We start from the raw sequence: 72,089 nt of genomic DNA, 5'->3' as shown, positions 1-72,089 counted from the left end.
CACCCTCCTTGAACATTCTTATCAACCTCACCTGGAAGTACTTTACTCATGAGCTCCTCATATTCCTTATCCCAAAAATAACTTGACATACAAGTTCAAGGATAAGATTATTAGGTGTGGACACGATTCTTATGCTTTGTACCTCAACAATATTGTTAAGAAAAGCTTTTCAACTTAAGGCATCCACAATAGCATTGTCCTTTCTTGGTCAATATCTGATTTCAAAATTGAACTATTGTAGTATGATGACTCCCTAAAAAGGCCCAGATAAGTAGGCAAGGTGACTATATGTGAAGTCATTGTACTAATTAAGGTTTTGGTGTGGATATTTATGTCTTCTTTATCCTCAAATTACCAGCATAAAAGTCACATTATCTCAGTAGTCCAACCATCAACTATTTAATAACCTTCTTTACTTACTTGCAGTTCCTTAAACTTTACTATTTAATCTCCCCAATTTGAACTACAACCCATAGTATACAAACTACAATGTTCTCAAAACTTTAATCAGAGAAAGAACTCACTTAAAGACCCTCAATAAATTATTAACTTTTGTTAATACTTTAACACAATCACTAATATTCACTAATTAGTATTTTAATCTTGAATGGTATTTTACAAAGGAAATGTATGTAAATGAAATCCATTATCCATTAAATTTTAGGAACATATTTTAATTAGAAAATAAACTATAGTCTCTTTCAATTTCCCTTCTAATTCCTTCATTATCAAAAGTTATTAACTTTTCTTTATTACCACTCAAAAAATAAAAATATTTATAATAATTATATCTTATCATAGCACATCAAACCCTATTACATTTCTCATTATGAATGTAGTTTGCATACCAGTTTGTGTCCATAAATTCTTTCATTTATTCTTAATATTCACTAATATTCCTCAAAAACACCTAAAAACTACTATTTTCGCCTTTGAAATTTTAATAAATTTAACTCCAAAGATCCATTTGAACTAAAATTTGATAGATGAACCCATCTTAACCTAATTCAATTCTTTTTTTAGGTCTTGATCTTGCATTAATATCCTTAATTTTCACTAATTACAATCAAAAACTACCATTTTTTATACTAAAATGCATAAATTTTTACTAGATTCATCTCCAAGTTATAAAACTCCATTTCTAGATTCATTTCTATGTATTCTAACTCTATTTTGAATCATTTCTTATTAATATTATCCACAACTCTTAATTTCCCTTAATTATGGTCTAAAAATACAATTTTTAACCTAATTTCAACCATTTCTCTACCATTTAAATGCAACCAATGCAAGAACTTAGATTATTTCCATTCATTTAACACTCAGAGATCAGAAACTTGATACATTCAATCACAAATCATTCATTCTATCCATTTTTCATTCAAATTTTAATGAAAACGAACATACCTAATTAAGAAGATAACTAAAGATGTTCCACTATATTTGGGGGTGTTTCTGCTTGCTCCTCCTCTCCCTTCACTCCCAAAAATCTTCAAATTCCTTAATCTTCTACTTCTTCCACTAATATACACTAATATTCTCTTAATCTTGTAGAAAATTCCTCTCACTACACTCAACAATGCAAACCAAGAATCGGATGAGGATGGAGGACATAGAAGAGAGGATCAAATGCAGCCAAATGATGTAGATTTCATGGCCAAAGTTTGCAGCAATCTAATCAACATCCTCTTGCAACATTGTGCCCATTTTTTGCTCTCTTTCTTGCTTCTTGCTCAAAACCCTCCACTTCCCATGACATCCTCCTCCAACTTCTTGAATAACCCCTTTTCAAATTTTAAGGGTTTTCCACTTGAAGCCAATTTTTTTTACACCTTTCCACATCTTTGGACCTATTTTGTCCTCGCCCACAGCTTCTTGACCCAAATTTTGTGTATGCATACTAAATTATACCCGTATTTCTACCCACCTCTAAAAAGTCTATGCCTTTCATTAAAATTTTTCTTGCATCCACTTTTTAGTAATATTATTTTTCCACTCCCTAAATTCTCCATCTAAAATATCCCAACTCTCAACTTTTAATTCCACCTCAGCACAGCCCAAATATAGTTTTACAATCTTATTTTTATTAAAATTTTTATGAAAAATAATGCATAATACATAACGTAAACTCTTCAATTTGCATGAAAAATGGTGTAAAAATAGCTCAAAATAAGCAATTATCATTCCTCTCTCACTAAATTTAGTGAGCTCCCACAAACTAACACAATAAGAACTGATGCGATCTTCAAGTGCACTACATCAATGGCGGCATCATCCAGGAAAAAGCTTCAAAGCAACTGAGCCAATAACTATGATGTGAAAAATAAATACTCTCCCCTTCCAAAACCGCGAGTGTCCCCATGAGCACAGCTACATCTGCAACCATCTTGCAATGAACACAAAGGAAACCAGTATATTCCAACAAATAATAATCTCTTCCTTCTACAATTAAGAACCAACTTAATGTGGCAACAAAACCAATTCCCAAACCACTCTATCCACTGATGTGCATGACATTGCAATTTCCAAGCAAGAATCCAACCAAAAAGAAAACCATAAGAGCTACTAAGAAACAAAAAACCTCTCGAAGCAAAGAAAAGCAACACTACTCTCCTTCCAAATATCCATGACAAAGACTTTGCTTACTCTTGCAAGACCAACACTAGACCTTAGCAAAACTAATGTAGGATGCTCCACAAGATAGAGTCTCTAGGACAAAACTACTAACCCTCCATGAAATAAGAGACAATGTGTCTAGCTCCTAACTTGTTACAATATATAATATAAGTATTACTACACCTCTATCTCCTTTTATCATAGGTTTTTTTTTTAAAGACTTGTTTTCAGCCATGCTCAAAAGGTCCCACCCCAAAGAGATGCAAGGCATTGGACGTAGGGCACCCATCAAGGAAATCCCTATAGCCTACTAAGACCTCAAAGGCGATGGATATCTTCTTTTGAAATGCCTTTTTTTGTTTCTTTCTTTCTTTCCTTCTTTTCAAAGCTTTGCTTTTTATTTCTTTCAAGTCTTGAGTTTGTTGGGTTAAGTATATTTTGAGTTTTTTGTTGTCACTATTCAGTGCTGAGCCCACAAAAATTTCAACTCAACAATCCTCCTCGAGAAACTTAATCAGGAGAGCTACTAGCCAGTTAGCTGACATCTAGGCTAATCTCACAAGGCTCAACAAAAGTAACTTCATCATAGACAAACCAATCTAAATTTCATGGAGAGATAGTTTGTTACTCAGCAAATCCAAGCAAGAAATGAAACAAATCCATACGGGATATCCTCTAGTGAGTTTCTAATCAACCAGTTCAAATTGGAAAATACGCAATCATGCATGAGTCTGGAACCCCTCTCTTTGGAACTTAATACGCATAAGTACATCATTCTTATTATAACAAAACGAAACTACTAAAAATAGAAAGTGCAGTAACAAAAATTTCAAAACAAAAGAAGGTAAGGAAACACCTGGTAATAGTGCATCGTAACTTCGTGGTTCCAAAGCCAATTGAAAAGAAAACCTGCAGTGAAAGGTAAAGCCCGCCGTGCATGCATCTAACTGCCTAACTAAGTGAAATTTAATTAAGCTAATGTGTGAAAAGCTAAAAAACAAAGGAAACCTTACATTAAAAGTGAATCATTTTCGAATATTTTGTTGTGTTTTTTTTGTTATTAGGTTTTTTTAACTTTTAATTCATGTAAATTAGAACACAAACTAAACAAACTAAGAAAACAAAAAATCTAAACAAAAACCATCACAATCCCATAAATCCTCTAAAACAAACAACAAACGTAATCCAAAATCGTCTAAATTGTCAACATCAAATCCATTAGGTAAATCACAACATGTAGGATAATCCTAAAGAATCCCTAGCGCCCTCACATCAAATATATCAAAAACGTCATCAGGCACATTACTAGAATTCATCATCGTCTCATGGAGTGAAGCATCAGCTCTACCAAACTGTAAGGTGACATGGGTGCCACAAGTAGATTTCCTAAGGTACTACCCTCAATCAAGTCCATATGAGCACAAATGTAATCCCAATATGGACAACTATCATCCCATTCGAGTTCAAGATAAGAGGGAGTCAAATGATAAATAGCAACCTGATAGCGAGCAAACTCCTACTGCTCTCAATCCACCCTATATTGGGCAATGCCACGCTCAGGAGAAAATACACTATCATAGTCATGGTGTTGATAAGTGTACCCAATAGCTTGTTGCATGGTAGTGGTACCATAGCGTCAAAAATAAGTGCAACATTGCCGACACAGTAGCTGGGCACACACATAAAGATGCCGCTAATAAGGCCAACAACTAAATTAAGGATGTTTATGTAAACAAAAGATATACCACAGCATGCCTCACCCCGCGAAGCATATAAAAACATGTCACGTGTTTGAAATTGTGGAATACTATAAGGTCTAACATGAGCGGGATCATGACTATCAGTGTCAAGGCAAGGAGTAAGAGCATCCATCCAGAGAATCTCCGTACTTACATCCCATAAATTTTCCCCCCAATAGAGCAAAATAAAACACCAAAATTAACAAGAAAAAAACCGTGCTAACTATTTTATCCACAATCTACTCAAACTTCTCAATTAATTCACAAAAGGTTTCAAGTGAGGACCATTGACTCAAAAAGATTCATGCGCTGCGTCTAAATCTTGAATTTCCATAGAACTATTATCATAAGCCTCTTTAACTTGAAATGGACCTAACCATTGAATACGAAGTTTCCCATGAAATTTATAGTAATAACTATCATACAACAAAACTAAATCATTCTTCTGAAAATCTTTAAGCTTCAAGTGTCTATCATGCCAGGCTTTTTGTCGTTTATAATGAGCTTTGATACACTGTAAAGAAAATACACGATCCTCATCAAGCTTAACTAACTTACACAAGCAATTAGTAAGAGACAGCCTCACTCCCATAAACCAAATTAAAAGGCGTGTTGGTAGTCATCACCTTATAAGCAGTCAAATACGCCCAAAGTGCATTTGGCTCATCCCAATCACATCTATTCTCAGCACCTATCTTAGTTAAAATGATCATCACAATACGATTAGTAACTTCGACAGCACCATTGGCATGAGGATAATAAGGGGTAGACTTTCGATGTTTGATTTTATAGAGATCCATCAATTCCAAAATAAATGATTCAAAAAATGAGATCCACGGTCATTAATTGACTGTAGTGGATAGCCAAAGCAAGTAAGAATATTCTCATAATGAAATAGAGTGGCATCCTTGCCCCGATCAGTCTTGAGTGCTTTAGCTTCCACCCATTTAGTTACATAATCAGTATATACCAAAATATACCTATTAGAATGATATCGTGTAGGTAGATCAATTGGGCCAAAAAAATCTATACCCTACTTCTCAAAAGGTACAAGGGCTAATACGGGGGTTAATGGCATTGCGAAACGTTTAGTTGGTCTCCCAGTACGTTGACATTTATCACACTTCCTACAATGTTCATATGCATCCTTATATGATGTAGGCCACCAATAACCAACAAAAAGCACTTTCTTCGCTGTCAAATCTCCTACAAAATGGTCACCACAAGGTTCATCATGTAACGCAATTAAGATTCGTGGTACCTCATCTTCTCGAACACACCTTTGATAAATTTCCTCATGAGGAAAATACCTATATAGATAGCTTGACATCAAAACATAGGACCGTGACTACAATAAAATATGACGACATTCATGCTTTGTTGCCATTGGTGGATATTTAGCTGTGCTAAGAAAATTAGCGATATTAGCATACCACGGTATTGTGATAGAAACTTCAAACAATTGAGCATCAAGTAATTCATCATCTACACCCTTATCTGTACAGTCAGTAATTAATCGAGACATATGGCTTACAACAAGAACATGTGATTGGTTGGCACATGTAATTACTTCAAAATCAAACTCTTGAAAAGAGCAACATCCATCTCGTAACTCGCCACTAAGTTCAGGTTTATTTAATAAATACTTCAGTGCTTCGTAATCCACATAAAAAATAAACTTATTGTCCAACAAATAATGTCTAAACTTAGTAATGGCAAACACCATCGATAAACACTCTTTCTCAGTTGTGATATAATTTTTCTCCACATCACTTGAATTACAACTAGCATAATAAATCGGACGATCTATGTTCTTATCGTCTACTTGACACAAAACAACTCCCAATGTATCCATACAAGGATCAGCATGGATATGAAACTCTTTAGTCCAATCAAGTGAAACCAAAATTGGTCCTTCAACCAACTTAGCTTTTAATTTCTCAAATGCAGCTTGGCACCTAAATCCAATCATAAGTTGATTCTTCTTAAGTAAGGCAGTTAAAGGTGCAGCTACCACTATTGCAAATGACTTAATAAAGCGTCAATAAAAGTTTAGATGACCAAGAAACCCTCATAATTTCTTCAAAGTTTGGGGTGAAAGTAAATCAACGATTTTCTACACTTTTTCCATATCTATTGCAATACTATCAACTAAAACTACATGGCCTAATAATATGCCATGTGTCACTCCAAAAATACACTTCTTAGGGTTTAAATAAACACATGTACTCTCACAACATTGGAACACCTCTTCTAAACGATCAGTCATATTATCCTCATCACCATGCACAAAAAATTCATCTAAGAAGACTTCCATCCATTTAATCAAAAAATCCTAAAAGATTTCCATAATTGCTCATTGAAAAGTAGTTGGTGCATTACACAAACCAAATGGCATTACCTTATAGGCAAAAGTCCCCCACTCTATAGTGAAAGTAGTTTTAGGCTAATCTTCAGGATTGATTAGAATTTGATTATAGCCGCTAAATCCATCCATAAAGCAATATAATTGGTAACTTGCCATGCAATCCAACAATATAAACGCCCTTCACATTGGGGTTTACCTCAGCCAAAATCTATTTCTTCATATTCGCCAAAGATTTAGCTATTAACTCAGTCACCTTAAACTCATCTAAGCTCCGTCCTTGCAAATGCAATAGACTATCGATTGTGGTTGATATATTGGGGGCACTAGATTTAGCTATTAACTTAGTCACCTTAAACTCATCTAAGCTCCATCCTTGCAAATGCAATAAACTGTCGATTGTGGTTGATATATTGGGGGCACTAGATACAAATTTAGTCCTGAATATGGCATTGATGATGGTGTGATCCCCGCTCTTGTCATATGAGTAGCATGAGTGGCTACTGGAGCTCCTACATATGGTGTGCTAGCTGCCATGGATGGTGACATACTTGAGGGAACTAATCCAAGATTTGTATAACCCCTTCCTCCTCAATTGTCCTAACTGCACCTCCTCCCACCAACAGGCCTCTATCTTTGCATTTGCTAGATTAGATGGTCGCTTAAGGCTTACATGTTCCCTCACTATTTCCTACAATCCTTCAATAAATTTTCGTTTTTGCATATCCTCTAAGGAAGCATTTTGTCCCATCTTCCTAATTAATGTCTCCATCTTCTCAATGTAATGTTCCACGATTTCTCTTGGGTTCTGCGCTAGATAATCAAAGTCCAATCCTAAACAATCTTGGAACCCTTGGCACCTAAACTAAGTTAAAAATGCCTCTCTTAACACTATATAAATTGCCCGTGTGGTAGCAAGAAGGTTCCCATACCACAATTCTGCTTGATCCTTCAAGGTTGCTCGGAATATGTGAAGTTTCTGATCGTCATTAATAATCTCATTCGTTGTACACATCACTTCAAACCATTGAACATGCATGTTAGGATCATCATCCCAACAACCAGAATATTGTGTGAAATCTATAAGTCCCATAGGTGCTCTAATAGCCATATATAACAGTCTTAGCACTTCTTCTAGATCCTCAAAGATTGGTACTCGCTCTTTTGGGTAAGCAAATAATCTACTAATACCCTAATATTTTGCAAGACTATCTATATTGTTGTCCTCTATCATATGATCAATGAGAATGTCATCTGTCCTATATCCTACTGTTTCAGTGGAAAGGTTATCAGAACCCACAAAATTGTCACTGATTTGACTCTCTTCTTTCATATCTTCTTCTTTCTTCTCATTAGTAGTTGACCCCTTCTTCAAGCTACCCTTATTGGTACCACTCGTTTCCTTGGAGCTTCCTACTTGCCTCTCCCAATTGTAATCTGACTCAGTTCCAATATAAGACATCTCTCTAGTGACTTTTCTGATTTCTAATGACAAACGCAGCCCACCTTGCAAGGTATTTTGCAGCTCGGCATTCAATTGTTCTAACTGCTCCACTATTCACTCAATTTTCTTTTCCAATCTTCTTTGGCTCTCTCTTCCCATGCTAACTTCTAGCTTTCACTCATTCACTCTGGTGCGTGACAGCTTTCTCTACCATGCACATCCTCCTATCACTCTCTACTATAAGAGACCTTGTTTGTGTAAACTCAACTTCCAAAGAATGTCAGGTAGTTCCTTATCCGCAACCCCATAGGGTATATCATCACTAAGCTTTTCTACTACACCTAAAATTTCAGCCACTCCCCACACTTCCTTTGTATCAAATGTTATGTTAACTGGGCGTTGACTCCCTTCACTATTACTACCCACTAAGACACTTGAGCCTAGTCCATTCTCCTAAAAAGTCTTATATGACTCTCTAGAAAACCAATCATAATGGTGGTTCACACTATTGATATTAAGTTGAATTTCATCGACTAACTTAAAATGTGAGGCTAACAAGACAATCCCCTTTGCTTCATCTTGAAACATCCAATTCCAAGTGCATAATTGCTCTACATCAACCCACAATTGGGGTCCAAAGTGTTTGCCCCCATCCACTAACTCAGTATCCCTTGCCTTATCTATGATAATATGTTGAATATCCTGTGGTAATTCGGGAAAGAAGCCTCATAAGAAAGCTTCATTGTAACGGCTCATCAGAGTCTCATTTACTTAGGTTGATAATTATTTTTCTTAATCTCAAAATGACTAATTAGGTCCTGTAACAAGGTCAAATAGGTGTAAAGTTCTAGTCCTATGCTCTATAGCTTCTCCCCATCTCTCATGGAAGACTCCTTAAATGTTGCTCCTACTATACTTGTGGCGGTTGATTATGTAGCCCCTTTTCGGGATATTGAACTTTGGAACAGTTTGGTTTCAAGTAATTGAAAGATCTTATAAATCTTCCCTCCACGTTTTATTCCTTTTTAGTGTGTCATCTCCACCTTAAAATTTATTTCCTTTTAGTTTATACTTACATTAGTAAAAAAGCCAAAACCACCCCCTCTTCTCGTTAATTAACATGCTTGTCACTCCCAGCAAATGTACCAAAAATGTCGGCTCTTTAGCAAGCCCCAAATAAGTAGGCAAGGTGATTATATGTGAAGTCATTGTATTAATTAAGGTTTTGGTGTGGATATTTATGTCTTCTTTATCCTCAAATTACCACCATAAAAGTCACATTATCATTTCTCTTAGCAGTCCAACCATTAATAGCTATTTAATAACCTTCTCTACTTACTTGCAATTCCCTAAACATTACTATTTAACCTCCCCAATTTGAACTACAACCCATAGTATACAAACTCCAATGTTCTCAAAACTTTAATCAGACAAAGAAATCACTTAAAGAATCTTAATTAATTCTTAAATTTTGTTAATACTTAATTACAATCACTAATATTCACTAATTACTATTTTAATCTTGAATGGTGTTTTGCAAAGGAAGTGTATGTAAATTAAATTCATTATCCATTAAACTTTAGGGGCACATTTTAAATAGAAAATTAACTATAGTCTCTTTTCAATTTCCCTTCTAACTCCTTCATTATCAAAAGTTATTAATTTTTCTTAATTATCACTCAAAAATAAAAATATTATAATAATTATATCCTATCATAACACATCAAACCCTATTAACTAGACATTTCTCATTATGAATGTAGTTTTCATACTAGTTTGTGTCCATAAATTCTTTCATTTATTCTTAATATTCACTAATTATTCCTAAAAAACACCTAAAAACTAATATTTTCACCCTTGAAATTTTAAGAAATTTAACTCCAAAGGTCCATTTGAACTAAAATTTAATAGATGAATCTATCTTAACCTAGTTCAATTCTTTTTTTAGGTTTTGACCTTAATCTTCCATTAATATCCTTAATTTTTACTAATTACAATAAAAAACTACCATTTCCAATACTAAAATGCATAAATTTTTACTAGATTCATCTCCAAGTTGTAAAACTCCATTTCTAGATTCATTTTCGTGTATTTTAACTCTGTTTTGATTCGTTTCTTATTAATATTATCCAGAACTCTTAATTTCCCTTAATTATGGCTTAAAAATACAATTTTTAGCCTAATTTCGATCATTTCTCTACCATTTCAATGCAACCAATGCAAGAACTCAAATTCTTTCCATTCATTTAATACTCAAAGATTAGAAACTTGATACATTCAATGAGAAAGCATTCATTCTATCCATTTTTCATTCAAATTTTAATGAAAATGAACATACACACAAGTACCTTGCATTTACGAAGACCCACCTAGCATTTACTATGACCAAGTAAGCATTTGTATGCTTTCAACTGGATTAAGGAAACTGAAGATGTTCCATCGTATTTGGGGGTGTTGCTGCTTGCTCCTTTTCTCCCTTCACTCCTAGAAATCTTAAAATTCCTTAATGTTCCACTTCTCCCACTAATATGCACTAATCTCATCTTAATCTTGCAGAAAATTCCTCTCACGACACTCAAGAATGAAAACCAAGAATGGGATGAGGATGGAGGAGATGGAAGAGAGAATCAAATGCAGCCAAATGATGTTGATTTTATGGCCAAAGTCTGCAGCAATCTAATCAACATCCTCCTTGCAACATGGCACCCATTTTTTAATCTCTTTCTTCCTTCTTGCTCAACCCCCCCACTTCCCATGACATTCTCCTCCAACTTCTTAAAGAACCCCTTTTCAAATTCTAAGGTTTTCCCACTTGAACCTGATTTTTATGACACCTTTCCTCATCTCTGGACCTATTTTGTCCTTGCCCCACGTCTTTTTTACACGAATTCTGTGTATGCATACTAAATTATACCTGTATTTCTACCCATCTCTAAAATTTCTATGCCTTTCACTAAAAAATTTCTTGCATCAGCTTTTTAGTACTATTTCACTCCCTAAATTCTTCGCCTAAAATATCCTTACTCTCAACTTCTTATTCCACCTCAGCAAAGCCCAAATACGATTTTACAATCTTATTTTTGTTAAATTTTTATGAAAAATAGTGTGTAATACAGAGCCAAAACTCTTCAATTTACATGAAAAATAGTGTAAAAATAGCTCAAAATAAGCGGTTATCATAGTATCTCTATCCATCTTCTTTGCCTCATGTTCAAGTTAATTTAGGTTAAAGTCCACTTCATACTTTTATGATCTGTCACTAAGGTAAATCTCCTTCTAATAGATGATATCTCCATAATTTCAAGGCATGGATTAATGTGAGTAGTTCAAGGTAATGAGTAGCATAGTTTGATTCATAGGGCTTGAGCTTCCTTGAGGTATAGGCCAATGGTATTCCTTCTTGTATTAACACCCCAATGATTGAAAGTAAACTTGCATCAATGGTTACTTTGAATGATTAGCTGAAGTTAGGAAGCTTCGGCACTAGGGCATTGGCTATAGTTTCTTTAAGGTTATCAAAGCTTTGTTGGTGTTCAATTACCCATATGATCACAATGTTTTTCTTGATGAGATTAGTTAAGGGTTTGCAATAAGAGAATAATTATTGATAAGATCCAATACCATCCGGAAAATCCTTGGATTTCCTTTATTGTCTTAGGTGTCTTGCAATCTTGAATATTCATTTTCTTTGTAGGATCTACTAAGATCCCATCGACAAAAATGACGTAGGTATTCAATCTTTCAAAAAAGAATATGCAATTGCTCATTTTGGTATAGATTTGATGTTCGTAGAGTGTTTGGAATGCAATCCTTAAGTGACCTTCATGATCCTCCAATGAGTTGGAGTACATCAGTACATCATCAAAGAATACTAGCACAAAGTTATCTGAGTATAGTTGGAAGATATTTAATAGTAATTGATTGAAAATTTCTAGAGAATTAGTCAATCTGAATGGCATGATCAATAATTCATAATGGCCATATCTAGTATCAAAGGTGGTCTTTGGGATATCCTCTTCCTTGATTTTGGATTTGATAATTTATGGATCTTAGATCTATCTTGCAAAGGACCTTAGCTCAATGTAAGCGATCTAAAAGTTCATCGATCCTAGGTATAGGGTATTTGTTCTTGGTGACTGTCACTTGGTTTAGTCCTCTGAAGTCAACGCAAAGTTTAAGAGATTTGTTCCTTTTTCTTTTGATAAAGAATAAGTGTGCCCCAAGGTGAATTGCTCGGGTGAATGAATCCTTAATGTATCAATTTCCTCAGTTGCTCTTTAAGCTCGATGGCCTCAGGTACAAACAACTTGTATAGTCACTAGGATACTAGTTGGGCTCCAAGAATTAGCTCTATCTCATGTCAGCCTCACAGTTCAAAGACAATTGGGTCAGTTCTTCTAGAGAGACATCTTTGAAAACATTGATCTAGGAAGATAGAGTGCCTTCTTTAGTCTTTTCAACCTTATTTAGCCGAACCATGTAAATTGGTTGACCTTACCTTAACCCTTTTTTGAATCAACTTGCCTTGGCTAGTGGACCTTGGTTCTTCTAGCTTTTCCACATGGTTTCATCATATGCCCTTCCAAATCTTGGAAAATCAATTCCTCTTCAATACTTAGAATATGTCATTTTTTCTTCTTGAGCCAGTCCATTCCTAGAATCTAGTCGTAGCATCCCAATGGTAGGATCTAGAAATTTGCTTCAATTAGATAGATAATTCAATTTGAATTATCCCTATGGTCTTAGTTGAGGCAATTATATTCCCGTTAGATAGCTCTCATATCATTTTTCTTGCCTTCCGAGATTCTAAATGCAATCTCTTAGCTATTTGGGCATAAGAAAGGAAGGAATACTACCACAATCGATCTGAATTTTGAATGGCATACCCTTATAAGTAGCTAGAGATTAGATTACAGAACACTAGTGATCCACTTATTTCTTCTCAATAGCAACATGTATGTATCCTCTTTCAATCTCTTTGCCTAAATAACACTCTTCTCATTGCCCTATCATGGTGCTTACTCGAGCTCCAACTGATCTTCTACATCCATGGTCTTGGTTGTTATTTCCATTCCCATGGCCTCTTCTAGTAGGTTGATTTAGGTTTAGATTTTGAGAACCATCGATATAGTTGGCACTTAGTTATCCAATCCTTCTACATTAGCAGCATTCCTTATTGCTTGGCCCATTTGTTCATTGGGTGACGACATTGGCCTTGTCGTTTCCACTAGCATTTTCCATGTTGATACCACAATTTCAGATAATTCCTTCTATAATTATTATTCATATATTAGGAAAATTTTGAGGTCTTAAATAATCCCTTTAAGGGATTTTGACCATAATATTCCCTCAAAAAATGGGGGCAGGACAAAAAAAAAATTCAAATGAACTCCAAACTTATCAAAGATTGTATTTTTAAAACCTACTCTTCATAAGTCTTTTGATTATTTACGGGTTGATAAAGTTGGGAAGTGAAACAATGAAGTTAAATCAAAGATTTTATTTGCTTAGGCAATACTATCGTAATTGAGTCTTTTAAGAGCAAAAAGGAATCTTTATGGAGTCTAGCCTTGTCCAACCTTGAAACCCCATCATACATCATCAAAAAGCTTGTGAAGAGTAGGTTCAAAAAATGTAATCTTCAACAAGTTTGAAATTCATTTGCAAAAATTTTACCATACTCCCATTTTTTAAGGCTTTTAGTCAAAATCCCTTGGAGAGCATTTATAAGACCTCAAATTTCCCCTGGGGTGGTTTGTTTAACCATTCTGAGCAATGTATTCAGCTACATGCTAGCTACGGGCTTTGCTCACATCAAGGCATTTTTGAGAGTTGCCAATCTCATTGATTCAAGGTGACTAACCAGCAATGGATTTAATTGTTGATAAAACCTCACAATCTATTTTCTTGTGGTCATTGGTAGTGTAAAGTTACTAAGACTCACTAACTTGGAGTAATATCCTTCTAAGACGAAGTTCAATTGGTGCATGTTGTAGAATTCATTCATTTTGATAAACTCAAAGGATGGGGGAAGATATCAGCCTTTCACATCTTCTTTGATTTATTCCTAAGTTTTAGAAGCTTCTGTCATTTCCTTATCTTAGCACTACTCTTTCCACTCGAGCTTAGCTTTGCCAACAAGATAATGGCATGTGAACATGGATTGGTTTATGATAGTAGCCTCAGCCAACCAAGAAATAGTCATCTATGACTTCAATCTAAGCTTCCTCATCTTGCTCAACATTGGATCCGTTCCCACTGAACTTGGGTGGCAATGTCTACTTCAGAAGAAACTTCTTCTCTTGGAGCTCTTTGTATATATCATCAATTTCCATCTATTGGAGATTCTGATTAACAAAGGAGTTGAATTCTAGATTCAATCACCAAGAGTTTATGTCTTTCCTCTCGTAGCCAAATTTAGAGACTATGGTAATATCTATTAATTCAAAAGAATTGAAACTATGAAAGAAATACAACATAGTTTCAATCGTGACCTTTGTGCAATGGCACATTTATAAAATAAGTAGGTTTCTTATCTATTTCTAGGGCTCTATAAACTAAAGGTAAGGAAGGATATCCTCTAATAGCATAACTATTTTGGGCATGTCTCCCATGAACTACTATACAGTCAAGAGGTATAACTTGGATAACTTGAATTCATACACCCAATGATGAAATGTTATCATTTCTCCATTGATTTTTACGATATCAGTAACCCTCTATCCTTCAAATAGGAAGCATCAGACTAGCTTTAGTTCTTCAATCTATTAGATTCTCCTAAGATGGCCTCAATATTTTCCATTTGATGAGGCGCTTGATTGTGAAGAAGTAGTTGCGAGTTATTCTCTATGGCATTCCTGTAGACCATCCCTATTGGATTCAAGTGTACTGAGAATACAACATATTCTCAAGGATTATCATCATTGCTTCTCAAAATTAAATGTCTGAGGATTGATAAGTAGTTACATACATGATCTTGGATACCATGAACCGATTATATGAATAACATCCCAAGGTCATAGTTATTAGAAAATAATATAGCTTTTAAAATGTATATAACCCTAATTCCTAAGGAGGGTAGTTTGATAGTCATTTAGGGAATCAATCCTAGCTACTATCATCTTGAGCTTATAAATTTAGGTGACTAGGTGATCCTTAGGTCTACCTCACAAGTGAAGCGTCTAGCCTCATCCCAAAAGGATTGACTTGCAAGTTCCTAAAAACATAACTATGGTCTCTAGTAGCAATCTAACATCGAGTTGAGACGAACACATTTTGTGAACTGTTAGAAAATCGAGGTGGGCAAGCACCACACTAGGTTCAATGAGAGTGAGATATAAGGGGGAGTTGAGCATCAACCCCTCTACCCATAAGACACAGTCACACATCAACACCCTAAAATGATGCTTAAATGGTTCTAGAACAGACTCGGGAAGACACGCTTGTTGATCTTTTCTAAGCCTTGGGGAAAGCCACTCGTCTAACCAAGTCCACCCAACCATAGAACTATTTCATTGGGAGACTATCCACCCACTTTCCATAAGTGGTGTGATGTAATTTAATGATTTAAACATGCATGCTACCATGCCGTAATGACATATAAAAACAATTTCATTAATTAGTTTTTGCATAGGGTTCATTGGCAAGCCTTTATGATATAGACACTAAACAATCCATTTTGAAAGCATAACTATTTAGATTTATTTTCATATATATAACCTACTCAAAGGAGCAAACCAACCTTCAACCTGGGTTACCACCCTCACCACATTCATCATGGGACGTCCAACACTTAACCACATTGGGCATATAGGTTTCCTTCCATATTTTTGGACCAGGATCAAGATTACAAACTCAAACGAGAACCCTGATGGTTCTCACCTATTGTAAGGGTAAACCTTCCTATATGGAAGACCAAACGTACCTAAGTAATGGTCAGTTGCCTTAGGTAGTATATATATACTCCAAGTGAAGAGTGTCTGACGTGGCCCTAGGATGGCATCACACCTCATTCCCATTCGAATGTTGGAGCCACTAACATAATTAATACATTTCTTGTTATATTTCAAAGCAACCATAATCAATTTCTAATTTCTCTAACAATCATTCTTTTCAAAGCAAGGCATGACTAGAATTTTCAATAAGCTAAAACCAGCTAATGGATATTTTCTTATGATTCCACAATTTATGTAACTTTTAACTTCATGAACTTCAACGTGCTTTAATGTTATGTGCATGTGAATGCACTCGATTTTACTTTTATCTATGTGAAAGCACACTCTAGTATTCCATGCATATGAATGCATTTTAATTGAACAACGAAGGATAGAGGTTAATTCTTTGTGACAAGAACTACGAATTAATGACACTTGTGCATTTATCATTTTTGCTAACTATATTTTTAAAAAAGGACCTCATCTACAAAAATACATTTTCATAGAATATAACTTTGAATTATGAAAAAATAAAAAAAATTACTATTTAATGTTTCAAATAGCCAAACTATTATAAACGTTTAATAAGATTTTTCTATATGAAATAGTTTTTTATTTTTCATATTTATAAAAAATTTAAATTATTTTTAAATCTAAAATTTATCATAATCATAAATATAATGATATTTTATTATTAATTATTTAATTTAATTTTTTGAAGCTAGTTTAATTATATATTTGATCTTGTAACGTTAATTTTTCTAAAATTTTGGCTTTATTTTGACTATATTTCTAAATTAAAAAGTTAGGTAATTTAAAAAGATGAGATGTGGATTAATTTTTTATTTAAATTTATTTTTAATAATAAAATTCAAAAAAATATCATTTAATAGTGAAAATAAAATCAAATAATATTTCTCGTTGTTATGTTTACTGTACTTTCAGTGTCACTATTGGTTGATGGTCCTACTATGTCGATACACTTGTGTGGACTCATTGTGGATGGGAAGAGCAAAAAAAAAAAGTATTTGGATAGGGTGTCGATGCATAAACTATTGCTAATTCCCTTTTTGTAAAATTTTCTTACCTCCCATTCATTAACTCACTCTCACTCCCTCTCTCAAGAATAGACTTGTTATTGTTATATATTGAAAATGAGAAGAGAGGCTCTCCTTTCAATAGTTTCTTGGGGAGGGGGGAGAAGGGAGGGGGGAGACAACACACATTGACCCCACATGGAGAGAACCTGGACAGTGAGCCACTAACGGCCACCCACTCCCTTAAAAGCCCCTCCTATTACCTCACTACAAGGATTTGAGCTGGTAGCGACGGCGATTAGCGACGGCGGGTAGCGGCGTCGCTATTGGCGTCGCTATTTGCGTCGCTTTTGAAAAAGCGACGCAAATAGCGACGCTCCACAGGGAAAAAAGCAGGCCGAAATCGAGCGCGGCTTTATTTCGCGTTTTCACGTTTTGTGTTTTGAGAGCGAGAGCGAGGGAAAGAGCGACCGTCGTGAGAGAAGGAGAGGAAGAAGACTTGCCGCCACCGCCGCCGCCGTTATTCGCGAAGGAGAGGAGGAGCCTTCATCGCAAAGAGGAGCCGCCCCACACTCGCCATATCTCATCGGTAAAGTCTCCCTCTCTCTTTCTTTTGCTTGTTTAAGGTTTAAAGCACTTTCTCTTTTGCTTGTTTAGGAGAGGAAATGAGAGAGAAAGAGAGGGAGAGGGAGAGAGTGAGAGAGAAAGAGAAAGAGAGGGAGAGGGAGAGGGAGAGGGAGAGGGAGAGGGAGGGAGAGTGCATTCTCTCTCTCCCTCTCCCTTTTGCTTGTTTAAGGTTTAAATCACTTTCTTTTTTGCTTGTTTAGGAGAGGAAATGAGAGAGAAAGAGAGAAAGATAGGAAGAGGGAGAGAAAGAGAAAGAGAGGGAGGGGGAGGGGGAGGGGGAGGGGGAGGGGGAGGGGGAGGAAATGAGAGAAGGAGAGAAAGAGAAAGAGAGGGAGAGGGAGAGGGAGAGGGAGAGGGAGAGGGAGAGGGAGGGAGAGTGCATTCTCTCTCTCCCTCTCCCTTTTGCTTGTTTAATGTTTAAATCACTTTCTTTTTTGCTTGTTTAGGAGAGGAAATGAGAGAGAAAGAGAGAAAGAGAGGGAGAGGGAGAGAAAGAGAGGGAGAGGGAGAGGGAGAGGGAGAGGGAGGAAATGAGAGAGGGAGAGAAAGAGAAAGAGAGGGAGAGGGAGAGGGAGGGAGAGTGCATTCTCTCTCTCTCTCTCTCTCCCTTTTGCTTTTGGAGAGTGTTAAGATATATTGTGAGAGGGAGAGGAAATGCGAGAGAAAGAGAGGGAGAGGGAGAGAGAGGGAGAGAAAGAGAAAGATAACATATATTGGAACGATAGCATATCCATGATTATGGTAATGGTATCCACTTTGCTTTTTTTATAGGTACCATTACATCGACTCCTTAAGAGGGCTAAAAATTAGTCATACACTTTATAAAGTCTAATTAGGAGATTTAAGATGCACGATAGTAGACTTATCGATAATGGTATGCAATGTGCTTTGCCATGGGCCACGTACATTGGTGACTCTTTAAGATGGCTTAAAATTGGTCATATCCTTCATAATGTCCAAGTAGGGGATCTAATTGTGATATGCATAATTCATTGTTTTTGTATTAACTTTATATGCATAACAAATTAGAAATCATGCCAACTAGTCAACAAAAGGACTAAAAGAAAATGATACCCTAGCTAATGGTCATTACGGTACTTCATCAAAATGAACCCAAAAGTATTGTTATAGAAGAAGAATCCCTTAAATTGAGCATAGGATATTTTCTTCAAATGTTATAACTATGAGTAGAATTGATTAAAACAAATTTTATTACTATAGCTGATAAATTTCATAGATGGCATTAATTTTAATACATGGACCTAGGACAAAAAAAACCACATTTCTAAGATGCTTTTTGTTGAGACTGATTTATTATTAGACTAAGAGATCCTCAATGATGCTCATAAATGGATTACTTATACTCAAAGCCCTCTAGTGCAGTTGTATAAGTAATCCTAGTAGAGCCCCTCTAAGATACTCAAAGTACATAACCTAGAGACCGTAGCTAGGTATATAAGGTATAATGGTTGCACAAGAAGACACCTCAATAATTGACTTATCACCATTAAATCCCAAAGAAGCATCGTGTTCCATCCCCTTCAACTCTATATTCACCTCGTGAAGAACTTCATTAATCATAGCATCCTTGTCACCAATCTTTTTGTTGCAATGATGAAGTAACATATTCATCACTTTTCCTTTTAGCATCTAAGCCATTATCCAATCTTTTAGTCAAGTCCAAACATTTAGTCTTCGACTCATGAACCTTATGAACCAATGCTTTTTTTTTACAATAACAAATAATTATCTACCGGGACAAACAAATCCTTGAGCATGGTATATGGCTGAGATATAACATCAATAAATCTCTCAACTACTATGTACAATGCATTATTTACATTAATCAGTAAAGCATTTCTTATATCTTGAAGTTTAGATTTCAACACAATGGATGCATCAATATCAACCGAGCGTGTTTTACAAAATTTGCTTCTCAAGCTCTTGCAGAGGCTAAAACCTCTCAAGCAAGAGCTTATGGTCAACTTGCAACTTGACATGCATCTCCATAAAGCTATCCATTTGAGCCTCGTTTGCTGTAATGTAGATAAGATGGAAAACGAAGAAGGTCTTATTGTTCAAGATCGCGAGGCGTATCTTAATCAGCGTGTCCCATGTCCTTGCTCTCAATGCAAGTTGGCAATTAGACGAAAACGCCGATTGTCTATAGAACACGTACGACGATTTGGCGAGTTTCAATCTGAGATCATTGATTAGGCGATTGCGGATTTTCAGCAAACGGTAATTTGAAGTTAATATTAATCATACATTGTACTCGCAAGCTATTTGAAAACCATACACTATAAGATTGGGTCTTGTTGGCAAATTTTCTATCCAAGGGGGTGATGTCTCGTCCCAAGGGGGAGTGCACCCTTTGCGGCCAATTGGAAGAGTTCGTGGGCATGCGATGGATGGAGTGCAGGAGCCAATCCACCACTCGCAAGGCCAATCTATACCGTCAATGCTAGAGGAGACAGACAACCTTCCAGACCTACCTACAATCTTGGAGCCTGAGATGGAGGCAATGATCGATGCATTGATTCCCATGGATGTTGAGACATCTGATCCGCTTAGAGAGAAAGCATCCATACCATTATATGATGGGTGCCGAGTATCTCGGTTGAAGACATTGCTTGCACTCTTAAGTGTGCAAGCAAAATACGGGTAGAGCGATACGAGTGTGACCGAGTTATTCAGGTACCTTGCACATAGGCTTCATTGATTTTTTTTTTTGACACTATTATTACAAACATTTGTGCTTTTTCAAGGTGCTTTATGATTTTTTTCAGGTTATTGAAATTTCATATATTACCACCTGCAAATACCATGCCTGAGTCTCGTGATGATGCACGACATGTTTTACAAAAGCTTGGCATGGACTACAATAACATCCATGCATATATCAACGATTGCATACTGTTTCGAGATGAATACGAGACTATAGAGACATGTCCAAAGTGTGGTGCTCACAGGTATCGACAGGACTTGCAAGGGAAAACCATCCCTCAAAAGGTTCTCAGACACTTTCCGCTCATCCCCCGCATAAACCACATGTTTCATACGTCCGACATGGCAAGCTTGACAACGTGGCATGTGTAGAATAGGTCCACGGATGGAGTTCAACAAATATCAACGGATTCGCGCGCATGGAGCCACATTAACTCTACCTTCCCAGGCTTTGCGCGAGAGCCAAGGAATCTTCGGCTCGGTCTTGCAATGGATGGTGTGAACCCATTCGGTCTGCACTCAACTTCTTACAGTGTGTGGCCTATAGTCCTTGTCAACTACAACATCCCTCCATGGCTTTCTACGAAGAAAGGACATCTCATCCTTAGCTTGCTCGTCCCAAGCCGCTACAAAGTAAAAAATATGGACGTGTATCTTCGTCCATTAGTCGATGAGCTTAAGATTTTGTGGGAGGAGGGGGTCACTATGCAAGATATGAGTAGGCGCGATGGTCGGCGGTTAGCCAACATTCGAGCCATTCTCATGTGGACGATGCATGACTTTCCGGGATTGGGAGAGTGCTCAGGTGAGCAGACCTCCATTCTCGCTGGTAATATCTATATTTTATCTCATTCAATCAAGTATTCACTAGGTCATGGCTCGCCTTACAGGTCTGGTTACCTCGGGTTATCATGCATGTCCATTGTATGGGCCACAGTTAGACTCCCGAAGGTCACGAACCATGAAGAAGATGGTATATCAAGGACACGTCGCTTTCTTGCCGGAGGATCATGAACTCAGGAAAGGTTTCCTTGGACGACCTCCAACACGTATGAACGCTGCAAGCTGGTACGAGCTGAAAATTGTCAACCCGGAATCACATCCAAATGGAATGCGACGGTTCTCAGTTTTCTACAAGTTGCCATATTGGACCCACTTACAGGTCAACCACTTGTTGGATCCCATGCATATTTTCAAGAATGTGGGCAGCTTGCTATGGAACCACATCACAGGAAAGAGAGACACTATAGGGGCACGAATGGATTTGAAGGAGGTAGGTAAGATGGAGGCACTTTGACCGCAGTCGAGTGCTGATGGTCACGTGCAGCTTCCTCGCACTCCTTGGGTTTTGTCCACTAAAGAAGAGCGCATTGTGAAGCAAGTAATCAAGCCTATCCGCACTCCGACGGGTATGATGCGTTCTCTCAGGTCCGCATTTTCTAAAGATGACCAATTGTCAGGGCTAAAATCCCATGATTGACATAAGATATGTCAGGTTTGTGCTATGAATGGATTGTAATTAGCGTGGGCATTTTGCAATTTGAAAAGTGGCCATTATTCATAATGCTTTCTCATTTGTGGCAGTTTGTCCTACCGATCGCGATCGCAGGATGCCTTACTCCAGAAATTCGCAGGGCCATTTACAAGTTGTCGACTTTGGTGCAATGGATCTCACAGAAAGAGATTAAGACGTCCTCTATTGAATCCGCGAGGCGAGGAGCAGTGGAGATGGTCTGTCTCTTTGAGAAATACCTGCCCACTAGCATGCTCATGATACAAGTCCACCTTCTTGTGCATCTTGTGGATGAAGTGGAGATTGCTGGACCTGTCCATACGCGATGGATGTTCTTCCTGGAGCGCTTCATGAAAACCCTGAAAGACTTTGTGCGACAACGAGCTCGGCCAGAAGGTAGCATGGACGAAGGTTGGTTGGTGTCAGAGGCGTTAGTGCATATCTCACAATGGCTACCAACGGTGGAACAAGACAATGAAATGCTATGGATGCTGAAGGACGATGATAGACTGACTGGAGATGTGGTGGTTGGAAATGGGGTAGAAAAAAGAATGGATGCCTCAATGGAAGAGAAGGTGAATCGCTTTTGTATGTTGCACCATGTCTCCATGGAAACGTGGCTCGCCAAGTACCAGATTGCAAGGCAAGATCGAGAGGAAGCGCGAGCTGAATTCCGACGTAGTACGCGTCATCGACCGATTCGATATCCCAAAGACATGGAGGAGATGCCGCGGTTTATGTCAACACGATGGTTGCATGGAGCCTTGACCGCAGCATCCAGCGAAGGGACAAAGGTCTCAATGGAGGAGTGGGAATTCTCGAGGGGATGTAGTCCAAAGGTGATGAGGGGTTTAGAATCTGTCGTATCTAAATTTTATATGTGACATCTAATTTGAGTATTTCAATGTACAGTACAAAATATATAGTGCAGCGTGGTCGCGCGGACGGCATTTTCGCATGGAGCGTATTGACAAAATGTGCTCCACAATGGACTGTGGTGTCATGGCAAGGTTCGAGCAAGAGAGCCGACGACGAGCAATGGATCCGAACATGATTGTGGATGAGATGGAGTATTTTGGGAACTTGCAAAGTATTATTACGGTGGATTACCGTAGCTTCTCCATGATACTATTCGATGTGCAGTGGTTCAAAGTGGTACTTGGAGGAGTTGGAGCAACAATTCGACGAGGTCCATCGGGATTTCTCGAAATAGATTCCGAAAAAAAATGGACGGATTTGCGCGACACCTTTGTGTTGCCAGCCCATTGTGAACAGGTGCATAGAGTCATTTGCTTGCTAATTGTAATACGACATGGTTTATGTCACAATGATTTGAACTCGCTTTGTACGTGTTTGTGAACATGTAATCTTCTATCCAAACCCCCGACAACCTCGATGGTGGTATGTTATACCTTCAACTCCCCGAAGTGCGAGAGTATATGATCAAAGCGATGTTCCGAGCATAGATGAAGATAATATGCAAATAGAGGGGTCAATATTACAAGGGGTGGAGGCCGTCAAAAGCTTGGAGCCCGCATCAACTAACAATGATGGAAATACAGGAGTCCAAGAATTTTTTGAGAACGAGGCGGACTCATTCTTTTGTGGTGACATGTCTATCGACCTTCCAGTGTATGCAGAGTTGTGTCAGGAGATTAACATGGGACCATAGGATACTTCATACTTGGAGCATCCACTTACTCAATTTGTTGTTTAGATCTCTTATAAAGGTACATAAGATATGCATTTTAAGAGGGATTTTTTAAAAATGATTTATATTACTGGTGCTTTGTATAATTTAGATTGATTATTCTAACACCATTTTTTATTTGTGCAGGTGACATTTTCAGGATGAGTCGAGGGATGAGCGATGAGGAGTTGCAGGACATCTTCGCGTGCATGTCTCCAGACCAGCTCGCGAGATTCAGAGAGATGGCAGACCAAGAGCTGTCTCGTTCTTCGTCAGGGCGCTGTGCTAGATCTGCTTCAGCGCGATCGGATGCTTCGGCTTCGAGCAGATGATCTCGACGCTCACGACTTGGGCCAGAGGAAGGGACTGCATCGGGATCAGGGGGATACTGCTGTGGAGACACGGATGTGGTATCTCCGTCACGTCGTTCAGCTGGAGCTGCGTCACCTTCAGGATTTGTCACACCTGTGGGGACGTCTACTCCAGTTACCCTTTGGGTGCCACTCTGAGAGAGGTTACCCCCGCTGATACACCGGATGTAGAGGGGTCTCCTGGATATGCCCAGGAACGTGGACGGAGATGGGAGAGGACCCATCTTAGGCAGACTCCTAGGAGTTATGGATATCTGGTCGATAGTAGGTCAGGAGCCATCATCATGAATGATGAGGGAAGGAGGGTGATGGCTCGCATGAGAGAGTTGTGCCAACAAGTTTTTCGGCACAATGTCCTGGATCATTGGAAGAACATACTGGAGGGGAGCAAGGACTACATAGTAGCATCCTTGCACGAGGAGTTTCCGATGCCAGCCGCAGTAGATAGATTTTCTACGGGCTGGATGATGGATTGCATGCATGCATACATGTCACATAGACGATCTGACGCACGCAAGGCAATCAAGAGTGGGGCTGCAAAGCCCGAGTGGTTAGATACAGACGACTGGTGTCGACTGAGGGAGGAGGCTACAGATTCTCCAGGACGTTGGAGTCAGCAGCGCGAGGCGGCGAGGGCACGACTCGAGGCCAGAGTGGTCCATCATCTTAGGAGTGGCGGCCACAGGACATATTTGGAGGACTTTGTAAGTTTCTCTTTTGTTTTGCTTGTTTGTTTTTTTGAAATATTCTTTGTACTGACAATCATGTTTCTAACAGTTAGCATTTTGTTTTCTTTGCAGCACTCCATTACAAATCGTGATCTGCAAGGCCTTGAGACTTGATATGCAGAGAGGCACAGTCTCAATGCATTGATCGACCGATTGTATAGACGCGGCAGCCCTGTAAGTCACTCATCTTTCTTGTCCGTAGTTACCATGAGATATTTGAATGCATTATTGTATGGTGGATTGATGTGTTGTTTCTTTTTCTGCAGAATCCGTTCGATGCTCCTTTGTGGCGGGACGAGCTTTCGGGGGACGAGGAGTTGTAGCTCGCCCTTGGATCCTTGGAGCTCACACACCTTTATTTTTTAGTCGCCTGATCTATGTAGACATTTTCTATGTATTAGTGATATCCTGTCATGATTGTACCAATCGCTTTTTATACGATCATGTATTTATTTCATGTATCAGTTTTATGATTTCAGTATACATTCTTTTTGTTTACAAGTGCTTTGTACACAAAAAAAAATTTATCCCTGTTACCGTCGCTATTAGCGTCGCAAATTTACTGCTCGCATCGCTATTGCCGTCGCTATGCGCGTTGCAAATTTACTTGTTGCATCGCTATTGGCATCGCTATATGCGTCGCTATTTGCATAGCGACGCATATAACGACGCCAATAGCGACGTTGCTATGGCATCGCCAATAACGACGCTTTTTGCAACGACGGGGGCAAATTTTATTGTTTGTATTTTCGTCGCTTTAAACGTCGGTATAAGGTCTATATCTTGTAGTGCCTTAAGGCTTAAGCCTAATGCTTTTTTTAAAATTTATATATAAAATTACTATTTCTAAAAATCAAGTTTTTAGGTTAAAATATTTTTAAAATTTTAATTAAAAATATTTCATATTTTAAGAAAAAGTCAAGGTGAGAAAAATTTTCCAAAATTGCTTAAAATTTTGAAATAGTTTACTTTACTTCAAAAATTTAATAATAAATTCAAAATTGAATCAAAATAATTTTAATAATTTAATAATTAATAAGAAAAGTAATTTTTTATTAATTATAATAATATTAAAGTAAATCTTAAAGTTTTTAAAATGATTCATTTTAATTTAAAATAAACTATTCAATGCTAACTAAAATTTAATTTGAGCTGCTACGCACCATGCAAACTTGTGGATAAGTGGGTCAAGGTAAAAATGGAATCAAATTGTGTTTACTTGATTTAGAAAAATTAAGTATGTTATATTTGCTTTCCCTTAGAGAAATTAAGATGTCCTCATCATCTTGAGAGAAACTTGGGGTGTTCTTTTTTTAGAATGGATTCCTCAATCCAAGTTACATCCTCTTCTTAGAAGTCCTTCCATTAGACTAGATATTCGATTTTTAGATGAGGGGGTGAGGATAGCTTATATGCATGTGTTCCAAGGCATTTTATGATTTTGTATGGCCCACAATATCTAGGACTAAGCTTTTTTAACTTTCCAAGAGATCAATAACTTTTCTTGGATCAAACTCTTAGAAAGACCATATCACCTTCTTTAAAGATTTGATGAGTCCTTTTTGGATTTGTGTAGGCCTTTTGCTAATCTTGTGTTGCTTTTATATTATATCGGATTGCCTTAACCTATTCTTGCATTTTATCTAGCATCCTTTTAAAGGCTTCTATCTTTATGATGGGACCATGGAAATTTAGGAAAGATAAGCACTCTCGCCTAAATAATGCATGAAATGGAGTCATCTCGATGCTTTCTTATAGGCATACTTTACCAATGGAAGGTATTCAATCCATCTTTTTGCCTCCTGGCTACAATAAGCCCTCAAAACATCCTCCAAGTCTTGATTTACTATTTCACTTTGTCCATTGGTTTGTTGATGATAAGCTGTGTTGAAACATAGATGAGTCCCAATGGCTTAGAAGAGACTATTCTAGAATTCGGAGGTTAAGAGAGTGTCGCAATCATTGATGAATTTTTTTGGAAGCCCATGTATTCGAAATATCTCCTTAATGAAGATTTTGGCAATATTGGAAGCTTTATGGTTAGATTTTACTATAATAGCATAAGCTATCTTAGTAAGCATATCTACTATTACTAGGATAGAATCATATCTTTCTTGGAAAATAGGTAAGCCTACTATAAAATCCATGCTAATATATTTCCACTCCATTTGAGGAATATCAAGGGGGTGTAATTCACTAGGAAGCTTAATCCTTTCAACCTATCCTTTGATAACTTAGACATTGGGTTACGTATCTAAGGAAAGTTGCTTTTATTCTTAGCCAATAGTGGCTTTTCCTCACTGCATTCAAAGTTTTGGCATATCCTAGATGTCCAACTACAAGGCTATCATGAGCTTTCCATAAAATTTTCTTCTTTAATTCCTAGCCACATCTACTGATAATATAGCAACTCATTTTTGTAAGACATAACTCCTAAACTTGGCCTTATCATTTGGGGTCTTTTTTTCTAAATAGATAATATTTTTTATTTCTAGGTAATCTAGATCTTTGAGGGCTTTGATAGCCATTGCCTCCAAAATGGGATTACTAGGCATTGAGATGAGGCTTGCAAAACTCTCTTGCCTTTTAGGGTCCTCAATTATTAGATTGTTCAAGAAGGCCTTCTGACCAAGAACATCAGCCACCACATTCTCTTTACCAAGTCAATATCAAATCTCAAAGTTGAATTCTTGCAAGACTTCAATCCACCTTCTTTGCCTCATATTGAAACCCGTTGAGTGAAGATCTAATTTAGGCTTTTGTGATCAATGATGAGTATGAATATGTGACCAAATAGATAATGGTGCTAAAGTTTGAGAGCATGGATGATTGTTAAAAGCTCTAAATTATGTGTAGCATAATTCTTCTCGTAAGGCTTTAGCTTTTAAGAAGAATATGCTATGGACCAGCCCTCTTGGGAAAGCACACAACCCATTGCAATATTGCTAGCATCGATGATAACTTTGAATTCTTAAGAGAAGTTGGGAAGCTTTAATATTGGTGTAGTAGTGAGGCAACATACTTTAGTTTGTCAAAGCTCTCTTGTTGTGTAGGAGTCCACATTATCTTGGTCTGTTTCTTGAGAAGTTTGATCAAGGGGGTGACAATAAGGGCATAATCCTTTATGAAAATACGGTACCATCCTATGAGCCCTAGGAATCCTTGAATTTCTCGGACAGTCTAAGGAGGTGGCCACTCCTAGACATCTCTTAATTTAGCTAGGTCAATCGAGATTCTCTCAGCTAAAACAATGAAACCTAGGTACTTCAATATTAAAAAGCTCAACTTATATTTTTTGATAATTTTCATGTTTTAAATGTGCATATTAACTTTAGTCAATTATGCTTGCATTTTGGAGGGCTCTCTCTTGCTTTTTAATTTTTTTTAAAAGTAATGTACTTTAACTTTGCCTTTGCTAAGTATGTCTTTTTTCAAAAATCTAATCCTTTCTTACTACTCGATTTCCTCCCAATATCTAAATTCAAATTTCTTTTTCCTATCAATTTCTTTTTCTTCATTATTGTATTGCATGGAAAGTGCACTTTCCCATGTTCCTATTGGTTTTGGCCTAGGGTGCTCCTACTATCAAATTAATATACCACTATAAAATTGTCGAATGACAAAATCTTTGAGACAATGTATCTATGCAATTATTTTTATTTGGATCAATGTTAAATAGCATGTTATATATTTTTACACCTATATTTAGCAACATGTAAATGTATAAATATATATGTAATTCAAGTTTCCTTGATGAGAATGCTTAATTAACAATTTTTTTCCATGAATGTGATTATGATGAAATTCACATCATTGTATCAATGTCGATTGCATAATTGGAACATTGCATTCTTTGTATGGCCATTGATATAATATTTGCAGGACACACATATTCCAATGAACAGCATCAAGCATGTGCCTATTACATGTTGATCATGTGAAATATGCATGCTTTGTCTATTCCAAATCAACATACTTCATAAATTTTCAACATATAAGCCACCTTGGACTTAAGCAAGTGTGTGGCTATTTCACATGAGTGCATATTCTTCAATTGCTTCACATTTACATGGCCAATATATTTATGCCAAATATTGATGTCAACAAGAATTTATTTGCCTTGTGAAAATGTAGTATCCTTAACCTCGAGCACATTTGCATCCAAGGTAAATGTTTTCCCCCACATTTGCCTTTTACAATCAACTCGCATCCATTTTCGAAATGTGCCCCCACACTTGCCCTTTACAATTAGCTTATATCCATTTTCAAAATCTTCAATAAAACATTCATCATGATTAAACTTTACTATTATCCCTACTCAACATGAGATAGATTCTCTGTAATCTTAGGCACATCCAACACATTAACCAAACATGTATCCTTTTCCTATTTTTATAATGGGATACTTCCAATGTGAGTAATAGGATGTGTTGAATTAATGGTGTTAAACAACCACATGCAAAGGTAAATGAGTAAAATTATAATGTCATCCTTTGATCCTAGGTTACATATAGTGGCAGCCTTAACGTTGCTTTAGAAAGAAGAATAATTGAGGATTGATGGGTGAGTTGTGTGTTGCTCCCATTTGTTCATACCAAGTTTACTCAATCACCATGATGGATCTCGTGGAAACATGAAGTTTCTTCATGGTGGGTGACTTGTGTAAGTAATGTCCTGGAGGGTAGTAGCATTTAATATGACTTCTATTAAAGTAAATGATACATTATTGTTAACCCTCAAATGAACAAGGTGGAAAATCCAAAAAATCTAAAGCAAAAGACAAGGCCAAGGCAAAAGTGAAACACAAGACAAAGGCGCGCCGAGAAGAATCTGGAAACACAAGAAGTGCAAAAAAGTCCCAAATCAAGGAGAGAGGTGCACAAGAAAAAGTGCAAGTCAATACTTTGTAAAAGAGCACATGATTTATTTTAAGAGCGTTGGGCTCTCACCCGTGCAAATTGTAAAAGTAGATGTGCAGTAGGAAGGAAACTAGGAAGACATGAGGACAATGGGAAAATGGCCTAGCCAGCAATGTAAAAAAGGTGATAAGGGGATTACCGCCCAAAAGGGATTTAGGGTTTTGTATATAAAGTTGAAAAGTGAATGAGAAGCTCATTCTTGTGTGTGGCCAAAAGTAGCTCTCTTCTTCTTCTTCTTCTTCTTCTTCTTCTTCTTCTTCTTCTTCTTCTTCTTGCTTGCTTGCTTGAGCTTGTGCTTGAGAGAGGGACTGTGAGAGTGTGAGGGAGTGAGTGTGTGAGGGTGAGGGACCATGGTGGAGAAGCACTCCATCTTCTCCTCTCTTCTTCTCTTCTCTTCTCTTCTCTTGCTCGTCGCAGAAATGGAGCTTGGAGCATGGAGCTTGAGGATAAGCTTGCACTTGGATTGTGGAGCTATCGGAGTGCTCAAGAGAGAAGGCAACTCAATCAGGCATGGAGGTAAGCTCACTACACTCGTAGAGAGAGATAGCGCATCGACTATGTGAGAGGTAGCCATTAGTGCTCGGCTTGAAACGCTTGAAACAATAAGCGGTCCGTGGGTCTTGGCGGTTGAGCTTGAGCTCTCACCTCTACATTTTGGTTCCGTTGCTGGAACTAATGGATTCAAGCCTTGAGTGCTTGCGTGTTTCAAATCAAGCATAGAAGTAGGGTTTTCCCCGAACCGATGCTTGAGGTAGATAGGTAGGAAGTAAGGGAGTTTGAAGAGGTATTCGATCTCCTTAGCAAATAAGTTTTTGGTTTTTTGGATTTGGAAATGTAAGTTGGAGTAGTGTAGGTGTTTGCTTTGTAATTTGGATGCATTAGGGTAGAAAAAAAAAAAAAACAAGCATTGGAGTTTCAATTGTCATAATAGGGCAAGAGGGTTTGATTTGTTTGTTAATTTGTATTTGGGAGTTTATTTGCTATTCCAGGTATTCACAATCCTTCATTAGGGTCTATTCTTACATTCTTGTGTGACCGCTCATAACCAAAATCGTTAGAATTGAGTGATTTTTGTCATCCCTATAAACTCGTCCTCCACAGGAATCAACATTGTTACCATAGTTAGATTCCCAGAATCGGACGATCCAATTTTTAAACTTGGACCAACCCATCCTGTTCGATTTTGAAAATAGGACACCCCATAATCAGACGTCTGATTCCTAGAATCAGACTCCCAGGATCGGATGCACGAAAATCGAACACACAAAAATCGAACACAAATATCGGACCATCTAGAATCGGACACTCTAAAATCAAACACTTGTCAAATCTAACGCACGAAAATTGGACCAACCCATAATCAAACCACTGGGACTCCGTTCGATCGACTGATCGGACCATCCCAAAATTGGACATCCAATTCTGATAATCAAACTCCTAAGAATCGAACCTCTGAGAATATCGAATAGAAAACTATCAAAATCGAACAGGTGAACAGAATACAAAATTGACACATCTAACCCTTGAAATCGACCCAAAGATCATATAGAGCCAAAAGCACATCATAGACCTATCTCTAGGCTGAAATCTAGAGCAAGTAGTTCAAAACTTGGCTACAAACGGTCCTTCAAATCGTCCATGGTATTTAGCGTAACGGCCCTGTGGGCTAGGGGGAATGCCCCCGGACCCCCACAGAGGGGGCTCTACCACCTCTGAACCTCCACCAAGTAGGCTGGAGAGAAAACGCGCACCGTGACATGTCCTCCAAAGTAGATTCTAGTGTAATAATGGCTCTATACAAGTATAGATTCTCACTTGCAAAACAACAACCAAAAGCCCATACCCGAACAAAGACAAACAAAGACCTTAGAACCTCAATGGGACAATCTAGCCAACAAGGGCCAAAAGGCAACACCACAAAAACATGTATATGTTTCATTCGGACTGGATCTTGTAAAAGTAGAATGGAACAACTTCAAGCTACAACTGCAAGGATGACTAGACATGACAGTCCTGACCATAGATGCATCTTGAACAGCATTGCACAAATGACCCAAGACATCAATAGAGAATCCAGATCTGGTTGTGCAGTTGGGGACTCAAAGTCATGTATCAAAAGGCTTGAATTTATCAGCCAAGACTCGGAAGATGAAGACATAGTACCGCTTGTCTATGTTAGGGTCAAACTTACCACAAAAACAAAGCATAGTATCAATACTCCCATCGATGAAGGAGCCGATTTTAATATCTTGACTTATGAAGCATGGACTCGACTAGGCCACCAACCAGAGCTCACACCAACTAATGCAACTCTTAATCCTTACGAGGGACACCCACAAGTAGTTATAGGGAAGTGCAAACTCCTTGTAACTATTGAAACTGAAAGCTTACCTATCCTATTAAATGTTCCTCCAAAAAGTGCTAATTGTGGAAAGGAAACCCTCCTAGGAAGACCCTTCAAAAGGGTGACAAAGTGTGAGGCCGATTATGTAGCACAAAGGATACACTTGACATTACCAGGTGTGAGGATCATCACAACCTTTAGTAAGGGTGACCTCATCGATCCTCGAGGCAAAGACAAGGAACATTTTGACATACCGAGAAAGCTTAGTAACAACTTGAGCAAGGACTTGTTGAAAGAGTTGATACAAGCGCATGTTGAACAGAGAGAACCAATGAGTGAGGACTTGTTGAAAGAGTTGATACAAGCGCATGTTGAACAGAGAGAACCAATGAGTGAGGCCGCGCTTGAAATAAGAAGGTCAGGAGACAATGCCAAGGATAGGCTTTGGACTTACAAATATCGTAGAAGACCACAAAAGAAGCCCAAGCCTTATAGACGAAGGTATCGATGGAGAGCCAACACAACACCGTGATGGATATCCAAAGCATTGTTACATGATCAAGGTTATTATGTAGGTAACCGATGGATTTGAGTACCAAAGCCCCCTGCTAAATCACCTTTGTTAGCTGAAGGCCAAACCATATCAAAAGTGAAGAAGCGCAAGAGGAAATCTAAATGAAAATCCAAGTCTCGAGTCAACAACGTTGGAGTAACTGAGCCCCTCACGATTGAAATCAAGAAACCAAACAGGACTATTCGAAAGGTAGATCCTTAACCTAGTATGCCTAACAAGCGGATGTTAGATATAACCATTGGGTGTGCACTAAGACCACTAGTGCCCAAGGAGCCTTTGACTTCCCAAGAGGATAATGAGCACCACAGGCACAATGCTGCTCATGATAAGGCTGATCGCTCAACAAAGTAAATGGCAGAATCGTCTAATAGCCATGAGAAAATCTTTTAGTCAATGCCAAGTCCACCTAGGAGTCCCAAATCTCCTACACCTCTTTCCCTAAATAGACACAGAAAGCATAACAGTAGTCATCAAGTGCAACTGCTCAATCCCAATCTCTATCTCTGTCTGAGCTTCTAAATGTCCAAGATGCAGGACATGACACCACCCTTAGCTCTCATCCTAAGGATATGCATGTGCAATCCACCATGACTAGCTTGCTTGATCTGCACAAGTGAATGCTCAAAGGGCAACAAAAGACACGACCAATTCTGATGTGCTTAAGGACTTGACACCATAGTCTACCAATAGTGGCCAGCTCACTAAAGTAGCTGCTACTACTTCCAATCAAGAACACAGCAATCACAACCTTTGGCCATGACGATGCCCCTTGTGGAATGTGTTCTTAGCAATTCACCTATGGAAGAGGTGTCACAACCAACATCCTTGACACCTCCAGCACTTCCAAAGCACCTAAAGCCTAGGATTGAGGAGAAATCTCTCAAAGATTTGGCCAAGGAGATGGTGCATCTGACCAGTGAACCAAAGATGAAGTGCCTGATGAAGCTTAATCACAAGCTGACAGCCATCACACATGCGTATGTCCATGTGGACATCGGAAGGCCAACACTAGAGCACACAAAGCTCATAGTCGAACCCCTGACGTGGGATAAGCAACAACATGTTTGCTCCTGCTATGTAGCTGTTCACTGAAGAAGTCATAAAGGACATCCCAAAAGCCATAGGTAGAGAATTGCACTTAATACCCTCACTCTACTGCTCAATGTGTGACAAACAAAGAAAAGCTCAAAGCAATCAAACGAAAAGAGAAAGGACAATGTGACTTTGTGTAGAAATGGTACTCTACAACCAAAGTTTGGTAGCCAAAATTGGCCACCACCGACTAATGACACTCAATGAGCAAACGAAAGCCCTTTGGATATCAATACATGATCCCACGTACGTTGCCCCAACCTCATTATGAGTGTTGGCAGCAATCCATGAGATCCAAGTTTCTGTCACTATCCAAAAACATCCCTTGTACAATAAACTGCTTCTAAAAGAAGATCTACATGTGGCTTGTAGGCTAGGAGTAGGGAGCATGGTTCTTGATGTTAGTGCATATGTCTTTTGCCTCACTCAAGACCCTGCAATCCTAGATCTCTATGCTTCCCATCAATACAACCCTAACTTCTTCAACTAGTTTCGTCCAAGCCTACATGGCAGAAACCCTAAACCATCTCTTGGTTCTACACTAAAGTCACCCGAACCTCTAGAGTAAGAGAAAAACAACTCTAAGTACAACACTTGCTCTGATAAGAAGCAATAAAGGCATGTTTCAATGGGTAAGGACAAGAGTCTAGAGAAAATGCCTGACCAGGAGCAATTGCCAATGCAATCGGATGAGGAGCTAAATGGAGGGGAATTAGCTAAAGAACTAGACTCTCCAAAAAGAGAGGTAGTTGTACCCTCACAACCTAGCGAGGCTATTCAATAGGCTGCAACTAGCAGCTATGTCCCATGAGGGCACACTAGAGAAAGAGAATGCTAAGGCCCAACCAAGCACATCAACGGCGGCTGACCTGGTTCAGGGTCTCGAGTCTTCAAGGGATACACCTCAATTTCCTAAGAAAAAGAGGAGAAAACAACGAAAATAATGGCAATTGAAAGTGGTTGTGGACGCCAAGAAGATTGAGACCAAGAGTGCTGAAGAGCTAAGGATTAAAGCATTGAGTCCACCCATGAATGAACCCATTGCCATCTCTCTTAACAACGGTGAAACCTCAGACACATCCGTGTATTCTGATAAGTCACCGAGTTGGAGGCTAAACTCAAATTATTCGCATGTGCTTATATCCTTGTGGACATGGGCACATTTCCTAGGGAGCAGCTTGAGGAATACTTGGCATATCCGCTATCCTGGGAAGAGCAAGAATACCTTAACGAGCACTATGACAAGCTCCTACATAAATGCATGCAACTCATCTCTTATGAGACGAGGCTAACAAACTACGCTTAACTGTGACATTCAATGAAGTGCTTTGCCAGCCAAATCTCTTAGAGATAGAGCAACTAAAGCAACAATCAGAGTGTCAAAGTCAATTTGAAAAACATTGGAAAACTGCGCTACAATGGCTGAACTTGGAGCCCGGATTATGATAGTCTCAGAGGAGCAATTGACCAAATAGCGGTCTCAAAGAGACCCGACCTATGTGGTGCCAACTTCCTTTCGAGTAGTATTGATTGTTGTTCGGGGTATGGACTTAGCCGAAACTAGCCAAGAAAACTCTCTGATTTATAAAATTCTCACTGAGGAGAAGCTACATGTTGCGAGTAGACTTGGACAAGGTACCATGCTACTCGATGTTGTAAAATATCTGTTGTTATTGAGTAGGCTGCCACACAATTCCTAGATGCGTGTGCCACACTCTAGTACAATCTTGAGTTCTACAATTGGTTTTTATCCTCACGAAGTGATATGAATTCATAAACGTGTACATAAATAAACAATGAGTTTTGTGACTGTGTATAGAGAATACCAAAAAAGCAAAGCTAGCACACACATAAGCAATGATAATCAAGCGCAGGTGATATGCATCGAAGTCAACACCAAGGGATTCAAATAAGTGATGTCTCTTTGAGCTGCACCTGTTTATTATGGTTGAAGCATAGGACTTGCATGTACTCTCACAAGTTTCCAAGTGAATGCAGGACGACATAGGTCTCTATACGAAAGCGTTCAATGTCAGACCACCAACCCCATAAAGAACCATTATGGAGAAAGCGACAAAAATACCAAGAACAAAGAGCCATGACAAAATCCCCATGAGAAGAGAAAATCACCCCTGCAAAAAGCACACATTACATTTGAGCATGGCCCAAAGCATAGTCATCGACTACTCTCTCTTTCTTGGCCAAACTCTACATCGGGTGGGAGCCATGCTCTCAACAAATGGCAAGCATTTCTTCATCAACCAAGATTCAATTCACTAGATGCTTTGTTCCTTGTCCATGCATAGCTGACTCCAATTGCTACCTCAATTATACCAATGTCTCACATGTTGCAAAGAGGTTTGCAAAATCTTAAGTGTATCTCTCCATCTCAACAATTGTTCCTCTTGCATCAAGGCTAGTAACACAATCATCTTTGTAACATCCATTTTTCACAGCCTTTGGATCTCAACATTTCTCAATCCAAATGAAAGGCTAATTGGTTGCATTCATTTTATCAAAAAAAAAGGAAAAAAAGGAAGGGAAAAAAAAGAGAAAACAAAAAGGAAAGAAAAGAAAGGAAAGGAAAAGAAAAGAAAAAGCACTCATGATCACATCACAACACATAGGGGTCCTCAAATCAGGTACATCCAGTGACCTTGGTCGGTTGGCTCCACCCTAGTCCCCTAGCCCTTTACACATCCCCCACAATTGTTCAAGGCACATCAAGGGCAGGACATACCTAGGGAGCTTGTCTCGTGGTTAGACCTATCATGCTGACCCATTTGCATGATTCTTTTTCGCACTACATCTCAGTACCATTGCAATCAATAGTGGTGAGCAAGGCACGAAGGACCATGGAAAGTACATCGTACTCTTCAAACAATACACATATCCACCAACTACCAAAAGCTCAGGAGTCAATGAGCTCAATTATGCTACATCGCATTGTCAAAATCACCAATGAGGTCTCAAGAATCCTTCATGTGTACTTCTCCTCAACATCGATAAATTTTTCCACCCCATTGAACCCTTGCTTCATCCACACATTGCTACGAGGAACCAGACCAACTACATAATATCTAAGTATACATGTGCACCCACATAATATCTACACCACAATCTATACACAATTTGGGTCCTCAAGTGCAAGACATTACTCTCGGCTCACTTAGAGTTTGACATGTCTCCCAAACTAATCAAACTACGTCTTGTGCACGATAAGAAGACTAGCACTACCCCCAGGGAGAGAGCACATATGAGAGGTTTTTCAATTGCAGGTATTGAAGACTCAAACGAAAGTATCGTCAACTCTTCATCAAAACTCAACGTTGAATTCTTATCCTTTATCATCCTGCAAGCCCACCAAAGAATCGTCGCCCATAGAATCCCCAGAACATCAACACCTGTGCCAACCCATGAGTGCAACTCCCAATAAAAAACAACCTTATCACCAACTTCAACAACCCTATCACCAACCAATCAGGCCAACAAAGTGCCTCCAACGACCTTCATCCACACCACCACCAAAACTCCTCCACAGCAAACCACAACGGTGAGTGCCATGGGACTGGCACTCCTCTAGGAGGGGGGTAATGTTAACCCTCAAACGAACAAGGTGGAAAATCTAAAAAATCTAAAGCAGAAAACAAGGCCAAGGCAAAAGTGAAACAGAAGACGAAGGCGCGCCAAGAAGAATCTGGAAACACAAGAAGTGTAAAAAAATCATAAATCAATGAGAGAGATGCACAAGAAAAAGCACAATCAATACTTTGTAAAAGAGTGCAAGGTGCACCATGATTTATTTTAAGAGCGTCGAGCTCTCCCCCGTGCAAATTGTAAAGGTAGATGGGCAGTAGGAAGGAATCTAGGAAGATAGGAGGACAATGGGAAAAAGGGCCATGGTCGGCCATGTAAAAAAGGGGATAAGGGGATGACCAACCAAAAGGACCTAGGCCACGGCCATGTAAAAAAAGGGGATAAGGGAATGACCAACCAAAAGGGCCTAGGCCATGGCCATGTAAAAAAGGGCCTTGTCAGTTATGTAAAAAATGGGATAAGGGGATGACCGCCCAAAAGGGATTTAGGGTTTTGTATATAAAGTTGAAAAGTGAATGAGAAGCTCATTCTTGTGTGTGGCCAAAAATAGCTCTCTTCTTCTTCTTCTTCTTGCTTGCTTGAGCTTGTGCTTGAGAGAGGGATGTTGAGAGTGTGAGGGAGTGAGTGTATGAGGGTGAGGGACTGTGGTGGGGAAGCTCTCTATCTTCTCCTCTCTTCTTCTCTTCTCTTGCTCGTGGCAATGGAGCTTGGATTGTGATGTTGAGAGTGTGAGGGAGTGAGTGTGAGAGGGGGAGGGACTGTGGTGGAGAAGCTCTCTATCTTCTCCTCTCTTCTTCTCCTCTCTTCTCTTCTCTTCTCTTCTCTTGCTTGCGGCAATGGAGCTTGGACTGTGGAGCTTGAGGATCGAGCGTGCTTTGAAACTTGCACTTGGATCATGGAGCTACCAAAGTGCTAGAGAGAGGAGGCAACTCGATCGGGCATGGAAGTAAGCTCACTACACTCGTAGAGAGAGATAGTGCATCGACTATGTGAGAGGTAGCCATTAGTGCTCAGCTTGAAACGCTTGAAACAATAAGTGGTCCGTGGGTCTTGGCGGTTGAACCTCTACATTTATCCATCAAGGGTTTCTAACTCTACATTATATGTTCTGCTGATGACATGGACACAATAGGATTCAAGGCCTTGAAACGTAAGTTTTTATTTGTGGCCTTTAATTGAGTATAGCAACATAAGGTCACCTTTCTCAAAGGATTATTGCTCAATGCATTTATCAAACTAGGCCTTTTGTCAAGCTTTCTCAATAAGCAGGCACAAGTAACCGTGTTTCAATTAATTATTCTAGTTCTATAAAGCATTTGATCCAAGTTTTTGTACCTTCTAAGTGTTCCTAAATTGTGACATGGAGACTCAGGATAAGGAATTCGATTGTCATAATTACATTGGTCTCATAAGATAGCCTAAAGAGTGTTTGGCATGTTGCCATTTCATAGGCTATGTGATAAGCCCAAAGTGCAACCATAAGCTTATTATCCCAAACTGATTGAGAGGTTGAGATACTTTTTGTGAGAATGTTAACCAAGTTTTTATTAGTTGCTTATGCTTGGTTATTTGCTTGTGGATACTATGGACTAGACTTGTAAATATAAGACTAGGAATGTGGATAGAATGTGTTTGGTAACTTCATTTAAGAAATGAGTTCCTTGGTCCTCGCAATATCAATGGGGTAGCCAAAGCATGAGATAAACTGCTCCCATAGGAATTTATCCATGGTTTTGGCTTCATCCTTTCTTGTGGCCCTCACCTCTACCTAGTTGGTCATGTTATCTCGATAGTAACATGATGTAGCATGCTTGTGAGTATCAAGAAGTAGGGTTTATGGGTCCCATAATGTCTACTTTCCACTATTCAAAGGGTTGGCTGGGTGATTACAAGGGAAAACTCCATTTTGTCCTATGTGATTAGAAGCCTAATGTATTGACACTCATTGTAGTGTTTGATAAAATGGGCCATGTCTCAAAGGACAATGGACCACTATAACTGAGAATATAGAATCTTCTTAGTTGTGGAGTTTGCATCAAAGTTCTCTTGCAATTCCTCCATCGTGTGCTTCTTATAACACACCTTGATTTCATACACACAAATGCATCTACAAAGAAGATAATCTTGCCCTAGTCAACTTGCCCTAGTTGATGGAGTTGATCAAGAATCATTTAATAGGGTCAAGTCTTGATTACAAGATAGGTGAGACACAGCTTTTTTATGGGTCTCTCTAGTAGTCCATTTTCCAATACAAGGATGATGTCCTCCACCCAATGCAGTGTAAGATATGCCTTGAAGAGTTGAGACTCTTGTTGAATCCAAAACAAGTGGACATTTGTCAACCCAAATTGCTTCCTTTGCATGTTGCTAGTACAATATGTGGTTAGCAACGAAATGTTGCTTTCCCTTGCACATGAGCACAAAGAAGCAAAACTCTACCAAAAGTAGAAGCTATCTAGCAATGCAGCCCATAGCTAGGGCTTGTTCACCAAATAGAGCAGTCTCGATGGTCTACAACAAACATAAATGGATTAGCCAATGAGTAGCGACAAAATTTCTTGATGCATACATCATCGATAACCCTTCCCATTCTATCATGGACTAGTTCATTTTGGCTCCAATGAGTTATCTTACTAGCAAAGCTCATTGGGAAATCTGTATTATGCTCATCGGGTTGGCACAACACATATCCAATTTGATTTTGAATGCATTGACATGTAAGTGGAAAGTGATTATTCAACCTAGTCTCATTAAATTTGTGGAATCATGAGAGCCTTTGTTAGTGCTTTGTATGAATCCTACCATTCCTCTGCCTAGTCCCCTAGACAACTAGTAGCTTGTAGAGAGGTTGCACTATGGAAGTGTAGTTTAGCACAAAGTGATCGTAATAACCAGTTTGTCTGAGGAAACATTAGATTCCTTTGTGAGTGCTAGCTAGTAAGATATCCATTATTACCTTGATCTTCGTAGCTATATTTGTTACAATGCCATTCGAAGATACCACATGGCCCAAAGTGATACCATGTTTAATTAGAACTAGTACTTCAAGGGAACTAGAGATAGATGGTACTAGCACTTCAAGGTATTCAAAGATAGATGGTATTGTCAATATCTCTCAAATACCAATCAAAACTTTTTGAGGCGTTCCTATGAGATGCAGTAGGACACAGAGGTCATCCCTGTATACTTCAAGCCAACATCTTAGTATATCCTTAAAAACAATACACATAAGTATTTGAAAAGTGGTCGATGCATTTGCAAAGCCAAAAGGCATGGCAATGCAGGTGAACACCCTCCATTAGGTGACAAAGGCGGTCTTAGCTCTGACAATCTAGGTGAGCTTGCTCCTAATTATAGCCTAAAAAACCATCCAAGGATTATAAGATTTCTTTCTTGCCATACCTTCAATCATGTGATTTGTGTAAGCTAGTGGATAATAATCTCTTTTGGTTGTAGCATTTGTTTTCTTGTACTTAATGCATAATCAATTTTTTTCATTCTTCTTGAGTACCATGATAATGGGTGATACGCAGTCTATATGTTCAATTTTGTAAATGAATCCTATTTTGTATAGTTTCTCGAGCTCTTCTCGCATGTGGTATGTGTAGCAAGGATTCATAGGATAGGGTCATTGTTTCATGGCCTTGGCATCCAATTTTAAAGGAAAACTATATGTTAGTACTATTGGGGTGGTATACACTTGAGGTTAAAGTAATTCTAAGTAAATTCATCATGATACTCCTTGAGTAGGTTGATAGGCCATTTTTTATCTTCTACATTGAGGTCCTTTTGCTATGTAGACTTGCTTAAGATCAAGATATTCTCCCACCTTTGATGTAGTAGCTTTCTCTATTTGGGGTATTATCATTGTACTCTCTACACTCAATACATGAGTTGTGTTTTGTTGGGTTGTCGAGCCTTCACTTGTAAATTTGAGTTCAACACGCTTTCCCCTTTTCTTAGAATCCTTCTTGCCTATTGTTGATCCATTTACAATGGTCGGTCCCTCAATGGTGATTCCAACTTTTTAGCTTTGCACTCTTCTTGCCTATTGTCAATCCATTTACTATGGTTAGTCCCTCAATGGTAATTCCATCTTTTTAGCTTTGTACTCTAGTGATAGCATTAACTAAAATGGGAAGGGCATCTTTGTCCTTTATCATTTCAACTGCAAAGAGACTAAAGGGCACTGAGCGTATGATTGCCTTACTATTTCTATCTTTCTATCTCACACAATCTTGATACATATGTGTGATTCACATTCAGCACACTGTTGGATTGCTTAATTTTTTAAGGTTGTTCCTATATCTGCAGATAGCACAAGGACATGTCCTGGTTGTCCATAGTTCTAGCAAGCTATCATTTCTCTTGGTTGGATTGTTCCTCATCCTAACATCATGATAGGCACATGCCTATAATCGATTAGGATATCATAATATGGTATTCTTCTAACAAGTGGGAATTTCCCTTATTGACATGGTTTTCTTAGGGATGACAGTAACATAGGCAAAAGCATTTGCATCATGCAAAAGAATGGTATTGTGAGGCTAATTTTAGCAAGGTCCAAATTAGGAGCTGAGTCAGATATGATTGAGAGTGGTTAACCTCGAGGTTAGCCCACTCAACCACTCTAAAAATGGCTCTCAATCTCCATTAAGTAAGAGCACTCAATCACATGCAACAAGGAGCTCACACACCTAGTGCAATTTTATTAAGGGTACACAACTAGCATGGTCCCTAGTTCACATAATTGTATTTAGAGCATAAGCATTTGTGCCTAGCCACATACATGTGGTTCAAACTTGATCACAATCAAGGGGGGCACCAATTGTTTAGGCCACATGCATGCACTAATACTATTAATCTCGCAAAAGAACCTATTCATTAAGGGGTAAAAGAAACACTAATGGAGAAAATAAATTGTGGCCACATCAAACACAAAGGCCCAACACATCATAAGGATAATCGAGAGAAAAACAAGCCAAGATGAGAGAAATTCCTATAGGAGCTAACTAGAAAACACAAGAAAATCTACAGTCGAACTTCATAGTTTAAGTGAAACTTAAAGAGATCCTAACTAGTCAAGCAAAGAAAAACAAGGGCCAAGATTCAGGAACAGGGGAAACCCACACCCAAAAAAGGGAAAATAGAGAACTTCTTAGAACTCTAAAGAGCCTCAATAGCCATCAAAAGTAACTATGATGTGTATAATGTGCAGGAACACGTACACATTATGTTTAGGATGCACTCAATCTGAACAAAATACAACACCAACTTGAAGACAAACATGAAGATTAGACTCAAAATTCTTGACCTTGAATGCACTGAGCAATATTGCATTCCAATATGAGAACCATACTTGGTAGTGTAGCTAGAAGTTCAAATATTTTCATTTGAAAGGTTGGGTTTGTAGACATAGACCCAGAAGACGATGAGATAATGTCTCTTTCCTATCTCAAGTAAAGCTTTCTACAAAAAGAGAGCATGTAGTTGATACTCTCATTGATGAAGGAGCGGACTTCAATAGTCTAACCTACGAAGCATGGACTGATAGGCCAACCATGTCTTACACCGACCAATGGATCCTCAATCCCTATGAGATAAGACCTTATTCTCTCCTAGGAAAATACAAAATTCTCAAAACTATCAAGATTGTGAAGCTTGGCCATCTTGCTCCATGTACTCCCAATTTGGGAGGACATGGGAAAGGAAATACTTCTTAATAGAGTCTCCAAGTGGCAACAAAAGGCAAGGTTGACTATATGGTGCAATGGGTACATTTGATGCTCCCAAATGTGAGGATACTTACAACTTTTGGTAAGGGTACTCTTGCTAGTCCTCAAGGGAAAGGCAAGGAGCAAATCCTTGACTCAAAAGAGATACCAATAGCTATAGTGGAAGTAGAGAGATACTTGAGGAGTTGCTTCGAGTATACAATAAAGAAAAAGATCATGTTAGCACAACCATTCTTTGAATGAAAATCTAGATATAAGACAGATCTACAAAACACATAGAAATTTGTGAAAAAGTTCAAAACCTCATAAGCAAAGACATCAATAGAAAGCAAGTATGCAACAATGGGTCCCACAATCCCTCCTTCTTGTTCAAGGGTACTATGTAGGAAATCATTGGTCATGACTGCCCAAACCACCTATAAGACCACCTCCATCATACCATGCGCAAAGTGCCTCCTCAAAGGAAGAAAAAGGAGTCTAAACATACAACAAAGCTTAAAAAGGAACATTCTAAGGAGGCAATGTTGATTCAAATTCATAAGGACAAGCCATTCACAATTGGATAGGATAAAGCCCTAGAGATAGCAACTAAGAAAGAACAATTGCCAACATCCATAGTTAATACACATAACAAAGAAGAGATAGTTAAAAGGCTCAACTCTTTTAAAAAAAAGACAATTGAATCATCAAAGTCTAACAATATTATGTAGCATGATCTAGGGAAGTCCTCAAAGAAGAGGGAAGAAAAAGAGGTGACTGACTAGGTATCCTAATGATCCAATTACTAAACCAATTAAAGGCATGCAATTTCCTATCTACACTTTCATACCCCAAGAGAAATAAAAGGAAGCAAACATAAACAACTATAGAAGCCACAACAATGGGGGCTAAGGAGAAGAGCGAGAAGTTGATAGCCTTGACACAAAACCAATCCATAGATATCTCCATGGCCACTTTTTCCAAAAGCATGATGTCCAATCAAGTGTGGAATCAAAATAATCACAACCATTAGCTATGGCTATACTTGTCAAATCTAATAAGAATCAAGACATGATGGTGTCTCAAGATGAACATAAGAACCTTCAAAGCACAAGCAATCCTATTCTCCTTCAATCCCACCATGTTAAAGCCCAAAGCAATGGTAAAAACCCTAGAAGAAATCGTAAGCAATCTGGCATGTAAAACATGAATGTCATTGAGTGACCCATAGAATTGGATGTTAGGTCAAAGCTACTTGCATGCATCTACATCTATGTTGATATGGATACATTGCCTAAAGAATGAAAGGTAGATCCCGAGTGAAAGTATATAAGCAGAAGCAAGAGCTATGGCAGATGGAGCGAGCAAGAGAGAGACACACCATACTTGGAAACTCCAATAGTCACAATGTGTGATTGGCCTTCCCTTATTCAATAGCCATTGAAAGAATAAAGAATAAAAAATAAAGTGATAGTGATGGGTGCCTGCCACCTACAGTAGTGCATATGTGTGTGGTTACAGTGTGTGCAGTAAATATAGGGCGGCATGGGCACATGCACCTTTACCCCCAATAACCTCCCACAAAGTACAATGTACATAAAGTACAACAAGATGAGGAATAGACATCATCTCATTCTACACCCATCATATTCTTAAGGAAGGCAAAATGTTTTGGCGAGAGACTTTTAGTGAGCAAATCTGTAGGATTCTCATCAGCCAAGATTTTAACAAGTTCAATAGAATTATCCTCTACTACCTCTCTAATGAAGTGATATCACACTCAATGTGTTTTTATCTTCATTTGGAAAACCACATTCTTGGCCAATTGAATAGCACTCATAGAATTCAAATGCAATGTAGGAGTAATAGTAATACCAAGTTCTACCACTAGACGGTCTAACCATAGGGCCTCCTTTGCAAGCCTTGGTGGTTGCAACATACTTTGCCTCAATAGTAGATAAGTTTGTGTATTTCCGTACCCTACACATCCAAGAAACAACACCTCCAACAAAAGTGAAGACATACCCAGATGTGAATTTCCTACTATCTACATGTCATTCACAATCAGAGTCATTGTATTCCATACCTATAGTATCATGACCACCATAGCAAATGCACATATTGACATATGATACCTTTCATGGCATCCCAATGTCCCTGGCTAGATTCGTCCATATAGTATACCACAACTCCCATTGCAAATGCTATGTCAGGGTGAGTGGTTATCATGGCATGCATAAAATTTCCCACTACATATGCATAATGGATATTGGCCATCTCAGTCTTTTGCTCATCTAACTAGGGACAATCTATCTAATTGATCTTCATATGGGAAGGTAAAGGACGGCCAAGAAGCTTAACATCCTACATATGAAAGTTCAAGGATCTTCTATATGTGAGGATTATCCTATGTCCTTTATCCCAAAGCTCTTCTGAAGCTAAGTTTTCAAAGCATCAAGTTCATCATCTCTTCATGAGCTCTCCCAACAACATCAATATATCATCCATATAAAGTTCCAAGATAATAAGGCTACCATCACGAGCCTTCATTGTGTAGAGACATGGATCCATATCAATGTGAGAGTAAGATGTGATCACATAAATGCATCAAACTTGTGATACTATTTTCTAGGTGCCTGATTAAGACCATAAAGGCTCTTTCTCAACTTGTATACTAGATGTTCCTTACCCTTTACTTGAAAGCCCTTAGGCTATTGCATATAAATCTTATTATGCAAGTCCCCATGTAAGAAAGCCATCTTAACATCCATCTGGTAGAGATTTAGATCTAGCTGAGCAACCAAAACTGATACTAAGCATAGGGTAGTCATCTTCACTATAGGAGAAAAGATCTCATTAAAGTCAACACTATGCTCCTACTTATCCTTGGCAACCAATCTAGCCTTATATGATAGCTCAGGGCATCTAGGGGTACTCTTCAACTTGTACACCCACTTGCAATAACAATGCATATTTCCCATTAGGCAAATGAACCAAATCCCATATATGGCTTTTCTGCAAGGAGTCATACTCTGACTATATGGCCCTCTCTTAAGAGTGACTATCACCTCTGTGCATAGCCTCCTCATAAGTAAGAGGCCCACCACAATCTGCCACTATAACATAGTCCATGGAGGATGCAAACTAATTAGGTTTACATCTATCGCTAGTAGACCATCACAAAATAGGCTATGGGGCTTATACATCTTGTCTAACATCATGATCATGGGCCACTAGAGCATCAACTACAAGTTATCTAGCTGGCTATATGGTAACAGGAGGCTCCTCTTGAAAGATTACCCTGTGAACCTCAACTACTTGCTCAAGTTGTTTATACATCTTCTTCTCATGGAAAACAATATCATAGCTATGGATGACCTTCCTAGCTTGTAGATCCCATAGATGATAGCCCATCTCACATGCAACCCCATAGTTAAGAAATATTCATTTCACTGATTTAAGATCCAACTTATTATGTTTGTCCTTGGAAACATGGCAAAAAGCCTCACATCCAAAGATACGCAAATGAGCGTATGACAGAGTATACCTCCTTTGCAACCTAACAACCAATAGCAATGCATGGGGATCTATTTATCAAGTGTATAGTAATAGTAACTATCTCAACCCAAAAATGATGTGGTAAGCCTATTTGGTTAAGCATACTTATGAACTCTCTCTTGAATCTTCCTATTCATATGCTCTACAACATCATTCTAGGGTGGGGTGTAAGGGGTGGTCAAGTGACACTTAATATCCCACTCTTTGCAAGATTGCTCAAATATTTTAGAGACAAATTCACTCCCATTATCTGACCTTAGGTATTTCAACCCTGTACCCAAATTGATTCTCAACAAGAGCAAGCCAATGCTAAAAGTTAGCCAATACATCTGATTTCTCCTTTATGGGATATACCTAGACCTTATGTGAATAATCATCAATGAAAGTCACAAAGTACTTAAGTGATTGACAAGGCATGGGATGATGGATCACATACATCTGAATGAATAAGAGCCAAATGCTCACCCATGCGGCACGAAATGCCAGACTTCTTATAAGAATTAAACGGATTGTTATGTCACAACTTACAAGGGGAGCAGCAGCATGAAACCAGACACCTCAAAGCATTGTTTTTGTCCAACGAACAAAGGCGACAACAGCTTATTGGTCTTTGGTTTTGCCATGGCAGATCCGCCTGTTGTCTACTGCGGACCTACAAGCCGCAGCAGCTTCTGCGATCTCGGTATTCTTTCATCTCTGCTCCCTCGTCTTCTTCTTCTTCTTCTTCTTCGGCCTAATGCTAGCTTTGTTGCAGCATGTTTGGCTTCACCTGCTGATTAAATAATCCTCCTTCGTTGTTTCGTGATGCATTTTTCCCGACAATGCCTGTCCTCTCAGCCGGCCGATTTCCATTATCCTTTTCCATGGTTTGATCCTTCAGGCTTTCCATAATAACAGTAAATAGAACAGAGCAGGATGCCTATTCAGATTATTTCATGCCGGTAAATAGAGCAGAGGAGGATGCCAAACCATCCGAATCCTCGCACCTTGCAATCCTAGACCCTCCGTCAACGCCTCATTGCACAGACAGACGCTCTGTGCTGACCGCCGACAGACGCATCCTACCAATCTTCAGATCATGGCTTGCGCATTCAGGCTTGCTCTTTGGCTTGCCTTCTTTACAGGCTTGTGCACAAGCTTGCAGGGTGCGCAAACATTCGATTATGGAAGCTACTGCCCTGAGGTTTCGAACGACAGTGATACAAAGCCGCCGCCAGGGTTCAGCCCTCCACCTTCCTTCAATTTGAACACGTCGCGGTTCCTGAATTTCCACAGGGCATCATTCAGAGGCGGCTCTCCTCTGTTCGATGCTGCTTCAGGAGGATTTCCTCTGCTCCAGCGTGGACAGATCACTCGTTTCACCATCCAAAATGCGACTGTTGCAGAGGGGCACTACCTTGTCCAAGGAACGCTGATACTGCGGAACAAAGCACGCTATTGGTTCAATAGAACTACAGTTTTCAAACTAGACACCGTGGCCATGCGAGCTCCACGGTCCAAAGCAGGTTTCACCACCATGAACACGAAGGGGATATGGAATCCTTATTCAGGCATCCTTTGTATGGCTGCATGTTTCAGGAACTTGCAGCCTGGGCAATCAAAAAGCCAGGAAGACTGTCAGGTGAAAGCAAGCTTTCACTACCCCATGGAGCTAACAATTAGGTATCCCATTGTCAAGGGTAAGCTGGAGAGTCAGAGGCAGCATTCAGACCCTTTGTTTTTTGAGACCATCCTTATCACTGCTGTGCCTGAGCAACCTTATGTGTACACACAAGAAGATGAGATCAGCAGTATATGTGCTTTGCAGCATAATGATGTACCTGCTAAGATTAATGTTTGGAAAGATGAGTCGGCGACTTGTCAGTTTCCTTGGTATAAGCAACCTCTGAGGGTTATTTGGGATCCCATGTGCAGGGGTCAGGACTGCAGTCCCTTCGAAGGAGTTGATAGCAGCACAGATGCTAGTCTTTCGATTCTGAACATGATGTGTGCAGGAGGAATGATTCATGGCTACTTCGTTTTCAATTATAGTATAATGCAAGGGGATAGGGCCTATTCTGAAGTCCTTGCTGTTGAAGGTAAGTGGAATGCTGCTACAGGACAGCTATGCATGTCGGCCTGCTACCTAAAAGGAGCTGCAAATGAGTCACTGATTTTTGAGTCTTCTTGTGACATAACTGTAACCCTTCAATTTCCAACTACTCTTGACCTTCTCTTCCGATACAGTGTCGTGGGAAAAGTGGAACAGAACCGAGGCTCTGTTGCTCCATCTTTTAAGCCATTCACATTTACAGGGCATATGGATATAACATACGGGTCTTTTGGTTGGGGTAGAGTTCCACCTCGATTAGAGTACTCGTACACCAAAGAAAAGCTTGACCAAGCACAAGGTCAGTGCCAAGCTGAAGGTAACAATAAGGTGCGAATGAAGCAGAGGGTACACAAAGTGTCCAGGTATCCAGATGCATATGCCTTCTCAGACCTGGGATTTCTAGCAAAATTAACAGATTCTTCTGGTTTGAAGACACAAGCATATTTCTCCCCAATATCCATCAATGACCAGACTAATAGGTTCTATAATCCAAACATGCCTGTGGTAACAGCTGTTCCTTTTAAGAAAAGAAGTGGCAACATGAATGTCAGCTTTGACCTGAACTTTGAAGGAAATGAGGCAGACGTAAAGCTGCTTCATAACACAACCTCAGCAAGAATTTCAGCTGAAGGTGTATACAATTCAAGAAGTGGAACGCTTTGTTTGGTCACTTGCCGCACAATTGAGTTTACTGTACAAAAGATGAAGCATCTTGAGGGTAATGACAAAGATTGTCAAATGCTCGTCAAACTTCAGTATCCTTCAATCAATCCGGGCTACTTTGGGGAGCGTAGGGTTAAGGGTCACATGATTAGCTTAAGGGAACAGAATGATCCACTTTTTTTTGAACCCCTAAGCTTATCATCAGACCCTGTTGTGTATCATAAGCAAGCTGCAGATTCACTTCTTGAAATAGATGTAGAAATAGTCATGGGGATTGTCTCTCTCACTATGGCCTCTCTGTTTATTGGTCTTCAGCTGCGTCATGTGAAAAGGAATCCTGATGCCCTTACGCATATATCAGTGTTGATGCTCTTTGTTCTCATTATGGGCCACCTTATTCCATTGGTTTTGAACTTTGAGGCCATATTTACAAGTAGATCAAGGCAAAATATTTTGCAATGGAGTGGGGGCTGGCTTGAAATAAATGAGGTGGTAGTGAGGCTGATGACAATGTTGGTATTTTTACTGCTTATTCGCCTTCTTCACCTGGCATGGACTCGCAAAGGGGCTCTAACTCCATCCACAGGGCCCTTGTTCATGGAACAGAGTGCCCTCTGCATATGTCTCACAACCTATTTCATTGGGTTTGTGTTTGCTTTGACTGTGCAAGCATTCAGGGGTGGAAACCTCGTAGACAGAACGAAGGCATTTGCAGGTCTCATTGTTGATTTCTTCCTTTTTCCACAAATTGTAGGGAACTGTATAGGGGGGTTACAGGGCTCTACACTTTCACTTCCATTTTATGTGGGAATGACTTTGGTCCGCACTCTTCCACATGTGTATGATACTGTTAGAAGCTTTGAGTTTATATCACTCAAGAGTAGGAGATATTACTATGCAAACCGAGCTTGGGACTTCTATTCCAATGTTTGGGATGTCATTATCCCTTGTGGATGCCTGATTTGCAGTGTTCTAGTATTCCTTCAGCAGAGGTATGGAGGGTCTTTCTTTCTACCTGCTTCTTGGAGGCAAAGAATTTCTTACCAAAAGATCTCCACCAATGCTTCATAAAACTTTGTTAGCGTATTGTATTCTGGTCTGCTCTGACATATGCGGTGTTTGATGAAACAATCATTCCTGTTTTTAATTTGTTTTGTAACAAAACCATTGCATAAAGGACTTGCAATGCTTGGCTATGCAAAAGAATGGAATTCTAGTATTACAAGCCACCAATCTAAGAATTAAGTGGAGAGTTTCATAATTACACTTTTGTACTTACAAAAGCAGTTGTAATAAACTTTGGATCGGTGTATCTTGTAGCACCTAATGAGTTTATAGTTGCTAATATTTAGTGGTGCTGAAACATATCATGACTGCAGTAGTCACTGCTCAGGCTTACAAATCTGGTTTCCATCAGCCCTTGTAATCAAGTCTTAAGTCATCATGCTGTACACTCATTTGCATTTGTCACTTTGGTTGTGTATAAGGAGGTTCTGGCCTTTGGTATGTGTGTCACTTATTCTGGTTGAATTAGTGTGGGCCCTATGCTTAAGAATTCTCTTATATACATGCATACAGGCATGTAGACATGTGCGCATGTGCACATAGAGAGAGAGAGAGAGAGAGAGAGAGAGAGAGAGAGAAGGCGACGAGGATGGCGGATCCGATGAGCACCGTTCTGTGGGTGCGCCTCCCTGCCCTGCGCGTCGCTCGACCTGACCCTGCGTGCAGACAGAACGCGAGCCAGCGAGGGCGCGAGTGAGCCGTCTTCCCTGCCCGACAAACCTGGCCCTGTGTACAGCAGGTACGTGAGAGAGAGAGAGAGCAGGCGCGAGCTGTCTTCCCTGCCAGACCCGTCGAATCCTGCCCTTGCCTTCCAGACGTCCTTTTTCTGTCCTGCGCGCACACTGTCCCAGCACCCCCGTGATCGCATCTACCACAGGTGAGGGAGTGAATCAGCTAGCGGGAGCAGTATAAACAGGAGGCGGGTGCACTACAGACTTGACTGTCAGTCCCCTGTCTGTTCTGGCCTTCAAATCCCCTGTAGTAAGAGTGAACGGCACACAGTCATGCAGGTTTCTGACACAGCAGAAAGAATTCTGTGATACAGCAGAGGGCCGGCCTCAGCAGTGTGAGAAACAAGCATATAGAGGTGCAGATTTCTAACACAGCAGACAGAGATCTGTGATACAGCAGAGAGAGAGAGAGAGAGAGAGAGAGAGAGAGAGAGAGAGGCCTGTGTTGTTTTTGTCTTCCGTGAGCTCTTGGCTCTGCATCCGACCTGCACAAGTAGTGATACAATGTGGCTGGTTTGGATATGGCCTTTATCGACCAAACGGTGGCAGCCCTTGGTCCGGATTCTGATACAGAGCAACCAGAGGACATGGTTCCTTGTACGGAGGAGATGCCCCCTGGTCTTGACTTCCAGCCTGCGGGCAAACGTACCAAGCATACTTCGGAAGAGAATGGATCATCAGGAACGTTCTTGTGCGCAGGTTGCTTCTGATTCTGTGGATTCTCGGGATGTTGATTGGGAGCATTTGTTGGAGTTTGCCAACACTTTGCTTGGCGATTATGTTCAACATAATCATGAAGCGTTTTCTGACTCTGGAACTGAAGATGTTCTGGAAGCCACTGTGGACCCGAAAAATGTCTTGCGCTCCTCAGTGTTTTATGAACGTGCTGCTATACTCTTCTTCACTGGTAGGATTCCGGTGCTTTCCTATATTCACGAGTGGCTGCAAAGTCTAATACAAGGGGAGTGTGTTGAAGAGATTTTTGTTGGGTCCCGAGGCTTTTATGAGATGCTGTTGAAATCCGAGAAGCATCGTGCCGATCTGGTGACTAAATTGCCATTGTTCTTTGATTGCGGTTTGGTCCATGTTGTGCCATGGTACCCAATGGTAGATTTTCAGCGCTTGCTTCAACATGAATGCCCGGTGTGGGTTGAGGCGGAAAACTGTCCGGCTGTCTATTGGCCACTGTTAAAGGATGCCATGGCCGTTATGGGCACTGTTTTGGTTTCCCCGAGTCTAAGGGCCACGAATCGTAACCGTTTGTGTATGTTATGGGACATTGCTCGGAAAAGGCCTGCTTGGTTACGTCTTAACTGCTCTGGCATGCATCCTTTGCACTTTCGTCTGAAATGGGGTAACTTTGCATGCCATTGTTTTTCGTGTGAAAAATTGGGGCATTTTATGGCTGAATGTCCAGCAAAGCAACCGACTTCAGATGCTGAGCATGTTTTGCCTCCCAGGGAAGATGTGGTGCTTGATGCTCCGTCGCAGGATGCGACCCAGTTACCTAAAGTTTTGGATAAAGGCAAATAACATGTTTCGGGCCTGGATTCCCGTGACAATGATTGGGTAGATGTACGTGCCAAAAAAGGTAAAAAGTTTGATGCGGACATGGCGGATACTATGCCTAATGCTTCACAAGATTCCTTGCGTACTTATACGTGCAGGAAAGACATGTTGTCGTCAGAGCACCCTTCTCATGCTATGGTTTCTTCTGTTCCTCGCAATCAGCCCACTAGGAAAGTATATACGGATGGTTTGAAGGACCCACCTCGCAATCAGCCCACTAGGAAAGTATATACGGATGGTTTGAAGGGCTCACCTGCTAAGTTGGCTTTTGATGCTAGAGGTAATGTGATTACCCCATGGGATCGGCATTATCCCCGCTCCATCCCCAAGTTAGTGGATACACTGTCTACCTCTAAATCTGCCTGTCGGAACTCTTTTGCCGTGTTGGTTGATTTTTTGGATGAGGGAGTCCTTGACATTCTAGCAGAAAAGGTTAAATCGAGGCAAGCGTTGCCTCGTTCTTGATCTTCTTTTTGAATATACATGAAGATAGCCACGTGGAATGTGTGAGGCATTTGTTCTCGCAATAAGCAGCATGTCATGTGGAGTTTATTGCATGAGAATAAGTGGGATGTCTTGTGTGCTGTTGAGCACAAGAGTCACGGTGAAGTAGGAAAAGTTGTGGATTGCCATGGCTTTCGCTTGTTTTATGCAGGGATCCATGCCATGCATTATTCTGGTGTGCTTATGATTGTACATGAGAAATATCAACCTGCTCTTATAAAAAATGATGTACATGGTCGTTTTGTGGTGATTGAAGTTTTATTTGAAGGAGAGATCTTATGGTTATTTGGGCTCTATGCTCCAAATGACCCTTTATCCCGCCAGGATCTTTGGAATACTTTACAGACCTCCTTGTCACTTGGCAGACGGGGTTTCTTGATGGGGGATTTTAATGTGTGTGGATCCTTCGCAGTCCACATTAGAGCATTCGGTGATGGATACCCCGGAAAGCCGTGTGTGGAATGCGTTTGCTCTTGTCGTACTTAAGTAAGATCTTTGGTCATGGCTACACCCTTCTTCTACAGGGTTTACTTTTCATTCTGCGCAGTATACATCTACATGGTCGTGGTTGGACCGCATGTACATGCAGGATGATGCTTTTCTTTCTGAGATGCTGAAAATGAAAGTGTTGCAGCAATACGCCTTGTCGGATCATTTTCCTCTACAGCTTGAGATGCTTGCACGATCCATTGCACCTTTTAAGCAATTTTTGGATAGACTCCCTTTGCGTTTCAACTTGTCTTATTTGAAGCATTCAATCTTTCAAGGTTATATGCAACAATTGATTGATAGATTTTTATTGGACTTCCCTTCTGAGGGCAATGCTTCTTTTGAACGATTGCTCTCTAATGTGCACCGGGTTGTACGGCAGTATGGGATCCATCATGCCTCTCTTTGTCGGCAGCGTCGACACGCAGTGGAGGAATTACTGGTTTTGGTTTGTTCTCTACTAGTGGAGACTCCAGATGATGTATTTTTGCTGCCATTGGCTATGCGTTTGGCTGATCTTCTTAAAGAGTTTCAGTTGAAATCTTATCAACAGGCCAAATTGCAAAATTTGACGGAGAATTTGCAAAGATGGTGCTTGTCAGACTCATAAGTTCTTTCGTGCTCTTTATGCATCTCCCGCTCGAGAGAATATGACTAGACTCCAGGATGCAGAAGGTCAAATGGTCATAGATCCTCAGGCTATTGTGAATATGTGTAGGAATTATTTTCTAGACCTTGGTTCTACTCCTTCACCTTCTGACCAAACTACTCATGCTCGCTGAGTTTTCTATGATTTGGTCCGCAATCAGGTTCCACATGACATGCAAACTACTTTGGAGACAGATATTTGTGAGGCGGAGGTTATGGATGTTTTGTTACACTTGCCCAAGGATAAAAGTCCCGGTTGGGATGGTCTCACCAATGAATTCTTTGAGGTTTTTGCTACCAGTCTAGTGAAACCATTGACGGCTATGTTTCAGTAGGTTTGGGAAACAAGGTTCATGCCTTCCTCATGGAAAGGACTTATCAAACTGCTCCCAAAAGTTCCTTCGCCGTCTATGTTGAAACATTGGCGACCAATTTCTTTGATGGGTTCTATGTATAAAATCTTTTCCAAAGTAACGGCGAATCGGCTCCATGAGCATATTCCTGCCATTGTACATTCTCTTCAATATGGTTTCATTAAGGGCCGAAACATTTTGCATAATGTCTTGAATGTGCAACTGGCTATTGACTATGCAAGGCACTCTAATCAGGAGGTGGTATTGATTCAATTGGACATGGAAAAGGCTTTTGATTATTTAGACTGGTCCTTCATTGCAGAACTTATGTCTACTATGGGCTTTGGTACTCGGATGGCTCGTTTGATCTACACCATTAGTGTTGCGGCTTCTTCACGAGTTATACTGAATGGTGATGTTACCGAGCCTTTTGTCCTTGCACGCTCTGTGAGACAAGGTTGCCCTTTGAGTCCTCTCTTCTTTGCTCTTGCGACTCATCCGGTTCTTTCGATGTTATCTCATATGGCAGCTTCTACTCAGTTGGCTGGATTGTCTCTTCCTTTTGGACAGCACTTCATTAGTCAATCCTTGGCTAATGACAGCTTTATGATTTTGCGTGCGGATAAGGATAATCTTCGCAAAGCATTAGATGTTTGGACTCTCTTTGGGTCATGCTTCTGGTCTTCATATCAATGCTTTGAAATCATCAATTCTCAGTTGCACGGAGTCAAATTTGTAGTCACTAGACTGGCAAGGAATGGTTGTTCCCCGAGGTTCCATTGTCAGGCATCTTGGGTACCCTTTGGGTGTTGATGTTTGGTCGAAGCAACTACTAGAGTGGATTTCACAGAAACTACAGCTAAGTTTTTGTATTGGAAGTCACAAGCTTGGCCTTTTCATGTTCGCCTCAAAGTGGCTCAAACAATTATGTTGCCAATGCTCACATATTTCTTGCCATTGCTACCTTGGACTACTACTACATTGAATGCTCTTACTCACTGCATTTGTTTCATGTTATGGAAGAATGACTCCTTACATGCAGGTATTTCATGGATCTCTTGGTCGCATGCATGTACCCCCAAATGCATGGGTGGTGGGGCTATTTTGGATGCCAAAACTCATATGCTGGCACTCTGTTGGTCTCCTTTTTGTGCCATGTGCTTGGATCATCACCCGTGGGTCTTGATAGCCCGTTATTTTCTTGAGAATCGCGGGCTTGTGCATGGTAATACTCAAATTCGGAGCTCTTGATGGCATGTTCTTAATGTAGACTCTTGGTTTTCTAGTCCATCATCCCTGCTTGCTCACTTGGTATGTTCCTGGAAATTGGTTCTCTAGAAGGCTTAATGGCATCCAGTGGAGGACCGCTTAGCTACTAACTCTTTTCAACAGGAATTGTTGGCAGCCTCGCGATTACTTTCTTGGGAAGGTAAACATGAGCTCAGACTAAAATTTAACCGTATGGCACTTTTGGGCTTGACTTTAGTTGCAAATGCCACCCTTGCTAGTCGCAATGCGTTGATATCGTTTCGTACAGCCAGAAGGCTTTTCAGGATCCCTCGTGGATATGGTGATTTATGGGGACAGCTTTTGATGGTGCTCCAGAGCAGACAACCCTTTCCTGCCCTTGCTTCGAATCGTCCCTGGCAGGATTGGGACCTTGCAGGCCGCCTGAATTTGGAAAAGGCCTCAACTAATCAGGTGTATCATCTTCTGATTAAAGATCATCAATGGCTGGTTATTAAAGCTAATACTATATGGGGATTGCACAAATCTCAGTCATGGTGGAAGGTAACTGTGATGGAGGGCTGGTTGAACAAGACACCTTTCAAATGCAAGGTCTTTCTTTGGAGGGTGATGATCAGTGGTCTTCCTCTTGCTTCAGCCCTTTCCAAGCATCGAATCTCCAACTGCAATTGTTTCTTTTGCACCACCAATGTGGAATCGGCCCGTCATCGATTTATTTCTTGCCCTCTTGCTAAGAAAATATGGTCACTCTTGTCGGCGGTTTGGCGAGCAGTGGTTGGTTTCTCGCTAAGCCCTTTTGACTGGGTTTTTGCGCGGCCCAAATACTCCACACCGGCTTAGTCGCATATGAAGATCTTGTTTCACTTTCTTAGATACTGGGGCTGTTGGCACAAGTGGACCATTCGGAATGCTTTTCTTTTTTATTCTACCTATAATGTTCAGGGACATATTGCTAGGCTGAAAGGCCTCTTGCATTGGTAGATAGATCTTATTCGGCACTCTAACTTACTCCCTCGGGAGGACTTACCTCCTAGCATATGGCAATTTCCTCTGCGTCTTTGCCATGACTTTTTGTAACTCTTTTGTCGTTTAGTACTTTAGAGAGAGAGAGAGATTTACACACGATGGCTTAGAGCCGTCGTGTATCTTGTAATCATGTAAACTTGTACCTTTTTTTCGTAATTAATACAATTACCTTTTACAAAAAAAAGAGAGAGAGAAGGCATGGCCATATTGATTGTGAAATATTGATATGGTGAGTGGATTCTATTGTTACAGCTGGTCTTGTTTTGTGGACGAAGATTGTCCATTCTAGTTTTCTTTGAGACGTGTTGTTAGCTTAATGGCTTCTTAGGTGGTTTTCTACACATCTTTTTGTGATCAAAATGATTGTTGATCCCAAGCTTTTGTAAAAAATTTGCCATAACCTAATGTAATGGCCTAGATTCTTCTTGGAAAAGGCACTACATGTTTTGGTAGTGATAAATTAACACCCTTTGTGGGATCAATGGTAGCGCATAGTTTAATGTTGTAACTCAAATATTGAAGGGGAGGGAGTACCAATGCCCATCCAAGGAAGAAGGCTGTCAATGGAATATGTGCTAACCTTCAAGTGGCACTTATCTTTTTCGCTTTCATGAAATGGATAGATGTATAAGCAATGATGCCATGGTCATGTTTGTATGTATTTGTGTTATGGTTGGTTGTCCGTGTTCATCGTTTTCAATGGCAATCATGCGCATTATAGGACTATTTGAGGCACTTTTTTGGCTCACTAAGAGATTTTTTCATACGCCTTTTGCTATATATGTGTCCATTTGCTCTATTGTAAACTTCTTACATTGATATCTTAATGTAATGTGTGTTATGTACTCTCAAGTTGCTTCTCCACGAAATGTGTGTATCATTGCGAGCCTAAATTCAGCAATTTAGCATTTGGTATCAAAACAAGCTTCAACTTCTTGGGCAAAGTCAACACCCTTTGATTCAAATGAGATTCAATGAGAGCATTCATAAGTTGACTAATATTGTGGGTGAGCCCATAGGGCTTAGTAACATTAGCTTTTCTATTTGGGTGCATTTTGTGCTTCCTTTACACTACCATCAATAATGCATGTGTTATTTCCTTCTCTTGTGCAAAATTTTGGATAATGTTGATTTTTACATGTAATGCATTTGATAGTCTACTTTGTCCAATATCGTATAGCACATGGTTTAGTGTATATTTTACTTTATACAAGCAAGTTTTGTGTCAAGTGTAGTCAATTGCTTTTGACAACAATGATTGCTTGTGCCAACTATTTAAACAAATACGAACTCCATGTTTATTCACATAAGTCGTTAGAGAGAACACATGGATGAAGGTGAATCTTTGATAGTTGTATGACAAAGATCAAATATATTAAGGAGTGGTTATTCGTTGCAATAAAATTTTAGTATTTAGTTCACTTATCTACATTGGTTTCAATGTTTTTTATGATTCTTATTAGAGCTTTATGTCTACATTTCATTTGATGATGAAAATAAATCCCAACACTTTGTCATTTTAAGAGTTGGTATTTCTTTTGCTACAAGAAGACCAATCTCATTAAAACATGTCCATTATGTGTGTTACAAATCAAACTTTTGTGTCTAGTCAATAAGTGAAAAAAACCCTATATATTCTAGTACTAAAGTAGAAATCTACGAATACTTTCGAGACAAAGAAAACTGATAAGAATGAGAAAAAAGGCTAAGAGTAAAAGCTTTCACAAGTATTCTAAGGCAAGTGATTCCATCATTAAAAATTGTTCTAAATTGGATACACAAGAGACTAAGGAGAGAGAAGCTAATATGGATGTTGTGTAGTTACATCTTCTTTAATTCAAAATTTGCCAATGTTATGCATGATATATAGTGGATATTTAATGTATAATGAAATTATGATCCTTTACTACATGATTTTTGAATATTTATTGTGGATTCACAAGTTTGGTACTTTGATATTGGTGTCGCTAAGCACATTACTTCGCAATGCAATTTGTTCACTTCTTTTGAGTCTATTATTGAGGATAATATTTTTATATGTGCTAATAATTCCTCCAATAAATCCAATGAAAGAATTTAGTAAAATTGCATTGATTACTACTAATGGTAGTACTTTCACACTTTTAAATGCTTTGTACTTGCCAAATGTCAAAGGGAATTTGTTGTTAGTTTTTGCACTTGCCAAGATTGCTTAATTGTTAGAGTTTTTGGATGACATATGTATTGTTCATGATCTCTCACGTGGTGATATAGTTATTGCATAAACAATATGGATAGAATTTATGACTAGAGTTCACACTTTAGAATGCTTTATATGGATAGTTCGTGATTTCTCATGAGGTGATATGATTGTTACATCTAGTTTGTTATGTTCTGGGTTGTACGAGCTCAACAATTAAAAAATATATGTGATCGGTATGGTATAGAAATTATAGATTTGTGGACTATTTCAGGTGTAAAACTTTGGCATGCATGTTTTGGCCATTTGAATTTTGCTAGTTTGCTACAGTTGCAAAACTTTAACGTAGTGATATCATTGCCTACTTTTGAGGCACTTGTAAAAATATGTAGCAAATACATATGGGTAAAATACTATGCTTTCTTTCCAAAAGATGGTTCAATTAGAGGTGTTTAGAAATTGTAGATTGTATACATTGATATTTGTTGTTCAATAGAAACATCATCTTTTGGCAATTACTTACACTTCCATGACTTCTATTGATGATCACTCTAGGCAAGCATGGAGAACTCTTGTGCTTCAAATAATTTATATGTATGGTTGAAAATTTTTCAGGATCTAAGATGGTGCTCTTCGTGTTGTTGTAGAGGGGAAATTTTTCAGGATCTAAGATGGGTGCTCTTCGTGTTGTTATAGAGGGGGAAAGCATGTCTAAAGAGTTCAATACATTTTTTGTTTAAAGTTCGATAAAACACCAATGTACAATGTTATATACACCTCAACAAAATAGTGTAGATAAGAGAAAGAATGGATCTTTCATAGAGATGATACAATGTATCAAGCTTAAGCTTTACCACATGGTTTCTAGGTTGAGGCTATTATTCATGTTATCTTATATGGTAAACAATGTCCCACCAAATCATTGGAGTTTGCACTCCATATGTGGCATGGCATGACAAAAATCCATTTATTGCTCACTTATGTATTTTAAGTTGCTTGGCTAATGCATTAGTACGTGTATAACATCACAAAAAGTTAGATAACAAGGCTATGAAACTTTGTTGGTTGTAGCTTTTGAAGAAAATGTTGGTCATTTCATCCACAAACTAAGGGTATTTTGGCTACTGATGATATCATCTTCATCAAAGATTTTGTGCAACCTACTTTATGCACCGAGTAGACAGATGTACACTCGTCTCATATATATATCACTTTGTTGTTTCTTTTCAATAATGAGCAATCAAATCTAATACTAAATGGCATTTTAGTCTGTGTAGGTTTTGAATGAGCCCATAAACTAGCCTATTTCTAATGTAGATGTGAATGATGAACTTGCCGATGAGAGAGCAAAAGTTGAGGAGTGTAGCTCTATGCAAAAATGGCATGTGAAAATGCTATGATACACATTGTTAACCCCTCAATAGAGGAGGCTATAGAAAGGGCACAAATTTTTGGAATGAGTCTAGCTAGCTCTATGCAAAAATGACACGTGAAAATGTTGCAATGCACATTGTTAACCCCAAATAGAGGAGGCTACAAAGAGGACACAAAATTTTGGAACATTTATTAAAAAGGTTAAATTCAAGAGTTGCTCAAATCAATCAAGCGCGATGAAAGGAGTCAAAAAGAATAGTTAATGGAGTGGAAGACCAAACTAAGGCTGATTGAACATAAATGGAGTGCAATGTACATATCTAATATTTCATGAATAATGACAAAGATACAATATAGGTATTGAAAGTCCTCATGCGACAAGGATGTAAAATCATGGCTAGTTATTACTTAGCATTGTTATTGTGCATTTGAGTTAAAAAGTGAGAGTCTAGATATAGAGGGGGAAAGAAGGATCAGAAGAAGAGAAGGCCTTAGAAGATCACCAAATTCCAAGAATTGACTTACTTGCACAACAACCCATCCTTGCAAGTGACATCAGTTTTTCCCTCTTGGATCTCCACCATTATTACATTCTTGATTATCCTCTTCTCCTAGCCAAGATACTCCCTCACTTTACCAAACTATAAATACCTCATTGTATCTTATGAAGCTTTATCTCAAAGACATACGGGTTTGATGATACTACATGGGTCCAGGAAGTAATAGAGCAAAGAATAAGTTAGAATAAGTTTGCTTGCTACTATGATGGCCCCAAAGTGACAAAGAGTTGGAGCGAGACAAGAGGTTGCATGTGTGAATGAAGTCCCATCCGCACCAACTTCTTCTCAGGTGCCATTGGATGGATTTAAAGTAATTTTGATTGTGTAGCTTGATTGATTAGTCAGCTATTGTTGCTATTTGCAACAATGAAGGGTAAACAGTAGTTTCTATTCATCCTTGAATATCCTTAAATTATTGCACATTTAGGAGGGAATTCCAACTTACGACCTCCCTAAAATGCGAAAATGAATTGTCAGTTAGGAACTAATCATGATTATACCTTAAATTATGGAATTAATAGGCGTAAAGATAGATGCCTTACTCATGCATATTAAAGTGTTATATCATCTAAAAGAAAAGCTTAAGACCTTTGAAAAATACAAAGAGGGTTGAGAGGTATTGTACCCTAAACACCAAGGGAGACTATAATGTATCACTTTATACGATTGCACTCTAAGAGAAATAAATTGTGGATTGTATTTTCTCTTGTGAGATATTTAAAGGAAAATGTTTTGGTTTGATTAAATATTTTAAGATAAGCTTATTTCTTGGAAGAGAGATGGTTTCCTAGTTGGGAATAGATTGATTGCCTTGTTTGTGGATTTTGGAAAGAGATATTGTGTCCTCATGGTTGGATTCTTGAATACACCCTAGGTCTTCCCCAAGATTAGTGATAGGTCCCTTCTCCAAGGGGATGGATTGTCTATCAGGTGCTAGAATCGGCCTCAAGATGTGAGAGCTATTTTCATAGGGAGGACATTAGGTTGGGGGCAACAAGGGTATCAAGTGGGAATCTCTCTATAAATCCCTTGGGCATCAAGAACTAGCATAATCCCTCTTTTTGGAAGGCCTCGATGCTAAATAAGGACAAATTGGTGGATTGTGCCCATGTACGGGTATCAAGGTACTTTCGATATGAATTTGGTGTGAGGGATAGAATGCAGGACCTACATTGCACCTTGGAAACATTGTAGATAATAATATTGCTTGCAATTTTTTTCAAAAGACTATTTGGAATTGTATTTATGTACGTGCCTAGTTCACGCAAATAAACATTGTTTTAAAGGGCGAATCAATGAAGCTTATTTCTATATGTCTAACTAAACTATGTTAGATTAATTAGACAATTAAAAGAAAACCCTTAAGAAAAGTGAGTAGTTGGATGCCTGATGGATATTGCGAAAGCATGATGGCCTCGGTTCACCAAGAGGCTTCCATCGCAACTAAAACATTAAAATAGGTAGCTCTAAGAAGGGCCAAACATTAAGTGCCCTAGTGTCTTGTCATTAGAACCCTACTAATGCCATTTTAGGTGACCAAAGTTGAGACTTTACCCTATGGGTAGAGGGGTTGATGTGCATCACTCCCCCTCATTTCTCACTCTTTGAACCAAGTGTAGCAATTGTCCGCTTCAACTTGAGGGATGATAGCAATGCAGTCACCTCAGAAGTCAGAAGCTGACACTAGATGGTTGATAGAAGACTATAGCATTTAAAATCACATTCCCATTCTCAGGCGGATCCTTATGGGGTTGAGGTAGAGCTTTTCCTACTATGAGGTAGACTCAAGTAGTTCAAATTTATGAATGCCTAATTATTCTAACGAGTTCAGAGTGGCAATAGTCTTGATTACTTCTTGATGGGGTACTAAATTACATACTATCAATGTTTGTTTAGGTAGGCATATTACATTGAGAGAGAGAGGGGGAGAAGGAAGGGAGGGAGAATTGTAAAGTGAAGCTCTCCCTTGGTTCTATTCATAACCTTCTCTTCTTCCCCTTTCTACACCATGTAGGTATCTTCTTGCCTCCATATCCATTCTTAAGAGTGGAAGAGAGTGAGAGATTGGAGGATGAACTAAGGGATCCAAAAGAAGAAGCATTGTTCATGTTTTTTCTTGTCTACCTCTTCTTGGTGGTATAGAGTGGAGTACAATGGCGGTGGATCAAGAGCTTCATACATAAGAAGCATTCACTTGAATCGTATGGCCATCTACTTTTCCCTTCAATGGTTGACTACAAGAAGATGGTGAGCACTTAGGTAAGCATGTTACAAACTTGGAGTCTTCTATGCTATCTTTATTTGATGAATGAGAGAGAGAGAGAGAGAGAGAGAGAGAGAGAGAGAGAGAGAGAGAGAGAGAGAGAGAGAGAGAGAGAGAGAGAGAGAGAGAGAGAGAGAGAGAGAGAGAGAGAGAGAGAGAGAGAGAGAGAGAGAGAGAGAGAGAGAGAGAGAGAGAGAGAGATTGGTGGCTCAAAGGTAGAGTATGAGTCAACTAAGTGAGAGTTAGTCTTATCTCTCACATAGAGGATGCGCTTGAATGAATAAGAGTCTGTCCAAATTTCCAACCATTAGAGGCCTAACACTTTAGGTTCCATTGCTAGGACACAATATAAAATTCTCTTTTGTATGAGAGCTCATACTCTCACCTTATGTGGGAATGGGAGCCTATGATTGCTCAAAAGGATGCTTTTTGATTAAAGAAGGTGCAATTAATCTGAATCATGTATAGCTAGATTAGAAAATTCCATAATGGTGGATTAATTAGACAATATGTCCTATGGTTGTACATTCACATTGACTTGTTACTATTGTGGGAAGCATGGTTATATTTGACCACATTGCCATAAAATGCGTGATGACAAGCACAAAGAAAAGAGAAAGGATAAAGTGCAAAAAAGGAATGATTATTGTAGCATTGTCCCTAGCAAGTCCAGTGTCAAGATTGAATAGATTAATATCATTTAGACTAATTCTTTGCTGATGACTAAATACTTGCATCTTATTCTCTCGATGCTTCATAGTTGACTAAAGCCTCATCTACCTATGCTCGGTGTTGGCTACTTGATTTGGGGGCTTCTTTTCATGTTACCCCACATAAGAATTGGTTTCATTCCTATCATAGCACAACATGATCTAATATATTGGGTAATGACCTCATCTTGGATATTGTCGGTATTGGAGATGTCCAACTACAATTTCCTTTATATGTTTACTTTGCATGATGTAAGCCATGTTCTGGTTTTGAACAAAACCTACTTCGGCTAGACAATGGGATGGTGTAGATTATGTTGTATCTTTTGGTGATTTCTCATGGAATCTATCGACTATGTTTTGGTAGTGGTTATCATACAACATGTATCGCTATGGCATTGTTGCCTTGGACACATGTCATTAAAGGAAATGAAAATACTTACCTATTTGCAGTATCTTCTGCCCCTTGACTACTATAAGTGTTTTGATTCTTGTGATCATTGTCTTTATGGCAAGTAAACTCGTAACTCTCATAAGAAGTCTAGCATTATGCGCATTGAGCCTTTGGCTCTTATTCATTTTGAAGTTTGTGGGCCTATGCCTTGCAAGTCATTAGGTGATGTGAAGTATTTTGGTACTTTCATTGATGATTACTTGCATAAGGTGTAGGTATACCCCATAAAGAAGAAATTGAAAGTTTTTGCTACCTTTCAGCGTTGGCTTACTTTTATTGAGAACTAGTCTAGGTATAGACTAAAATGCCTATGATCTGAGAATAGGGGCAACTATGTATCTAAATTATTTGAGCAGTTTTGTGATGAGAGGGGTATTAAGCATTAATAGACTGCCCCTTACACCCCACCCTTGAATGGTATGGCTAAGCACATGAATAGGACAATTCAGGAGCGTGTTTGTAGTATGCTTAATCAAGTAGGCCACAACACTTTTGAACTGAGGTAACTACTATTGCTATATATTTGATTAATCAATTTCCATGAGATGAGAGAAGAAAAGAGAAGAAGAAGAGAGGAGATGGAGGAGGGCTTCACCTCCAAGATCCCTTACCCTCACACACTCACTCTCTCACTCACTCACACTCCCTCCCTCACTCACAAGCAAGCAAGATAAGAGAAGAAGAGAGGAGAGAGTCCACTTTGCCACATACCAAAGAATGAGCTCTCATTCATCTTTTGAACTTTATATACAAAGCCCTAAATCCCATTTGGGCAGTCATCCCCTTTTTACATGGCCGGCCATAGCCTAGGCCCTTTTTTCAATTGTCCTCCTATCTTCCTAGCTTCCTTCCTATCGCCCATCTACCTTTACAATTTGCACAAAGTGAGAGCCCGACTCTGTCAAAATAAATCATGGTGTGCCTTGCATTCTTTTACAAAAGCATTTACTTGCACTTTTTCTTGTGCGCCTTTCTCCTTGACTTAGGACTTTTCTACACTTCTTGTGTTTCCATATTTCCTTGCCGCGCCTTCATCTCTCGTTTCACTTTTGCCTTGGCATTATCTTCTGCTTTAGATTTTCTCGATTTTTCACCTTGTTCGTCTGAGGGTTTGTCTGAAGGTTTGTCTGAGGGTTAACAATAATCCTCATGGAAACCTCAGATTCAACATCCTTTCCCTTTCCATCAAACTCAAGTGGTTTGACTTGCTTGAGAAGGAGCTTCTTCTCTTGAGCTTTGATAGGACTAAGAGCATGCATAGTAACCTATGATTAACAAAAGTTACAAGATGAAATTTATGTGTAGCATGCTAATTTTTCATCTCTCATTTAACATTCGTGATACAAGATTCCCACAAATTTGAGTTTATAAACATGAGCTTGGTACAATGAGCACATGATTTTGAGAGAAATCAAGGTTTTTTTGAGTTATTCATGGCCATAATAATGCTAGTTAGATTTATTACATCAAGTAGGGAAAAATTATTTCTGTATAGTTTGTAGGGGGAGTAGACCCGTTTCTAGCCTAAGGTACTACATTTCTCATATAAGGAACTAGGAATGATAATGTAATAGGATAGTAGTTCACCATGGATATCCATGAGCCTATACTGCAAGGGAAGGTTGTTGAGACCTTCTATGCAGCGATAGTCGTTGGTGACTAGAGCGGCTATGTATAGATACTTTATCTATTGAACCACTTTTATCACCTCATTGTAAATGTAGCTATTAACCCTCAAATACAAGGTCAAAAAGCTAGAAAATCTAAAGCAGAAGACAGGGCCAAGGCAAAAGTGAAACAGAAGACGAAGGCGCACCAAGAAGAATCTGGAAACACAAGAAGTGCAAAAAAGTCCTAAATCAAGGAAAAAGGTGCATGAGAAAAAGCACGAGTCTATACTGTTTTAAAAAAGCACAAGGCGCACCATGATTTATTTTAAGAGTGTCGTGCTCTCACCCATGTAATTTGTAAAGATAGATGGGCAATAGGAAGGAAGCTAGGAAGATAGGAGGATAATAGGAAAAAGAGCCTCCGGCCATGTAAAAAAGGGGATAAGGGGATGACCGCCCAAAAGGGATTTAGGGTTTTGTATATAAAGTTGAAAAGTGAATGAGAAGCTCATTCTTGTGTGTGGCCAAAAGTGGCTCTCCTCCTCTTCTTCTTCTTCTTGTTCTTGCTTGCTTGAGCTTGTGCTTGAGAGAGTGAGTGTGAGAGTGTGAGGGAGTGTGAGAAAGGGAGTGTGAGAGTGTGAGGGAGTGAGTGTGTGAGGGTGAGGGACTGGGGAGGAGAAGCTCTCCATCTTCTCCTCTCTTCTTCTCTTCTCTTCTCTTCTCTTCTCTTCTCTTCTCTTGCTCGCAACAATAGAGCTTGGAGCGTAGAGCTTGAGGATGGAGCTTGCTTGAAGCTTGCACTTGGATCATGGAGCTATCGGAGTGCGTGGGAGAGGAGGTAACTCGATCGGAGCTCACTACACCCGTAGATATGGATGGTGCGTCGGCTATGTGAGAGGTAGCCATTAGTGCTCGGCTTGGAACGCTTGAAGCAATAATCAATCCGTGGGTCTTGGTGGTTGAGCGAAAGCTCCCACAGTAGCAGTCTAGATAGATCTTTCAATTGCTTGTAAACAAAGTGGATTTTCTTCTAGATTTGTAGAATATAAAGGCCTTTATAACATGTATGTTCTCCATCCATTGTATCCTCTTCAAATTTGTGTGGATGTAAGGAAGATGATAAAGTCAAATGTAGTGGTATTATCTATCCTAAACCATCATCTTTCTCAATATAATGGTGAATGATTACATAGTCAGTCCAAGATGCACATAACATCTCTTCCCCACCGAAGTCGGAAGAGTGCATCATTGATGTATACATAGCTTGGAATATCAAAAAGTGTTCCCAAGCTTGACCACTCTACCAAAGGTTCATTCCACATTAGCAATTAGAAAAGCTTTAGAAGCCTAACTTAGATTATGGAAGCCTAACTTAGGTTATCAAAGTTTTATAAGTTTCTCAAACATGCCAAATTTCTTCTATGCTCTTATACCATGTGTAACATGCATGACTGAGAATCCCTTAATGATACAATTTTAGTGGCCCATCAATAGATATTCCTAAGCAATGTTGCCCGTAGAATAACACGAGGTTTCTCACCTAGGTTCACTTGAGTCGACTTTATGATGGAAAACTTCATCCCTAACCCACAAGGATTGACTTGAATCCTAACTTGAATCCGGGTTCTTAGATAGATTAAGGTCACCTATTGGTTCATCTAGTATTGGACTTTGAGCATCCATTTTGTGCTAGATCACTCGACCCATGTCAACAAACTTGGTTCAAAGAGAGTGAGATCTACAAGGGATAATCTCACTCTAGTACCCTAAAATGATGTGGAGTTAGCGTCTCATTTAACCTTCTGTTGGGTCAGCGAGTGATTCCTAATTGTTATTTCCTGAAGAAAGTTTTGGACTCACGGAGACCACCCTGTGGACCCATCAAGATCTCGCCCTCCCACTTTTCTCTTTGAGTCATCTTTAGTTGTCTCATTACCTGCCATGCTTGTGTTTCAACACATAAAGGCAACTTCCTTAATTAACCTTTTAGGACATTGGGTTCTTTCACATAAGTAACATTGTTACATCACAATACTCAAGTAGAATAAAACAACCATTTGTCAAATAGTTCTTTATTTATCTCTAAGGATTTGTTTTACAATTTCTCCTTATGGAAGCAATAACCCAAAGGTTCAATTTACACCAAGATTTCTATCCTTAACTAGTAACATCACTCTCAGAAAGTCCATCTTGAGTCACATAAGAGTTAGGTAGTTTTGAGATGCATAAGGAATTTACTAGCTAGAGCAACCTTACCATTGCTAACCCAATGTCCTCCCTACAGAGGGACCTCTCATAATCAAGGCCAATCTAAGCTCTCCAAAGTGGTAAAACCAATCCCTTTAGTGTAGGGTTTTGAAACTAGCCTTGGGGGAGGTCTAGTGCAATCCTTTTTTTTACCTTGTTTGTATTAAGGTTTGATTAGAATCCTACATCTTTACAAACATAACTATTTCTTGCATACTATACATGCAATTGTGATCTAAGGATTTCCTAGGATGGCTTAATGTGGAGTGTGTTAAGTTTTTGAAACTATGTGCTATGTATTATGTGTGTGCATTGTGCACCATGCAACATAGATTGTGCACCGTGCTGTTAGTTTTTCTGCACATGTGTACTATGCACTATGCATTGTTCACTATGCATGCAATAGAGTGTTAGTGTATATGGATGGGTGATAGAATGTGGATATGCACTAGGTGGGTTGGGTGTGAGGTGTATATGTGCCTTGTGCATGTTTGCACTGTGCATAATGTGATGTGCACACTATGCAATGTGCATCATATAGAATATGGATATGCACTAGGTGGGTTGGGTGTGAGGTGTATGTGTGCTCATGTGCATGTTTGCACTATACAATGTGTGTTGTTTAAAATATGGATATGCACAAGGTGGATTGGGTGTGAGGTGTACGTGCGCATGTGTGCACATTGTTGGGGTAAAGGCGCCTCCACCATGCCGCCCTGTGTATTACTACACTGACAATACCCGCCACTGCACACTGCAGGTGGCGGGCGCCCGTCACGTCACTTTATTCTTTACATTCATTTTTTAGTGACTAGTAAATAAAGGAAGGCCCGGTCACACATTGTGACTGTTGGAGTTCCCATTTCTTGTCTCTCTCTTTCTTGCTCTTGCTCTCCCGCCATAGCTCGTGTGCAAGCTTCGATCCTTCTCACCTTTCAACTGGTATCAGAGCTTGGCTTCCTCTTGCTCGAGCTCGACTCGGTGCTTCTCTACCTTCGCATCGACTCCCTTCACGCATTGGATCTCCATCCCGGCAGCCATATTCGATCTCCCCGAGCTCCCGTCACTCCCCGGCTTCCCGAGCACCTTCCCGGCCTATTGAGGCACCTTCAAGGCATTGATACTGAGGTATTTGATCATTCTTTTAGGGTTTTATTTCAGTCTACAGGTTGCAAATAGCAAGGGCAGCCATGGCTTCAAACCCTTGAAGCTTATTCCCCTCATATTGTGCCTTACACCTATCAAGGCTCAAAGAGGCTTGTCATAGGCCTTTGATAGGCCCTTCTTGAGCCCCCCATTACCCCCTTTTCAGCCCATGTGGAGCAGCAGCAAGTTTAGCACCAACAGGGTAGATTCCACCATTTTTTTCCAGCCTGTTAGCACTCGTCTACTTCAGCTCCACATTTGGCCATTGCTTCTTGCCCTCTACCTTGATCAAGAGGGCTATAGACTTCATGTTTGATGTCATTCAAGCTTTGGGCATTGGTCTTGATCATTCGGGGCTGATTTCTTCAGATTTGGAACTATTATAAATTGTCATAACAGGCTGAAAACAGGGCAGCACCATTGGCATTAGCATTTGTTGCTTATACTCCATTCCGATTGTGCTATTTGATGCTCGTATGCGGTCTACATGATGCCTAGTGCCTTGGGAATGTATGCACATGATTATGCCATGATTTTGGCCTGAAATATTGGCTGATTTGGAACTGTTATTTACTGTTATACAGTGCTGGAAACAGGTCAGCCGCACTTGGCATTGGCATTTGATGCTTATACTCTACTCCGGTTACCTTGTTTGATGCCCGTATGCGGTCTACATGATGTCTAATGTCTTGGGAATGTATGCATTCGATTTGCCCATGAGTTGGCATTGTTTTTGGGCTGGAAATTGACAGTTTTGGACTGTTTAGAGCTGCTGTACATGAGCGGGCTGAAGCTCATTTGTCACATGTATTGCTTCTCTATCGATACCGGATGTATGCTATGGGTTATGTCATGATGTATTACACTTTGGGGATCGACTTCGAACTCATGATCGTGATTCCGGAATGCTTTTGAGTATCGCATTTGCTCCGTTGTTATTGGTTTGTCATTGGTAGTTTGGTCGACTTGACTGGCATTTGGGCCGCTTATGCCTATTGTCTGTACTTGACGGATAAGCTCTATGCATTACATGCTTTGGTCCGTGGTTGATGTCTCTTAGTTCGTCCATGCTTGACAGATATTTTGGAGCTCCGATTTGGATGTTTTGAGCACTTCCGACTCACAGGGATATTGACTTTGGCTTGCTACTGGATGTATTGACTTGACAGAGATCTTGCCATTGGGATTATGTCTTGCTTAGTGGTTGCTACATCAGTTGCTTCATGTATGTCATGCTCTTGGGAAGAGTATGACGCATTGACTTGGTCACTTGTCATTGGTACTTTGTCTTGGGTTGCTTGAGCCCTTAACTCGATTGTACGCCTTTTGTGCCAGTGGGAGCATCTTGCATGCTTACTTGACCTTGAGCAGGGATTACATGCTATTGGAGCAGTCTATGTCATTGAGCAGTTATGGATGTATTGAGACTTTGGGATTATACTCTGACAATTGGATGTTGCATTGAGTATATGTCTTAGTTCACAGGATGCTTATGAGCTGAGTCTCAATTTTGGATCCGCTTTCTTTTGAGCAGACACCTATTTGTGTCAAGTTTTGGCAGTTGGTTCTATATTTTGCCTAGATTGTCTGGGGTGTGCCTCTTACTGGCAGATGCTATTTGACATCTCTCGGTGTTATGCTCATGTATTTTCACTGTCATTTGGCTTTGCTTTGTCCTCTTTATGCCGGCTTTGGACCTAGCATTGTTTAGTTGACATTAGATCCAGTTTTGGGACAGTTTGCTCTCATTATTGCAATTCTGAAATTTATTACAACAAGCATTTATTGGTGGACTGAGCAGTATTTTTTATGCTGAAATATCTTGATTTGGTGTACCGCACCTAGTACTAAGTGGGCAGCATCTTTTGGCACACTTTTCTCGCCATTTGGAGCTCATTTCAATGGATTTTGGGCATTTTCTGCAGTAAAACAGCCAGCAGTTTTACATTGTCTATGCATTTCTAGCCTGCATTATGGCATCCTCTTCGACTGATAATGCCATATTTAACATCACAAAGTTGGATGATACCAACTACTCTTATTGGAAGAGTCAAATTTGGCAGGTCTTGGTGCAGAAATCTCAGATTAAGCCACTTCGGTTGAGTGGGGAGCAGCCTAAAACTATGGACAATGACGACTGGCTTGAACTTGATGAGCTATGCAAGTCCACGATTGTATTGTCTCTCACTGAACAGGTACATTATAATGTATTTGAGGAAGCACAGAGTGCATGGGATCTATGGAATAAGATCAAGAATCTTTATGATAAGAAAAGTCCGGCGAGTCAGATGTACTGGTTGAAGCAGCTTATGGATCTGTGCATGAAGGATAATGCGACTATGTCTGCTCACTTGAGCCAGTTCCATGCTATACTGAAGAACCTGACTTCGCAGGATATCACCTTTGGAGAGGAAGTAACTCCTCTTTTCTTGCTTGGGACTTTGAATGAGTCATGGGATGTATTCCGCACTGCCCTATGTGCCTCTAGTGCTACTCTGAAACTGAATGATGTTGAGAGTGCTCTTCTGCAGGAAGAGGTTAATCGCAAAAACTTGGATGCCTCTCGTGT

General features: G+C 39.4%; 1 protein-coding gene across 2 annotated transcripts; it reads left to right on the top strand.

Moving 5' to 3' along the window:
• Positions 1-47,100: 47,100 nt before the first annotated feature.
• LOC148033984 (uncharacterized) lies at positions 47,101-50,748 on the top strand. Of its 2 annotated transcripts, none has more exons than XM_087681974.1 (2): positions 47,101-47,271; positions 47,427-50,748. In XM_087681974.1, the coding sequence occupies exon 2, from the start codon at positions 47,668-47,670 to the stop codon at positions 50,413-50,415; it is 2,748 nt and encodes a 915-aa protein (XP_087538100.1). In that variant the 5' UTR covers positions 47,101-47,271; positions 47,427-47,667; the 3' UTR covers positions 50,416-50,748. The 2 variants fall into 2 exon arrangements, with proteins under 2 accessions (XP_087538100.1, XP_087538099.1); XM_087681973.1 differs by having other exon boundaries at positions 47,344-50,748.
• Positions 50,749-72,089: the final 21,341 nt, after the last annotated feature.

Source organism: Lygodium microphyllum, chromosome 7 (genome assembly GCF_053477565.2).
Source record: "Lygodium microphyllum isolate KBCC chromosome 7, Lygodium_microphyllum_v1.1.10, whole genome shotgun sequence".
NCBI lineage: Eukaryota > Viridiplantae > Streptophyta > Polypodiopsida > Schizaeales > Lygodiaceae > Lygodium > Lygodium microphyllum.
The sequence above is the reverse complement of the archived record's forward strand: the minus strand, read 5'-3'. Positions and strand labels throughout refer to the sequence as shown.

Coding starts and splice junctions, on each gene's coding strand:
- LOC148033984 (XM_087681974.1), top strand. CDS start 47,668: ATGGCTTGCGCATTCAGGCTTGCTCTTTGGCTTGCCTTCTTTACAGGC.